This window comes from Zingiber officinale, chromosome 1B, assembly GCF_018446385.1.
Source record: "Zingiber officinale cultivar Zhangliang chromosome 1B, Zo_v1.1, whole genome shotgun sequence".
NCBI lineage: Eukaryota > Viridiplantae > Streptophyta > Magnoliopsida > Zingiberales > Zingiberaceae > Zingiber > Zingiber officinale.
The window spans coordinates 41,329,801-41,401,889 of NC_055986.1; the positions used below are offsets into that span (position 1 = coordinate 41,329,801).

Consider the following 72,089-nt stretch of genomic DNA (forward strand, 5'->3'; position numbering starts at 1 on the left):
AAAATTTAAAAAAATTGATAGCATAAAAAAATTTTCTATGCATTTATTTATTTATTTATTTATTTTATACTGATACTTATATCAACAAGTTTTAAATTTCTATTTCAATTTTTCATAACTTCTCAAATTACACTTTTTCAAAATTAAAGACACAGATATTAAACATGCAATAATTTGTATCATGTTAATTTCTATTATTTTTTGAATTACAACTTCACAAAAATATTCAAAGAGCATAGATTCTAACTTGATAAAATTTTTCGACAATATAAAAAATTCTTTCGGCAATGTGCAAAATTCGTTCGAAAGAATGCAAGAATTTTTTAACAACAAAAATTCTAATTTACATGAATCTATTAACAGATTTCTTAATCCGAAACACCTTTTCGGTGACTCAATTTCTAAATCGTAAAATTCTTTCAAGAGAGTGATTTGTGATTCGAAAAATTCTTTTAATTTGCATAATTCTTTTGTCAAAATATTTTTAAATTTGCAAATTTCTTTTGATAATATTTCTAATTTACAAGACAAATTTGACAATTGATTTTCTAATTCAAAATTTTTTTTCGGTAATTCAATTTTTAAATCGCAAAAATCTTTAGGCAATTTTTCTATTGAATTAACCGATTGTTCAGAAGATAGAGACCATACCTTACTTACCTCGTTGGTCGTTGGTTCTCCCCCTGTTGAATTAATTTCTTCCGAAGATTCTCCCCCTTCATCGATCTCGGGATGTACTTCGGCTATTGGGGCTGTCTTGGTAATTTCTTCTGTTTCGGATTCTTCTGATGACGGCTCGATGTCTATTGAGGAGACGACTTCAACCGGTTCTACATAGAGCATTAAGAACTTTTCCCAAATTTCTTTCGCGCTTTTGTACTCTCCGACTCTGTCGAAATCTTTAGTTGGTATTGCACTTAGAATGTGAAACTCTGCCCGAGCATTCGCCATGGACTCTTCACGTTGCTTCTCGTTCCAGAGGCGTATGCCGATTTTCTCTCCGTTCGTGTCTTTCGGTGCTTCATAACCTGTTTTCATTATTAGAGAAATACTAATATCAGAGTTAAGAAATATCTTCATTTGTTGCTTCCATGAAGAAAGCTCCCCCTCGAATGCTGGTGGGTAGTCGCTAGCTCCGGCCATTGTTGCTTCAGACAGCGGTTAGTCCTTCTGAGGCGTCTCGGCTCTGATACCACTTGTAGGATCGTTGGGCCGGCTAGAAGGGTTGGTAAATAACCTGTCAATTAAAAACAAACAACCATTTCTCGAACGATTAAGCTAACACTTGTAAAATGAATTAAGCAGATAAATAAAAGCATAAAAGAAAAGACGAGGCACCAGATGTTTACTTGGTTACAACCGATGTGGTTGTTAATCCAAGGAAGATTAAGCTCAAAAACTCCTTCAGGCGGAGAAGCCTCTTACAGCGTTTAGGCACAATAAAACAGAAGCTTAACTACAACTAAAGCATACAAGTGTTTGGAAATAGAATGATCGTGATTGTTTAAAAGCTTTTGGACTAAGGCTATATTTATAGCCTTGGTCAGGGCCTGGAAGGGTTCCGGGCGCCCTGGGGGGGATAAGATTTATCCCCCAACGATTGGATCGAGTCAAAGCTCGATCCTGTGAAAAAGTCACTTCCAGGCGCCCGAAAGGGTTCCGGGCGCCCCGGACAGCTCTGAGCGCCCCGGACAGTTCCGGGCACCCCGGAGCCAAAAGTCAACCCAATTGACTTTTGGTCCGTGCTCTCTTCTCCGGTTCAGCTCGCCTCTGGTCCGGGTCTTTCTGCTCCGGCTCCGCTTGCTTGGGTGATCTCTGACATCCGGAATAGGGCTCACCCGAACCCATCTTCCGGTCTTCTCGAGCGTGCTTCCCTCCGGCTTCTCGTCCCTCGGAATTGCCGCGTGTTCCTTCTCGTCCACCGGCGTACTCATCCGCAGACTTCGTCCCTCGGTCGCACCCCGTGCCGACCTTCGCGCTAGCTGCGTCTCTTGCTCCCCGAGCAATCTTCCGCTCCGGCTTTCGTACCTCGGAACCACCACGCGCACTTCCTTCTCGTCCGCCGGTGTACTCTTCCGCAGCACCTCATCCCTCGGACGCACAGCGTGTCGTCCTTCTCGCTAGCTGCGTCTTCCGCTCGAGTACCTGTGTTCCTAAGCTCCTGCACACTTAAACGCAAGGTTAAATACACACAGGACCTAACTTAACTTGTTGATCACACCAAAACAACCTTGGGGTTCCAACATAAAGCATACCTCCGACGATACTTGGACCCCTTTATATAGAGCTCTGAAAATGCGCGTGCACGCTTTCTAAGGTGAGCACGCTTCTCGAAGTTTCCCCTGAAAAGACATGTTATTAGGACTTTTTTTATATAAGCTTAAGAGAACTTTGAATTGTCCCGGGGCGTAGCGCAGACAGTGAGCGCATGACATCTCTGACGTAATGGTCAGGGGTCGATTCTCAGGAACTGACGACCTGAGATTTACCTCACCATGCGTCTATGGCCTGTGTACTTGCATGAACCTCCCTCCATATCCGTGAGGCCGACATTAGGGGGCCGCTAAGATAGCGGATCTACCTTTTTTCAGAGAACTTTGAATTGGTTATGGGTTGCCTGGAGAGATCTCTCTATTTTAATTGTCTCAAAAGGATGTTGACGTTCGTCTCCGGATTATGATGGTAAATCATAAAATTAACTTATAATAAAAATGATGATTTTAGTTAGTTGTATTAATTATCTTTAGATATAATCAGTTTGTATCTATAGAAGTTTTTTATCAGCCACTAGAATAAATCAGAAAGCGCACACGGCGGTTAACCCAGAAGCCCAACATCCTTTGATTACGCCTCCTATTTAAAAAAAAAAACTCTTACAAATACGCTTTAGCTATGATTTAAATTATAAATATCTAAATGATAATCTAAATATCCTACGATGATATCATGATTACAAGGACTAAAGTTAACATATACTAAATCAATCATAAGGTTGAATGCCAATTAAAATGTCTTGATTTTTTATTTTATTATATATATATATATATATATATAGCCTGTCTAAAAGTTGAAGAGATGTATACTAGGGACGTGGTGCTCTTATTGACCTTCGGTGGACTTTGCTCCTGCCTGCAACACAAGCAGTGTCAGTGTCGAGCCAAGGAAGGGGTCCCGCCGGCGATGGTCCTCCGACGCTCAAGTCAATATCTGGCGAAGCAAGAACTGTAGCGCAATAGTAGAAGTCGTGTGTAAAGCATACCTCTGGCGATGCTTGGACCCCTTTATATAGAGCTCCGAAAATGCGCGTGCACACTGCCCAAGGTGAGCACGCATCTCGAAGTTTTCCCTGAAAAGATGTGTTAGTAAAGTGTCTCTGACACAGTACCTTAACGGGCTGAGCATATCTCTGAAGTGACAGTGGAAGCTTCTGTCGTATGATCTTCTGTATGACCATGCCGCCTGTGAGCAGCATTAGCTCCCAAAAGGATGTCCAAAGATATCCTGCTGTGTTTGTTGCTTGGCCGAGAGGAATGGCCGCCCAGTCGAAATTCTGCTATCCCTGCGCTGTTTGCTGTCACGCCGAGCGGGATAGCCGCTCGGCTGAAAGTCTACTGTCCAAGTGTTGTCTGTTGTCAGGCCGAGCGAGATAAGCCGAGTGGGATAGCCGCTTGGCAAGAAGCCCACTGTCCACATGCTCTATGGTTAGGCCGAGCGGGATAGCCGCTCGACACACAGTTCATTGTCGACATGCTCGTTTGATGTCGAGTATGCTGCTAAGCCGAGCGGAGGAGCCGCTCGGCTCGGCTTCTGCGCGTCCCTTGAGCGTCGGTTTGATTATTCCATGTGTCGAAGACGATGGGTCGTCCCCGATCGACCAACACCGTCCACCCATTGACCGTCTTGACTTTGACCTCCTTTAACCTCCACTGTGGCAGTGGGGTGGGGTCCCTCATCATCACTGCATCACAAGCCTCCCGTTTAAGTCTAGTCGAAGGAGGTAGTAGTCCGACTGACTGGACAATTGTGTGAGCATATTCCCTCCCGATCGGCCTTCGTCACTGTATAGACTTTGATCGGGATAGGCCCGATCCTCGCCGATCGGCCTTTGGAAGCTTGTCATTCGGTCATAAGCACGCTCCCTCAATCTGATTAGATGGACAAAGGTTTGCACTTGTAGAATTTTTTCCTTGGGTTGTCTCGAGCGCAAGTTAGGCTGACGTCACTCAGATTTCTTGGGAATCATGCAAATCCCCACTCATTAAGACTGAACATGTTCCCACGTCTTCCTTAATTACCGACCTGTGGTGGTGCGCCACGTGTCACGCTCGCCGCCGCCGCACGCCTGACATGACAGGCATGATGTGATGTTTGGCGGTTTGAATTCAACGGTGAGATCTTGGCCTAGGTTTCCGCGACCTAGATCGGGCGGTTCCGGTTGACCGAGCTCGGGCCTTATAAGCCCGCTGCGTCGCTTCCTTCGCACACATCGCGTGCAAATTCCCTAGCGTTCGAGTTCCTGCCTCCTTTGATCTCCGACGATCTTCAATGCTTCTTCTCCAATGATCTTGGCTTTCTCGGTGACCTCTCTCTTGTAAGCCTTCTCCCTCTCGCATATGCTTTCGATCTTTTTCAGCATTTCTTTTTACTCCGACAGTATTCAAGCAACCTTTCTTCCTTTTCGATCGTGTTTCCCCTTTTCTTTTGTTTTTGCGATGGCCAGCTCCTCTCAGTTGCTTGCTCCCGTCCCTGGACTTTGGTACACGTCCATGGAGTCTAGGTTTGATGGGGGCGATGTTGAGAGCCTGTACGATGCTTTTGAAATTCCTTCTGATCATCAGATGGATGCTGGGGACGTGGTGCTCCTGCTGAGCTTCGGTGGACTTCGCTCCTGCCTACAATACAAGTAGCATAAGTACCGAGCCAGGGAAGGGGTCCCCGACGATGGTCCTCCGACGCTCAAGTCAGTCTCCAGGGAAGTAAGAAAAAGTAAAAACTGTAGCGCAACAGTAGAAATCGCGTGTAAAGCATACCTCCAGCGATGCTTAGATCCCCTTTATATAGAGCTTCGGAAGTGCACGTGCATGCTTCCCAAGGCGAGCACGCATCTCAAAGCTTTCCCTGAAAAGACGTGTCAGTAAAGTGACCCTGACACAATACCTTAACGGGTTGAACATATCTCTGAAGTGGCAGTGGAAGCTTCTGTCGTACAATCTTCTGTTTGACCATGTCGCATGTCAGCGGCACTAACTCCCAAAAGGATGTCCAAAGATATCATGTTGTGTCTGTTGCTTGGTCGAGCGGAATGGTAACTCGGCCGGAATTCTACTATCCCTGCACTGTCTGCTGTCACACCGAGCGGGATAGCCGCTCAGTTGAAAGTCCATTGTCACGCCGAGCGGGATAGCCGCTCGGTTGAAAGTCTACTGTCCAAGTATCGTCCGTTACTGGGCCGAGTGAGATAGCCGCTCGACAAGAAGCCCATTGTCCACATGCTCTATGGCTAGGTCGAGCGGGATAGCCGCTCGGCACGCAGTTCACTGTCGGCGTGCTCGTCTAATGTCGAGTCTGCTGCTAGGCTGAGCGGAGGAGTCGCTCAGCTCGGCTTCTGCGCGTCCCTTGAGCGTCGGTTTGATTATTCCCTGTGTCGAAGATGATGGATCGGTGCTTGAGCCCCAATCAGAGTATGTCTCACCCGACCGGCCAACACCGTCCACCCGTTGACCATCTTGACTTTGACCTCCTTTGACTTCCACCATCGGGATGGGGACCCTCATCATCATCACATCACAAGCCTCTCTTCAAGTCTAATCGAAGGAGGCTATAGTTCGACTGATTGGACAATTGTGTGAGCAAATTCCCTCCGGATAGGCCTTCGTCACTGTATGGACTCTGATCGGGATAGGCCCGATCCTCGTCGATCGGCCTTTTGAAGCTTGTCGCTCGGTCATAAGCATGCTCCCTCAATCAGATCAGACGGACAAAGGTTTGCACTTGTAGAATTTTTTCCTTGGGTTGTCTCGAGCGCAGGCTAGCCTGACGTCACCCAGATTTCTTGGGAATCATGCAAATCCTCGCTCATTAAGGCTAAACATGTTCCCACGTCTCCCTTAATTGCCGACTTGTGGTGGTGCGCCACGTGTCACGCCCGCCGCCGTCGCACGCCTGACGTGACAAGCATGATGTGACGTTTGGTGATTTGAATTCAACTGTGAGATCTTGGCCTAGGTTTCCGCGACCTTGATCGGATGGTTCCGGTCGGTCGAGCCCGGGCCTTATAAGCCCACTGCCCCGCTTCCTTCGTACACGTCGCATGCGAGTTCCCTAGCGTACGAGTTCCTGCCTCCTTTGATCTCCGGCGATCTTCAGTGTTTCTTCTCTAACGATATTGGCTTTCCCGGTGACCTCTCTCTTGTAAGCCTTCTCCCTCTCGCGTCTGCTTTCGATCCTTTTCAGCATTTCTTTTTGCTCCGATAATATTCAAGCGGCCTTTCTTCCTTTTCGATCGTGTTTCCCCTTTTTCTTCTATTTTTGCGATAGCTAGCTCTTCTCAGTCGCTTGCTCCCGTCCCTGGACTCTGGTACACGTCCATAGAATCTAGGTTTGATGGGGGCGATGCTGAGAGCCTGCGCGATGCTTTTGAAATTCGTTCTGATCATCAGATCATTCTACCTTCTTCGTCCGATCGACCCAACTCTACGTCGATCGGCTGCATTTGTTTCTTCCGAGACCAATTTATCGCCGGTCTGCGGTTTTCCCATCATCCCTTCATTTCTGCAGTGTGTAAATATTTTCGTATTTCCCTTAATCAACTCATGCCTAACTCCTTCTAACTGTTGTGTGATGTCATTGTTTTGTTCCGGCTGCACGACATCCCTCTTACTCCTCGGATCTTTCATTATTTTTATTATCCCAAATTGTCTGATCCGGGGACTTTACTTTTCCAATCTCGAGTCAGTCTAGTATTTTTTGACAAGATGCCGACCTCTAATAAACACTGGAAGGAATATTTTTTCTTCATGCGCCTTCCCGAGCGACCAGATTTTCCGACCAACTGGCAGCTTGAAGTGGCACCTCAACCCCCTCTGAAAAGCTACAAGAGCTGTTCGGACTACTTGAACATAGCCTCTATGCTAGCCAGTCAAAAGTATAACATCCATAAGCTGCTGCTAGAGGGCGTCTTGTACATCTTCGGCCTGAGTCCGATCTGCACCCGAATGCCGACCGACCTAGGTATGAAGCTTCTTTACCTCTTCCTTTGATGCTAACTGATTTTTATTTTTCTCTTGCAATCGAAGACATGATGCGAGCACATATGGCCGGCAAGACAAAGCTCCAGGACACTGCGATCGATGCGGTGGCCAGTGAAGAATTGGCGAGCCGACGCATGCAGCCGGTCGGCTCACATGATGATCCGCTTGACGTGAGCGAGGAGTCGCCCCGGGCTCATAGCCTCCAGCCGAACGACGACCCATTATTCCCACTGAAGAGCCGTTAGGCTCGGTCTCCTCTGATGTGCCACTGAACAGGTGCAAGAGGGGCCGAGCCGAACCCTCCTCGCGTTCCGCCACTTCGGGGGCGCAGTCGGCCGAGCGGGTCGGAACTTTGACCCCCACTCCGGTACAACAAACGGTGGCCTCCGCGTCATCTGATCGGACGTCGTCCCTTGCCGAGCTGCCATAAGGTGTTGGTGCGGTTAGCACTAACGGTCGAACCCAGTTTTTGATGAATGACAAAATAAGTTAAGTTAGTTTTGCTGTTGATCTAACACTCTGACCGAGTGTGCAGGAGAAGTCCAGACAGGTCGACGGTCTGACCGGATGTCTGGCACGAAGCCCAACTAGGTCGACGGGCCGATCGAATAGTTGGCACGAAGTCCAAATGGGTCGACGGGCTGACCGGACGTTTGGCACGAAGTTCAGCTAGGTCGATGGGCTGACCGGATAGCTGGCACGAAGCTCAGACGGCTCGAAGGGTTGACCGGACATTTGGAAGGTAAGTGGAGGTAAGTCACTGGAGGAGAGTGACTGTGAGGACGCGTTCCCGAAAGGGAACTTAGGCGCTGATCCGACTTAGAATCATCTCGGAACTCTAAGTCGAGATCTTGACTAGATTCCGGTCTCGGAGAGACGGAATCTAATTACTGTTTTTCTCACTTATAAAATTGTGCTAACAATCTGTGTTGCAGGGTATAATTGCCTCAGACTAAAGTTTTTTTTGCAGGAAGGAGTATGCTGGAAAACTTGGGTCCGGGTGCCCGGGAGGTACCCGGGCGCCCAGAGGCAAATTTTATTCTCTTCGCGTCGTCGCCACGTGGAGCCTCCTGGTCGGGTCGGCTACGTCATGGTCGAGGCGCCCTGAAGGTTCCAGGCGCCCCGAGCCTCCTATATAAGGAGAGTCAAAGGCGGAACTCCAACAACAACTCTGATTTCGATCTCTGGTGCTCTTGTGACGCTGCGAAAAGCTCTTCGACAAAGTTCTAGTTCTCTCTTTCTTTACTAATTGTCGGTTTTTAGTTTTCCTAATTAATTCTAGCATTTCTGCACATAATTCTTTTGTAATCATTATTCGAATTAATTAGTGATTGCCCATCGAAAACACCCTTGTGTGCGGGCTTTGGAGTAGGAGTCGACATAGGCTCCGAACCAAGTAAATCGAACTGTGTCAGCATTGTTCTTTTCGCTTATTCTTTTTCTACTGCTTAACTCTTTGTGAAAGTTTTTCGATATTCACCCCCCTCTATCGAATGATCATGATCCAACAAGTGGTATCAGAGCAGGAACCGCTCTGATATGATGCAACCACCAGTCATACAAAGGGGGTGACATTTTTTTTCATTGTTTTTGGCTTTTCAGTTTTTAGCATAATTCCAACTGGTATTATTACCTTTTTGGAAATATTTTCTCGTTACAGTTATTCTAAATTGGTGCAACACCAATTTAGTTTTTCTATATTATTTCTATTTCCTCTCGCAGTACTAATCCAAGACCAAGTCTTGGGACTTTGCTTGTCTATCTACTCTCTTGTGTGCAGGATGTGTCACGCCCCAGGTAGTCCCTGTCCGAAGAAATTTCGGCAGCATCTCCCCTGTACGGGTGACAATATGAATCCAGTATACATATATCTCTATACTTCGGCCACACACGACCGGAATAATACAATACAAATAAGAGACAATCCACGCAGTTATATTCAACATTTCCACACAGATATAATATGAACAATCCACGCAGTTATATAAAGAAAGAACGATATAGAATCATCGAAGATATATGTAAACATCCTACTCCACTACAACGAAGAAAGACAAAATCCACGAAGTAATGGAAATATATCCGCAGCGGAAAACCAAAAGTAGTAAACCCAAGTGTTCGATACAAAGTCCACAATACAAAACCCACATCACAAGTATATAAGATGCAAAAGCAAAACAAATCCCGACAACAAGAAATCCTCGCGATAAAAGGGCAAGCGACTGGAATCTCTCCTGGCGGCATCAACCTGAAAAATAGTAACAACGGGGTGAGTTCGAATAACTCAGCAAGTAATCCAATAGATATATACAACAACATATAACTACTAGCAAAATCCTAAGGTATAGTACACCAAACCATAGAGCCTACAGTACAGTTTCCTAACAGTACAACCTATGGTACAGTCTCCTAACAGTATAACAGATATGCATAGCTGAAATAAACTGTAATAAGCAGCAATAGGCATAAAGTACAGTCTATAGCAAGAATAATAAGATAATGCATAACTGAAATAAACTGTACTCACCTACGAGGATTGTGCAAATGACTGTGGACATACACAGACAAAGATAGTCAGAGCAAATAAGCATGTATCCTGTATGCATGTCAATCATATGTAGTCACCCAAGTGCATCATCGAATATGCAACAATCACAATAAATGCAATATGTGCATATGATGCAATATGACATGGTCACCCCTGTCAGCCAGTCAGCCATCTCACACACAATGGTGAGACCGAGTGGGTAGGGCTGTGACACCGTGCACTCTGCCATCACTACCCCTGAAGAGTGACCGAGTGGACGGGATGCTGTCGGAGTACACCTATCCTCCTACCTCAAACATAGTGAGGGAGCACAATGCTCTCATCTCCCGGTACACAATGACGGGGAGGGACCCCGGCTGCAACCCCGCTGTATCATGCTACCCATGAGCACCCCGGCGGTGCACCACCGAGCAACCTGCCATACACACCCTGAGTGCTGTGCCATTACCCATACAGTGGTCACGCTGTGTGCAGGCCCTCATGTAGCCGGCTGACGAGCTCAACAATAATGGAGTCGCCAATCACCCAGCATGCAATCATGTAATATGGTGCGTGCGGCTACAGTATGTCATACCTGAACATATCCTCCTATATATGCGTAGGTGCCAATAAAACAAACGCATATGTATAACAATGATATAAGCAATGCAAATCCAACAACATATAACAAGTATCTCCAACGACTAATCAAGTGTAGATAAGCATCATAAATATCCATCCCTATGAACATATATACACATGAAAAAAGATAAAAGTATCCAGTTCTAAAGTAAAGCAACTAACAGAAGAAGCATGTGATAGGTATCAACTAAGCTGAGACCAGGGAAGAAATAAATCTACCATCTACCACTAGTAATTATATATAAATCTATACATATCATAAGACAGTATCAAAAGATAAGTCAAAGGATACCCGCCTCAAATAGAAGGTACAATCAAGCAATCCAAGGTCGAGACGTCTGTCTCGAATCAGAGTCCTGTGTCAAACAAACAATATATATTTTATTTAGCTAAATCCAAATGAATAACTAAATAAAATTACTAAAACTAAATTAGGGCAAAATCCTAATCACACAACCTCAATCTACCTAATTAATCTAATGGTTAATTAGGATTAGTTACCTAATCCCTAATCACCAACTAGATTAGCAATCCAAATCTAAATTAAATCTAACAGTTGACTAGGGTTAATTATCTTAACCCTAATCATTCCATTAGATTTATCTAAGCAAATAAATCTAATTACAAATTAGCAACTAAATACAACATGTATCAACTAATGATATACTAACCATCTAGTAATCCATATCATCTCCAATTCAAACTTACACATAAACCTAATTCATCCACACTAAGATCAATCATCTAAAACAAAGAACAAAACCTACACACCTTACCTCGATTAAGCTACTGTGGATTGCTGAAACCAAAACAATCTGCTAGATGAGATTGCTGCTGGCACGGAAACACCACTGGAACCAAGACAACTCCACAGATCATATCCTCACTGCTGAATTAGGTGCCTGCCGAAACTAAAGACACCACAGCAAGGACAGAACAGAACCTCACCTCCCTGGATTGGATCAAGATGTAGGCCAAGCAAGAAGATGATTGATCAAGCACAACCCTTCTAGCCTTTGCCCGACAGCTCAAGAACACCTCATCGATTCCAAATTCTTCAACTGAATCCCCCAATCAGCCGCAAGAAGAGGAGGATAATCTGATCAGGGAAAAATGAAACACAAATCTGATCTGATTCCTTTCCTAAATTAAAACCCGCAGGATCAACACTGTGAAGATCCCTAATCTAGCTAAACCTTAAATCAACAATGATTCGACGAAACCTTACCTCTCTAGATCACCTCCCGATGGCGTCGCTGTCCGATCCGGCTGGAGAAGACACGGGTTGCTCCGGGAATGACTCGTGGAGAAGGAATGAAAGGCCGATACGCTGGGGAGAACACAGATCGGGCACATGTCGTGCCCTAGCCGCCTCACCGTCGACACTCGGCCGCCGAATCCGTCGAACAGATCCCCCTCAGCCGAAGACATCACGACTCCACAGGTCTCCGCCGTGTTCCAGCAAGCTCCGGTGGCTTCCTCCTCAGCAGTGTCGATGATCGACGAAGGTCCCTCGGCTTGGCTTCGATTCGTCCGCGAGACAAAGAGAGGGAACAGAGGAAGGGGAGAAATGTCGGGGGAAGAAGAGAAGCTCGGGTTCGGCGATAAGTTTAGGGAAAAGAAATAAGAAAAGAAAAGTATTTATATTAAAACTTTTCCTCACTTAAAGGTAGATCCGGTACCTTAGCGGCCCCCCTAGTGCCGAACTTTTCCTCACTTAAACGGGTATTCCAAACAGGTTTTATCCGTACCCATAATTGATCCCCTCAAAACCCATCGTACAAGCTCTGAAAAATTCTCAGAAAATTCCTAAAATTCCGAAAAAATTTCATAAGGCTATTTCCCAAATAACCCTATTATTTAAATTTTCCGAGATCTCACATCCTCCCCTACTAATAAAAATTTGATCCCCAAATTTTGCTATAACCAATAGCAAACACTAGGATATAACCAAACAGTATAAATGCTAAAAGAAACTCTAACCCACATACCTCAAGTAAAAAGATGAGGGTATCGAGCTCGGATCGTATCCTCCAACTCCCAAGTAGCCTCCTCGTCAGAGTGATGCTGCCATCCGACTTTAACCAGTCGAACCGTCTTGTTCCGCAGCTGACGCTCTCTACGGTCTAGAATCCGTACCGGAACCTCCTCGTAAGTAACGTTAGGCTGAATAGGAATTGATATATCTTACAGAACATGTGTCGGATCTGATACGTATCTCCTCAGCGTAGATACATGGAATACATCATGAATGCCGGCTAGAGATGGTGGTAGCGCCAGACGGTAAGCTACTGCTCCAATCCTCTCCAAGATTTGGAATGGCCCAATATATCGTGGAGCTAGCTTACCTCGAAGACCAAATCGCTTCATCTCCTTCGTGGGTGAAACTCTCAGAAACACATGATCACCAATAGAGAACTCCAGGGGTCTCCGTCGCTGATCAGCATAACTCTTCTGACGGTCCTGAGCCTCTGACATCCTTCGTCTGATAGTGCGAACTAACTCTGCATCCTGCTGAGCTCTCTGAGGTCCTACCAACTGGGCCTCCCCAACCTCTTCCCAGAGGATGGGTGTCCGACAAGGCCTACCATACAACGCCTCAAACGGTGTCATCTGGATAGCCGAATGATAGCTGTTGTTGTAGGCGAACTCCACTAATGGCAGGTGGTCCTCCCAACTGCCTCCGAAGTCCATGACACAAGACCTCAGCAAGTCCTCCAATGTCTGAATAATCTGCTCTGACTGCCCATCTGTCTGCGGATGGAATGTCGTACTGAAACGAAGCTGTGTGCCCAAGGTCTGCTGCAGACTCTGCCAGAATCGGGACGTGAACCGTGGGTCTCTATCAGATATAATGCTCAACGGAACTCCATGTAATCTGATAATCTCTCAACAATATAACTCAGCTAATCGATCCAGAGAATCAGTCTTCCATATCGCTAAAAAGTGTGCGAATTTGGTTAATCGGTCAACGATTACCCAAATTGCATCATGGCCTCGTCGAGTCCTAGGCAATCCTACCACAAAATCCATAGTAATATGCTCCCACTTCCACTCTGGAATAGGGATCCTCTGAAGTAAACCAGCAGGTCTCTGGTGCTCAGCCTTCACCTGCTGACAGACAAGACATCTAGCTACAAAATCTACAATGTCTTTCTTCATACCGTTCCACCAATAGGAACGCCTCAAATCACGATACATACGGGTCCCACCTGGGTGGATAGCAAATCTAGAACGATGAGCCTCCTGAAGTAACTCCTCCATGACCGGGTGAGACTGAGGTACACATAATCTACCTCGGAAATAAACAATCCCCTCATCATCTCGTGTAAACTCGGTCTGCTGTCCGGAAGCTATATGGCTGCTAATGAACTGTAAATGCTGATCTCCGGCCTGGGCCTCTCGAATCCTCGTCCTGATCGACGACTGAGCAACCATGGTAACCAGAATACCCTGCTCTGTCCGTCCCTGCTCCTCAAGGCCCAACTCGGAGAATCCCTGAATCAAGTCCGTGACTAAAACTCGGTGACAAGCTAAAGTCCCTCTGGACTTCCTGCTAAGTGCATCAGCAACCACATTAGCTTTACCCGGATGGTAGCTAATAGTACAATCATAGTCCTTCAGGAACTCCATCCATCTCCTCTGTCGGAGATTGAGTTCCTTCTGTGTAAAAATATATTTGAGACTCTTATGATCAGTAAGAATCTCAAAAGTAATACCATAAAGATGATGTCGCCAAATCTTCAAAGCAAAGATAATAGCGGCTAGCTCTAAATCATGTACTGGGTAGTTCTTCTCATGCTCCTTCAACTGACGAGAAGCATAGGAGACTACCCTACCGTGCTGCATCAAAACAGCGCCCAAGCCCTGAAGAGATGCGTCTGTGTAAAGTACGAATCCGTCATCACCAGAAGGTAAAACCAAGACTGGTGCTGATACTAATCTCCGCTTCAGCTCCTGGAAGCTGGTCTCACAAGCCTCGGACCACTTGAACTTCACGCCTTTCCGAGTCAGACATGTCAACGGCATAGCAATGCTGGAGAAACCCTCAACGAATCGTCGGTAATATCCAGCCAAGCCCAAGAAACTGCGAATCTCCTGGACTGACTTCGGCTGCTCCTAGCTGGTGATAGCCTCGATCTTCTGAGGATCTACTGAAATACCTCGGCTAGAAACCACATGTCCTAGAAAACCAATTGAGGGAAGCCAAAATGCATATTTGCTGAACTTCGCATACAGATGATGTCGTCGAAGAGTCTCCAAGACTATGCGAAGGTGTTGCGCATGTTCCTCCTCGGAACGTGAATAGATCAATATGTCATCGATAAATACAATCACAAACTGATCCAGATACTCCAAAAAGATACGGTTCATCAGATCCATAAATACTGCAGGAGCATTGGTAAGCCCAAATGACATTACCAAAAACTCATAATGTCTGTATCTGGTGCGAAATGCTGTCTTCTGAATATCAGAATCTCTAACTCTCAGCTGATGATATCCAGACCGCAGATCAATCTTAGAATACACTGATGTATCTCTGAGCTGATCAAATAAATCCTCAATCCGTGGCAAGGGGTACTTATTTCTGATAGTCACTGCATTCAGCTGCCTGTAATCAATGCACAACCTCAGAGTACCATCCTTCTTCTTGACGAATAGTACTGGAGAACACTAAGGCAGAATACCGTGGGGTTCTCCACAAGGACATCGGAATGTTCCTGGCCGTGCATACCATATGTAGCTGCTACAGAGGAAGCTGTCCTCTGTTGACGATGCGAAGATTGAGCTTTTGGCCCACCTCGCTGAGTCCCAGACTGACCCAAACTGTCCTCCCGGAACAGAAATCCCGGAAGCTACATGCTGAGCCTTCAGCGAACAGTCTCGGCTCACGTGCCCAAGCAGTTTACAATAATAGCAAACTGACTGTCTCATGGTGCATGCAGAGGTGATGTGATCTCGTGATCCGCATCGGGTGCAGTGTCACCGGTGGACTGTTTCCGGTTCTTCTTAGAAGATCGGGAACATCCAGATGAAGATTGTCCTGACCTCTAGGGTCGTCCCGATGACCCAGAAGTACCCTGACCCGTCTGAGTGCGACTGCTCTGATGCTCGCCAATAATCGAGCGCTGTGTGTCCCACTAGATCTCTGCCTCATCTCGTAAGTGGTAAGCAGCCAGCTCAGCCTTCTCCCACTCGGAGCAGCCATGTAAAAGAATGTCCGCTCTATAGACTCTATCCAAGATTGAGCCACGCTTGGATCAGTCTCCCCGCGAAATAGCGTAAATCGATCTTTTCACCGACTCCGCTAAGGCTGGGATCCGTGCCAGTGCCGTAACCATATCCGTAGATATCGCTATGGAACTGGACAGAACCACTGGGACTGCTCCTATGGGTAGTACTGATGGCGGAACTACTGAGTAGACATATGTAGGGGCCACTGAAGGTACGGTGGGTGGTACCGGGTACGAAACAGTCGGTGCTGCCGGTACTGGTGCCGAATATGTAGTAATCGGCACATGTGTCTGCGGTGCCGAGTACGCGGTAGCAGGCTTAGCTAGAGAGGGTGTCGGGTACTCTGTGGGTACAGCTGATGGGGGAGATGCTGAATATGCCGACGGTGGTACCACTGGTGGTACAGTCGAGGTAAGTACCTCTGAAGTCAGAACCGTCGGGGCCTGATAAGTAGGCGTGCCCCTAATGTCCTGAGGAGTCTGTCCCTGACGGACAGGCTCGACCCTAGCAGACCTCTCTGAAGACTCTGCCTCGGGAGAATCTATCGCCCGCTTACGTGGTCTGCCACGTCTCGGTGCTGGTACACATGTATGTGTCATATCTGTAAACAAAATGTTACCTAGATATCACTACAGGTATAAAAACTATAAAATTTCCTAATTTACCTATTTGTCGTCTGGAGATATCCTGTCGTTGTTTAGCCCCCAAATAGAATCAATAGAACCTCGTCAAAATACCTCGGAATTCCGAAACGATAAAATCGACGAAAATCTGTATAATCCGAAGATACTCAGATAAACTCGTAAACACCAGAATACGAGAAACAAGTTTTAGAAAATCGCTTTGATACCAAATAAATTGGTATCAGATAATCTCGCAAGTCTAGAACACAGAAACCAAATAGGTATCGCAAACCTGCTCTGATACCAAATAAATTGGTATCAGATAAAATCCCAAAAATCCAGAATGCCTAGTAAGTATCGTAACCTGCTCTGATACCAAATAAATTGGTATCAGATAAAATTTCAAAAATCCAGATACGCTCGTAAACTCCAGGACACAAAAATCCAAAATCGGAGCCTAGCTCTGATACCAAATAAATTGGTATCAGATAAACTCAGAAATCCGGTGCAGGTATCGCAAACCTGCTCTGATACCAAATAAATTGGTATCAGATAAACTTCGAAAATCTAAAACGAAGAGCAAGTATCGTGAGCCTGGCTCTGATACCAAATAAATTGTCACGCCCCAGGTAGTCCCTGTCCGAAGAAATTTCGGCAGCATCTCCCCTGTACGGGTGACAATATGAATCCAGAATACATATATCTCTATACCTCGACCACACACGGCCGGAAAAATACAATACAAATAAGAGACAATCCACGCAGTTATATTCAACATTTCCACACAGATATAATATGAACAATCCACGCAGTTATATAAAGAAAGAACGATATAGAATCCTCGAAGATATATGTAAACATCCTACTCCACTACAACGAAGAAAGACAAAATCCACGAAGTAATGGAAATATATCCACAGTGGAAAACCAAAAGTAGTAAACCCAAGTGTTCGATACAAAGTCCACAATACAAAACCCACATCACAAGTATATAAGATGCAAAAGCAAAACAAATCCCGACAACAAGAAATCCTCGCGATAAAAGGGCTAGCGACTGGAATCTCTCCTGGCGGCCTCAACCTGAAAAATAGTAACAACGGGGTGAGTTCGAAGAACTCAGCAGGTAATCCAATAGATATGTACAACAACATATAACTACTAGCAAAATCCTAAGATACAGTACACCAAACCATAGAGCCTACAGTACAGTTTCCTAACAGTACAACCTATGGTACAGTCTCCTAACAGTATAACAGATATGCATAGTTGAAATAAACTGTAATAAGCAGCAATAGGCATAAAGTACAGTCTATAGCAAGAATAATAAGATAGTGCATAACTGAAATAAACTGTACTCACCTGCGAGGCTTGGGCAAATGACTGTGGACATACACAGACAAAGATAGTCACAGCAAATAAGCATGTATCCTGTATGCATGTCAATCATATGTAGTCACCCAAGTGCATCATCGAATATGCAACAATCACAATAAATGCAATATGTGCATATGATGCAATATGACATGGTCACCCCTGTCAGCCAGTCAGCCATCTCACACACAATGGTGAGACCGAGTGGGTAGGGCTGTGACACCGTGCACTCTGCCATCACTACCCCTGAAGAGTGACCGAGTGGACGGGATGCTGTCGGAGTACACCTATCCTCCTACCTCAAACATAGTGAGGGAGCGCAATGCTCTCATCTCCCGGTACACAATGATGGGGAGGGACCCCGGCTGCAACCCCGCTGTATCGTGCTACCCATGAGCACCCCGGCGGTGCACCACCGAGCAACCTGCCATACACACCCTGAGTGCTGTGCCACTACCCATGCAGTGGTCACGCTGTGTGCAGGCCCTCATGTAGCCGACTGACGAGCTCAACAATAATGGAGTCGCCAATCACCCAGCATGCAATCATGTAATATGGTGCGTGCGGCTACAGTATGTCATACCTGAACATATCCTCCTATATATGCGTAGGTGCCAATAAAACAAACGCATATGTATAACAATGATATAAGCAATGCAAATCCAACAACATATAACAAGTATCTCCAACAACTAATCAAGTGTAGATAAGCATCATAAATATCCATCCCTATGAACATATATACACATGACAAAAGATAAAAGTATCCAGTTCTAAAGTAAAGCAACTAACAGAAGAAGCATGTGATAGGTATCAACTAAGCTGAGACCAGGGAAGAAATAAATCTACCATCTACCACTAGTAATTATATATAAATCTATACATATCATAAGACAGTATCAAAAGATAAGTCAAAGGGTACCCGCCTCAAATAGAAGGTACAGTCAAGCAATCCAAGGTCGAGACGTCTGTCTCGAATCAGAGTCCTGTGTCAAACAAACAATATATATTTTATTTAGCTAAATCCAAATGAATAGCTAAATAAAATTCCTAAAACTAAATTAGGGCAAAACCCTAATCACACAACCTCAATCTACCTAATTAATCTAATGGCTAATTAGGATTAGTTACCTAATCCCTAATCACCAACTAGATTAGCAATCCAAATCTAAATTAAATCTAACAGTTGACTAGGGTTAATTATCTTAACCTTAATCATTCCATTTGATTTATCTAAGCAAATAAATCTAATTACAAATTAGCAACTAAATACAACATGTATCAACTAATGATATACTAACCATCTAGTAATCCATATCATCTCCAATTCAAACTTACACATAAACCTAATTCATCCACACTAAGATCAATCATCTAAAACAAAGAACAAAACCTACACACCTTACCTCGATTAAGCTACTGTGGATTGCTAAAACCAAAACAATCTGCTAGATGAGATTGCTGCTGGCACGGAAACACCACTGGAACCAAGACAACTCCACAGATCATATCCTCACTGCTGAATTAGGTGCCTGCCGAAACTAAAGACACCACAGCAAGGACAGAACAGAACCTCACCTCCCTGGATTGGATCAAGATGTAGGCCAAGCAAGAAGATGATTGATCAAGCACAACCCTTCTAGCCTTTGCCCGACAGCTCAAGAACACCTCATCGATTCCAAATTCTTCAACTGAATCCCCCAATCAACCGCAAGAAGAGGAGGATAATCTGATCAGGGAAAAATGAAACACAAATATGATCCGATTCCTTTCCTAAATTAAAACCCGCAGGATCAACACTGTGAAGATCCCTAATCTAGCTAAACCTTAAATCAACAATGATTCGACGAAACCTTACCTCTCTAGATCACCTCCCGATGGCGTCGCTGTCCGATCCGGCTGGAGAAGACACGGGTTGCTCCGGGAATGACTCGTGGAGAAGGAATGAAAGGCCGATACGCTGGGGAGAACACAGATCGGGCACCTGTCGTGCCCTAGCCGCCTCACCGTCGACACTCGGCCGCCAAATCCGTCGAACAGATCCCCCTCAGCCGAAGACAGCACGACTCCACAGGTCTCCGCCGTGTTCCAGCAAGCTCCGGTGGCTTCCTCCTCGGCAGTGTCGACGATCGACGAAGGTCCCTCGGCTTGGCTTCGATTCGTCGCGAGACAAAGAGAGGGAACAGAGGAAGGGGAGAAATGTCGGGGGAAGAAGAGAAGCTCGGGTTCGGCGATAAGTTTAGGGAAAAGAAATAAGAAAAGAAAAGTATTTATATTAAAACTTTTCCTCACTTAAACGGGTATTCCAAACAGGTTTTATCCATACCCATAATTGATCCCCTCAAAACCCATCGTACGAGCTCCGAAAAATTCCCAGAAAATTCCTAAAATTCCAGAAAAATTTCATAAGGCTATTTCCCAAATAACCCTATTATTTAAATTTTCCGAGATCTCACAGGATGTCTCAGATCGAAGGCTTCAGTACGGTGCGTCCTCCCCTATTTAACGGGGATGATTTTCCGTACTGGAAGAAAAGGATGGAGGTCTACCTAAAGACGGACTTCAACCAATGGCTCAGCGTCACAAAAGCCTAAAGACCACCAGTTGACAACTCCGGAAATCTTCTTGATCCAGAACAATGGACGTCAGACATAAAGAAGAAAGCGTCAACGGAGAACAAGGCGATCAACACGCTACAATGCGGACTAACAAGGGAAGAGATGAATCGGGTAGGACCGCATCAGAACGCGAAAGAACTCTGGGACAAGCTAATCGAGCTTCACGAAGGAACCAATGACGCTAAGGTAAAAAAACGTGATTTATTATTAAATAAAATATTTAAGATAAAAATGCAAGAAGGTGAAACGGCAAGTTAGCTTCACATGAAGATCAAAGATATCCTCGACGGGCTTCACGCGATAGGCCACCAGATGAAAAACAGAGATCTGATAAGGTACGCGTTAAACGCATTTCCACGTAATAGTTTATGGGCATCCATCGTGGATGCCTACAAAATTTCTAAAAATTTATCTAAACTAAAATTAGATCCATGTAACCTAACGATCTCCTTGAGATACAACTGTGCTAGCTGTTCCATGGAGTAGGATATCCTGATAGCTAAGAAGTGGGCTGATTTAGTCAACCTGTCGACTATTACTCAGATGGTATCAAAACCATTCGTGGTTCTGGGTAATCCCACTATGAAATCCATAGAAATGTCTTCCCACTTCCATTCCGGAATCTGAATAGGCTGCAAAACTCCTCCTGGTCTCTGATGTTCTGCTTTAACCCTCTGACAGGTTAGGCAGGTGCTGACATATCGAGCGATGTCTCTCTTCATCCCAGACCACCAAAAATGTTTCTTCAAGTCCTGGTACATTTTGGTGGAGCCAGGATGCATCGCGTAAGGAGTCTTGTGAGCCTCGTCTAGGATTTTCTTCTGTAGTTCCTCCTGATCTGGAACACATAGCCTGTCGCCGAAATACAGTACCCCGCTATCTGATATTCTGAACTCTCCACTTTCTGATTCTGCTAAACCTTGCTTGATTCTCTGAATTTCAGGATCCTGCTCCTGAGCTGTCTGGATGTCACCAAGCAAGGTAGACCCTAATGTCATAGTAGAGAGTTGTCCGACTATGAGTTCGAGACCGAAATCTGTGATCTCTTTCTGTAGGGGTGGTGACATGGCTGCTAGAGATAATAGAGCAGCACTGGATTTTCTGCTAAGTGCGTCTGCTACCCTATTTACTTTTCCTGGGTGGTAGAGGATGTCTATGTCGTAGTCTTTGACCAGCTCTAGCCATCTGCACTGTCGCATATTCAGATCCTTCTGAGTGAAAAAGTACTTCAGACTCTGATGATCTGTGTACACTCTGCACTAAGCCCCATACAAGTAATGTCTCCAAATCTTGAGAGCGAACACCACTGCTGCAAGCTCAAGGTCATGAGTAGGATAGTTCTTCTCATAATCCTTGAGTTGTCTGGAGGCGTAGGCGATTACCTTGCCATTTTGCATCAGCACTGGTCCTAGTCCCAACTTCGAGGCATCACTATATATGTCAAAGCTATCTGCGTTCTCTGGTAGAGTCAGAATAGGTGCATTGGTCAATCTCCTTTTCAACTCGCTGAAACTGTTCTCACAGTCCTCTGTCCACTGAAATTTTCTGTTCTTTCTGGTAAGAGCTGTCAGTGGGGAGGCTATCCTGGAGAAGTCCTCTACGAATTTCCTGTAGTAACCTGCTAATTCCAGAAAGCTTCTGATCTCACTAGCGTTCTTGGGTCTTTTCCAGTTACTCACAGCTTCTATCTTATTGAGGTCTACCATGATACCATCCTTTGAGATGATGTGACCCCAGGAAGGACACCTGATCTAGCCAAAATTCACATTTGGTGAACTTGATGTACAGCTGATTCTGTTGAAGGGTCTGCAATACTATTTTTAGGTGCTCTACGTGTTCTTCCTGAGTTCTGGAATAGATAAGGATGTCATCGATGAACACGATAACGAACCTATCTAAATATTCTCTGAATACCCTGTTCATAAGGTCCATGAAAGTAGCTGGAGCATTTGTCACGCCAAAGGGCATGACTACGAACTCGTAATGTCCGTATCTAGTCCTGAATGCTGTCTTGGGTATGTCCCCTTCTTTAACCTTCACCTGATGATAACCTGATCTGAGGTCTATTTTAGAGAACACTGTGCTCCCTTTAACTGATCAAACAGGTCATCTATTCTGGGAAGAGGATACCTGTTCTTGATTGTGACTTGGTAGTCTATACACAGGCGCATGCTCCCGTCTTTCTTCTTCACGAACAATACAGGTGCTCCCCATGGTGAGTGACTAGGACGGATGAAGCCCTTGTCAAGCAGCTCCTGTAGTTGCTCATGAAGTTCCTTCAATTCTGCTGGAGTCATGCGGTAAGGTGCTTTGGAGATAGGATTTGTACCGGGAATGAGCTCTATCTCAAATTCGATCTCCCTGTCTGGTGCTAGGCCTGGTAACTCTTCAGGGAAGACTGCTGGGTAGTCACATACGACTCGGACCTCTGCTAGCTTTTGGTCCTTGTCCTGACTGGTGTTGACTACGTGTGCTAAGAACCTCGTACATCCTGAATCCATCAACCTCTATGCCTTCATAGCTGAGAGAAACTTCTTGGCCTTTCTCCTGGGTTCTCCGACGAATTCGAACTGTGCTTCCGCTTCAGGTTGGAATATGACTTTCTATTTACGGCACTCGATGGAGGCACCGTATTTGATCAAGAAGTCCATCCCGAAGATGATGTCGTAGTCGGTCATATTAATCACTATCAAATCGCAAAAGAGCTCTCTGTCTGCTATAGTGACCGACACTGCTCTGAGCCAGTGCGTAGACGCCATGATTTCTCCTGAGGGTAACGTCGTAAGGAACTGGCTACTGAGTACCTCTGGAGGTACTGCTAACTTCTCAGCAAATGCCCTGGATATGTATGAATGGGTTGCCCTAGTATCGAATAAGACAGTTGTACTTTGCTGTAAAATACTAATCTGACCTGTAACAACTGTCGAGGCATTTGCTGCGTCCTCTCTGGTGAGTGAGTAGATCCTCGCATTGGTCGTAGCTGGAGGGGCTTCTAATCTGCCCTGGCTGATATGTGGACCATCTAAAGCGGCCTGCATCTGATGTAACTGAGCTGGCTGGCCTCCATACTGAATCGGCTGTGGCTGAGGAAGACTGGTCTTATTTGGACACTGCTTTTCCTGTCCGCATTCAAAGCATCCTCGTGTGCCCTTACGACAAACTCCAGGATGGAATTTCCCACAAGTAGCACACTTTGGATAACTGGGATGCTTGCTGGCTGGCCCTCCTTTTGGGTAACTCCCTAGTTTGCGCTTGTTGCTGGAGTTCCCTTTCTGGTTAGAGCCATGGGAGCTGTGGCCCTGCTGTTTCTGAGTGCCTGAGCCTCCTTGACCTTTAGCTTCTGAGAGGACTTGCTTCTGATGCTTGATGCTATTCTGGTAATGCTCAGTGATTAGAGCACTGCTCACTAATTCTTCTGTCGTTTGTGGCCTATGAACGCCACCAGCTACGTTCATTGCTATTTCCGGCCTCAGCATCTTGAGCATCAACCGGATTCGTTCCCTTTCTGTGCTGACTAATTCAAGGCATAGACAAGCCAACCTGTTGAATTTCTTCATGGCTTCCTCAACTGATAGGTTGCCCTGACGAAACTCAGTGAACTCATCGTAGTGACGGTTGGTGACCCGCATGTGAAAGAACTCCTCAAAGAATTCCTTCTCGAAGTCAGCCCATGTCATCTGGTTCACTGGGCGCTTCGCTCTGATTCTCTCCCACCACATACGTGCATCTCCTGTCATGAAGGAGGCGCACTTCACCTTCTCATGTGCCACCCGTAAGCTCCATCATACTTTCGATGTTTTGAACCATGCCCAGCATCCCATGGTTCATTCTGCCGAGAAATTCTCGGCTTGACTCTCCGCCACCGATCGATAGGCTTCTCTGCCTCTGGGCTACTGTGCGTAGGTGGATCGGTGGAACCTCTAAGACCACCGTGTCGCTAAGTTAGGCTCCGGGTGACAGGGAGTGTTCTGTTGACTAGCCTTTAAGGTGGCTATTTCTTATTGCTGTTCAGCTAGCTGCTGCCACTAGTGCTGTAAGGTCTGGGGGAGGCACTGAACTGCCTGCCTCATGCTGGGGCTCGGTGGCTGGTGCCCTTCTAGCTGGGCATCCTCGTGCCATTTCTAAAGACATGCAGGACATACATGACTAACACAAACATAATAGAGAAACTATTGTTATCATGTTAACTACTATCATAAACAAGCATGCTTTAGTTATCTATAACAGAAAAGCAATAAACATACCAAGTGAGAGGTATTCTTACTTGGAAGCTGCAGGTACAATGCTGATGTGTGTGTAGGAAGTATGGAAACTGCTCTGATACCACTCTGTAACGACCCGCCTTCTACTGACTAGGCTGTGAGGCCGATCGCTACATTATGCTGTGCTAAATTACTATTGCGGAAATCTGGATTGATTAAAATTTTACTAAACTGATTACTGTAAAATCTGAACTTAACATTCTAGGTGTACCTAGGAGTTGTACACATGCTAGGGAAGATAATCTATGCCTCTCGGATGTCCTGCTAGCTGTAATCAGGCATTTCAATCGATCCATGAATCGATTGGGCTGTCGGATCGATCCAGTGATCGATCCAGCTTGATACTGGCACGGAGAAAAACTCTGGATCGGTCGGCTGACCGATCCATAAACTATATTGCTTCTGTATGCGGCTGGATCGGTCTACCGACCGATCCAGGAGTACACTGATCGGTCGGCTTGACCGATCCAGTGGCTCACTGATTGGTCGGCTGACCGATCAGTGAGCTTCTGTACTCTCTGTTCGCATCTGGATTGGCCGGCTGACCGATCCATAACAGACACTAACTCTCTGTTTACGACTGGATTGGTCAGCTGACCGATCCAGTGGCACAACCCAATTCTGATCGATCTGGGTTTCTGATTTAGAATCAGAACCCCTGATTTCAGCACTATTTCGTGCCCAACTCATACACATCAAGTCTATAGCAGCTAGAAACATTTTTAACATGTATTAGCTAACATTTTAAACATGATATCACGCATGTTTCACTAATTCATGACATGCAAATGTACTATGTGTAGAATAATAAGGTTCTAACAGTTAACTAATTTTTGCTGAAAGTTCTAATGCATAAATAAAGCTGGTTAGATCCCTAAGATCTTTTATTCTAAGTTTCTTCCACACACATCTTCATCGCATTGTCCTCCAGCCTCCGCTAGTCCATTTTCCCTTTACCTTTATCTGTAGTATAAGGAAAAAGTATCTGTAAGCTTAAAGCTTAGTAAGAAACCAGCTACCTCACAAAACATGCACACGATGCAATTTATGTTTTGAAAACATGCTATTTGAAATACGTACTGAACATAGATGAGCATGACATAGCAAAGTTACTAAGCACAAATACTGAAACATAGCATGCATATCAAAATCTAAGCATGGAGCTAACTCATGGTATCAATCAGGAAGAACTAAACTGAAACTGAACTAAACTAAGCTGATACTGAATTAAATCCTGATCACATAGGTGACTGAGAGTTTTGAAAACTGTATACATAAGTAGATTAAAATAATAATCATGCTGCTGAGGGCCCTGGCAACTGTACGTGCTGTGCGCGCACCCCTAGCTAGACCCGGGATTGCAAGTTCCAAGTCTAGTAGGGTTTACTAGGTTATCTGAACCTAGGGACAACTGTGGGAGTCCAACCCAATGGATATCTGATCCTGTACAGTGCCACTGCTGAAAATAAAATACTGAATAGTTGTACTATTTTATTTAGCCGTTTCTAGGTTATCTGAACCTAGAGCTAGGTTATCTGAACCTAGAGCTAGGTTGTCTGAACCTAGAGGCGACTGTGGGAGCCCACCCATTGGACATCTAGTCCCATGAAAGCTGTAATAAAGCTAATTAACTGGATCAATACGTCTATACGGCATTTGACTGAGCTGAATAAATGCCCACTGAATCAAAAGCTGTCCTAATCTTTTTATCGAGCATTTGGTGTGCTCTAACTCTCCTCTCTAGTAGGGAGACCACCTCTAGGCACCCGACAACGTCTAACACCTCAAACTGAAGAGGGCAAACGCGTCCGGCCCATCTAGAGGTGCTCGACTAATCCCTAAAGCTGCGAGAAGGGTTAAATACACCCTAGATGTCGACAAAAATCCGAGTATAACTAATCTAAAAGCATGCATTCAAACGGAAGCTACTTATACTGCAGGTGAGGGGTTTCTTACCTCCTGTTAGGATTTTCTTACGATTCTAATGGCTGAATTTCCGGAGAAGACGATCCCTTCGACGATCTTCTCGCGTCTATGCGTTCCTCTCGCAGAGGGGAGCGTCCTCGTGTCGAAGTCGTCGCCGGAAAGTGCTCTCGGAGCCCTTGGGACGGAACCCTCGCTTACTCTTGTGGTTGGCGCCGAGAGGAGGAAGAAAAGGGAGAGGGTCGGCGGAAACTAGGGTGAGGAGGAGCAAGTCACGTTCAAAGAGAAAACCCCATAACTCTTCACCCATTAATTCCATATTTATATTAAGTGGGTATTTCGGCCCAACTTAAACTTAAATATAAATGTTTCCCTTTCCTTTCAGCACGGCCCTGCTGGGTTCAACTGGTTACTAGAACTACCCGTAAACCATAGGTCTCGGGTTCAATTTCCGCTTAGGCCGTTTTCGTTTTCTATTTGTTTTTGCCACTTCCGCTACTCTAAAAATTCTGTAAAAAATATCCTAAAATTCCAGAAAAATCATAGAATATTTCTAAAATAGTTTTGAGAATTCTCGGGCGTTATAGTGGTTGTGTATATAAATATTCTAGTCGCATGTGGCTGATGTATTTTGCTTGTATTGATGCTTCAGATTGTCACCGGTACAGGGGAGATGTTGTAGGATTTTTGTCTGGCAGAGACTCCTTTGGGGGCGTGACATCTTGACTAGATTCTGATCTCGGAGAGACGGAATCTAATTACTATTTTTCTTACCTATAAAACTGTGCTAACAATCTGTGTTGCAGGGTATAATTACCTCAGACTAAAGTTTTTTTTTGCAGGAAGAAGTCTGCTGGAAAACTTGGGTCCGGGTGCCCGGGAGGTACCCGGGCGCCCGGAGGCAAATTTTATCCTCTTCGCGTCGTCGCCACGTGGAGCCTCCTAGTTGGGTCGGCTACGTCATGGTCGAGGCGGCCTGAAGGTTCCAGGCACCCCGAGCCTCCTATATAAGGAGGGTCAAAGGCAGAGCTCCAACAACAACTCTAATTTCGATCTCTGGTGCTCCTGCGACACTGCGAAAAGCTCTTCGACAAAGTTCTAGTTCGCTCTTTCTTTACTAATTGTCGGTTTTTAGTTTTCCTAATTAATTTTAGCATTTCTGTACTTAATTCTTTTGTACTCATTATTCGAATTAATTAGTGATTGCCCATCAAAAGCACCCTTGTGTGCGGGCCTTGGAGTAGGTGTCGACACAGGCTCCGAACTAAGTAAATCGAACTGTGTCAGCATTGTTCTTTTCGTTTATTCTTTTTCCGCTGCTTAACTCTTTGCGAAAGTTTTTTGATATTCACCCCCCCTCTATCGAACGATCACGATCCAACACAAGGGACTCTTGTCGCACCGCCGATGGCCTTCATGCCACCGACTTCGAAGCCCTCGAAGGTTCATAAATCCTGCCACTACAACAAATTTGACTTTTTGTAGCGTGCAAATATGCTATCTGCAATGCGCATCGCATGCTGCACAACTGCAAGCTGTTGAAAGTCATAAGACATTGACAGCGTGCACCGCGCGCTGCGGTTAAGAGCAGTCGCATCGCACAGTACACGCTGCGATTAAGAGTAGTCGTAGTGCGCACTGCGCGCTGCGATTAAGAGCAATCGCAGCGCGCACTGTGCACTGCGATTAAGAGCAGTCGTAGCACGCACCGTGCGCTGCGATTAACAGCATTTGCAACGCACGATGCATGCTACAGTTAAAATATCATACAATTACCACTAATATTTATTTAAAATATATAATTCAAATTTTAAATTTAGCTATTATCACAATTCATCTATCACTTAAAATAGAAATAAAAAAAATTATAAAATGTGAATAGATAATTTTTATTCATATAATAATCATTTTACAAACTCATACAATTCTCTAAATCAATTAAAAAATCATGAATAGCTAACAATCAAATTTTTCACTATCAATAATGTTCTAACATTGTTTTAATCTAATATGCATCCAACCATGTTCCACTGGCCACGAACACTGGCCACAAGTGTTCATATCATTCTCAAGACTTCCATATTTTGTTTTTTAGCTAATCAAGAGATAAATATATTATTTTAGAATTCGATTACAGATCAATACATAAGTTGACATTTCATCTATTGGTTCTCTTGCCAGGCGAGTGCAGAAACTAATGGCATATAGTAGTAAAGAACCCTAGGACTGATCAGTTATGAAAGGTGTAGTGTGCATGCTAAGCCAATAGACTTAGCAACAGATAAGATCGTCTATGTTTGGCTGTGATCATGTTGTGCATAGGTGGTACAATATTTAGATGAATCTATAGGGCAACGGAAGCTTTCATCTGGAGATCATGTTTTCTGGTAAGGAGCACAGCCAATACTCCGGTTGCAATATCAAGTTGCTTTACACAGTGGCATCTTTCATGGATTCTTACTTGGCTATACAACAAGTATAGAAGGCATACGACCAGCATGAAAACTTGAATACATTTCAATGAGCCAAATTTTGCCATGTAGAGTGTAGATTTAGGTTGAGAATCAAGAAGGCCAACTCAATTTCAGCAGAGGTATCAGAGCAGTTTATTCTTCAAGAGTTCTGGAAAATCTTAATCTGTCTATCTGACATGGTATCAAAGAAAAGGGTTGGTGAAACTGGCTAGAAGAGATTCAAATTCAAGAGCATCTGGGTGATAGGCAAATCTTCCAAGATCTTCTGTCTGTACAGTAATTGTAGGTTATCCATTGGTAATTTCAGCTCCTACATAAGAAGCATAATGCATTGAAGTACTGCCATCATTAGAAAAGCAAGGGACTGAATCAGGCATGGGAACTAGATTATTATTCATGGAAGTTAATGCGTCAATCAGCATGGTAGATTGACATGGATTGTTATCCTCAGTAAACCAAAAATCAGTGAGCTCCAGATACTGGTCATTTTCAAGTTCTAATAGCATAGAAGATAAAGCAGTTCCCTCGAGATTGTCTCTAGATGCCTTGTTGTTAGAATTCGGCTCATGAGAATATATAGTTTCTAATTCAGTAGAGATTTCCTCAGGACCTATGGAAGAGGTTTCATCCACAGTTTTATTGGGAACAACTGAATCAGGAACCTCATGATGAGCATTCTCTCTAGGTGGAGAGTTATCAAGAAACTCTAAAAATTTATCCAGCAGTATTCCATCAAATTCAAGAAGATCATGGTTGGAAGATGTCTCAATGACAGCAGAGGTCATAGCTTGCTCAGTAATAGGATTGAACAAAGTAGTTTGACAATCTAAGGATTATGGACCAAGAGGAAAAGAATCTTCAGTAGTTGTGTCATCATCATAATCCTCTTCATTAAAAGGTGCACCATATTGCTCCCCAATTTTAGGGTTTGAACCACTTTTCTGGAAGATTTTGCAGACAACATATGCATCCTAAAAGAATCCAGCATCAACCAGTTCCTTGTTTTCTAGTCTGTACTCATACATCATCCAGTCAGTTCTGCTGCCTTTTGGAAGCTTTCCTACATGAAAATCCAAAGATTTCCTCATCCCAATGGTAGAAGAGTTGTCAACAACATCTTTATCCTTTCTAGTAGCCATTTCCAGTTGTGCGATTTGCTCTAGAGCCATTAGGATATTTTCTATCTCTAGCACAGAAGAAGTACCACTCAAGGTCTTTGTTATGCAATTGAGATTTGCCTGGGAGATCCCAAGGGGCAAATTTGTACAATTCAATTTCAGTAATAGCTTCAAAACGGAAAGGCTTTTAAACAATAAACAGGTTATTAAACAACTAATTCTCTTTCAGAACAACAAACAGGTTAAATAATATTGCTCTTTCTAAGACTAATAACAACAAATAGGTTATGAGCATAGAATTGTACCGGATTGTGTTCCTCGACAGCTCCCTTCTTCTCATTTAACTTCCTAGCTGCCAACATTTCTACAATGATTTCCTTCTTTTTCTTCAGTTTGGTGCGGGGCTTCGTCGGCTTTAGGTGGAACGCCTGGAAGCCCACCATGGCTCTCAGCAACAACAGCATGCCCTCCACCTCCACCCCTTTCCACTTAGCTCCATCACTCGCAACACGCTCGCCACTACCTCCATTGTGCTCACACAACCCCTAAGCATCAGCTCTGACTCGAACGTGCTCGGCCTCTCCACCAGTCGATCACATTTGCCTAGTGAACCCCTAACAACAAATCACTCGAGGAACGACGCGCTCGCCGCCACCATCTTCTTGGCTTGCCTCCATGTGTCGTCGAACACGACGAGGTGGACGGAGGACAAGGGAACCCCCTCGATGGAGAAGAGGGAGAGATCCCTGACGTCGGGGAAGAGGAAGACAGCGAAGGGGCGAGGCCTCTTCTGCAGCCTTTAACCCGACCGGCGTCGGCTCCACCATCGTAGACTTCGTCCTCTGCTCATAACGAGAAGGAGGAGGACAACGATAGCGGATGACGAGGGGCCTTTCTTCGACTTCGAGTTCGCTATCGTTACAGATGACGAGGAAGAGTATGCGTCAGGAGAGAAGAGGGGAGGAGGTGGAGAGGGAGTTTTAAAAGAGATAAAAGGGAATTATCAGAATTGACCGAATTAAATCATCAAATTAAATCAAATTAGTTTTAGGATTATTCTAATAATTCTATTATAATTATTAGAATAATTCTCAGAATAATCGAGTACTTGTTTAAACCCTATATATTGTATTGCCTTGAGAGCAAATATCAACAAACAATAAGATTAATTATTACTTTCCTATTTTATCTTCTTTCTATTCTTCTTTTAACATGGTATCAAAGCCATGATCTTCGTTCCTTCTCTTTCTCTTAATTCTCCCTCACAAATCCTCTTCCCTTCCTTTTTCTATTGCCGCCCAAGACAAAAGAGGAGTTTCTTTTTTTTTTTGAAACCGCAAAACAAGACGACAAAAAAAAAAAGGCTTCTCCTTTTGTGCTACTGCCGCTGTCCACCAAACGCTGACCAAACCTCGACGTCGACAACAAGTGGTTGCTCCAGCCAAGGCTTCTATTTCCTCCAAGGGGAGTTTCTCCGGGCGAAAGGTCCCCTTTCCGGCGATCCAGTCTCTCTACAAGATAAGTTATTTTACTTTAGATGTCAAATACTCAACACTATCAAGGAGGCCAAAAACAAAATTTAGTCCGATGTCAAATTTGTCGCATCATTGGCCATACTGGAAATCTATGCTCTAAAAGATTTGATTACTCTCGGGTAAAATGTCAAATTTGTCACATCATTGGTCATCCTGGAAATCTATGCCCTCAAAGATTTGCCTCAAATTTCATTGATGGCTCTACAGTCTCAAGACAACCGTCTATTTCACAAGCATATCCTAAAGCTCTCTCATCTGTGCCTACTTGCGGTAAAACCCCAGAGTTTTCATCTACTGATTGTTATATTGACACTGGAGCAACTCATCATGTCACATCGGATTATAATATCCTTACAAACGTAATGTCATATTATGGCTCAGATACGGTTCAAGTAGGTGATGGCTCAGGTTTGCAAATTGCTAATCTTGGAAACACATATATTCATTTATTTAATCGAACTTTTCACATGCGCAATATCTTTCATGTTCCATCTATCACTAAAAATTTACTTTCTACCCGTCAATTTTGTCTTGATAACAATATCATTTTTGAGTTTCATCATAATCATTATCTTATAAAAGATAAAGGAACAAATGCTATTGTGTTTCATGGGAGAATCAAAAATGACCTCTACTATCTTCAAAGTTCTTCAATCAAAGCTTTTGTTGGTGAACGCACAAATAAACCAGCTTAGCATGCTCGACTTGGTCATCCTTCTCTTTATATTGTCCAGTCAATCATCAATAGGTATAGTTTACCTACTTCCATTACCTCCTCTCCATCTCATTCATGTAGGGCATGCATGGAATCTAAAAGTCATAAGCTACATTTCTATTCATCCGATTATGTTTCTAATTTCCCACTTGAATTAATTCATTCTGATGTTTGGGGCCCTGCACCTGTTTTATCTAACCAAGGTTTCCAATATTATGTTACTTTTATTGATCATTTTAGTAAATATACTTGGCTCTATCCTATGAAAAGAAAATCTGATTTATTGGATATATTCTGTAAATTTCAAAATCAAGTTGAACGATATTTTAATCGTAAAATACTTTCTTTTCATTCTGATTGGGGAGGTGAATATCAAGCTCTCCATCGTCATCTTGTCTCTTGTGGAATTGTTCATCGAGTCTCTTGTCCTCACACTCCAGAACAAAATGACTCTGCTGAGAGAAAACATAGACACATAGTCGAAACTGCCTTAGCTCTTCTTCATCATGCATCAGTTCCACGTAAATTTTGGGATGAAGCTGTTACCACTGCTATATCTCATAAATCGACTCCCTACTCCATTGCTCAATCATAAATGTCCTTTTGAAATACTTTATAATCAAACTCCTAATTACACTTTCCTTCGAATTTTTGGTTGCGCATGTTATCCATGGTTACGCCCCTACTCTAAACACAAACTTGACTCTCGTTCACTACAATGTGTTTTCCTTGGTTATAGCAATTTGCACCATGGTTATCGTTGCTTACATATACCAACAGGTCAAATTTATATTTCACGACATGTTACTTTTGATCAGACTCTATTCCCTTTTTCAGTATCTTCTTCGATCTCTCCTCCAGATACAGGTGGCACCTTCTTAATACCACCTAATATTGTCAGAAATGATGGCATCCTAGGTCCTGCTCCGCTCTCTAATAACTCCCCTATACCATCAGAATCACCTAAGGATGCTGCTCCAATCTTGGAAGCCTCGCCGGTCGAAGATAATATGATCTCTAGTTCTGAATCCTCGGATAATGCAAGTCCGTCATCTACATCACTATGTCAGCCTACTTCCTCATCACCATCAACAAGTGATTCAGATGATAATGCTCCTCGTCGCATGCTTCCCATTAGTGACATTTATGAACGTTGCCCACCAAATGTGACTCGATATCCTCTTCCACGGGCTCTAGTGGTTTCTTCAAAATCTATTGAACCAACTTGTTTTACGCAAGCAAACAAGGATCCAAATTAGCGTAATGCAATGGCTACAAAATTTGATGCACTTCTTCGCAATGGAACATGGAGTCTAGTTCCACGCACTTCCTCAATGAATGTTGTGGGCTCTAAATGGATATTCCGTCTTAAGTATCGAGCTGATGGCTCTCTTGAACGATACAAAGCTCGACTTGTAACCAAAGGTTTTAGTCAGCAACCAGGTATTGACTTCAATGACACTTTTAGCCCAGTCATCAAGATTACATCTGTCAGACTATTATTATCGATAGCTGTTAGTTCCAATTGGCCTGTACGGCAATTGGACATCTCAAATGCGTTTCTCCATGGTCATCTTGAGGAAACTGTATTTATGGAGCAACCATCTGGGTTCATTCATCCACAATTTCCATCTCATGTTTGCCAACTTAAGAAATCCTTATATGGTCTTCAACAAGCTCCTCGTGCATGGTTTCATCGACTATCCAATTGGTTACAATCTCAAGGATTTTCTGGATCAAAGACTGACTCGTCTCTATTTCACAAATATAATGATGGGTCTATGATATTTTTCTTATTTATGTGGATGACATCCTGATAACCAGTAATGATCACAAAGGCATCATAACTTTATTAAGTCTTCTCAATCAAGAATTTCCTATCCGAGATTTGGGCATTGCTCATTTTTTTCTTGGTATTGAGCTTATTCCACATGAGGATGGTTATCTTCTCTCTCAGAGCAAATACATTACTGGACTTCTTCAAAGAGCCAAAATGGATGGAGCACGTCCGGTCTCTACACCAATTGCTATAAACAACTCTCCATCTTCATCCTCTCCTGCTCTGTCTGATCCACAGATTTATCGAAACATTGTTGGAGCCTTACAATATGTCACTATCACACGCCCTGATATTACTTTTGCAGTAAATCGTGCTTGTCAATTCATGCATGCTCCAATTGAACAAAATTGGAATAATGTAAAAAGAATACTTCGCTATCTCAAAGGTACTATTCTACATGGTCTTCTTTTATATCGTCAATCGTCTCAAGATTTACATGCATATAGTGATGCGGATTGGGCAAGTTCTCCTGAAGATAGACGCTCTACTAGTGGATATGCAATATTTCTTGGACGAAATCTTATCTCATGGAATTCGAAGAAGCAACCTACGGTATCTCGTTCAAGTACTGAGGAAGAATATAAAGTTATAGCAAATACAACGTCTGAAATTATTTGGCTTCAATCACTTCTCTCTGAACTTCATCTTGCATCAAATATTGCACCAAAAATTTGGTGCGACAATATTGGAGCAACATATCTCACAGCAAATCCAATCTTTCATGCTCGTACAAAACATGTGGAGATTGATTTTCATTTTGTTCGTGAACGTGTGGCAACTCAACAATTATCCGTCTCTTATATCTCTGTTGAGGATCAAATTGCTGATATCTTTACTAAGTCATTATCCAGACAACGTTTCAACAAGTTAGCAAGCAAACTCAACGTCAAAGATCTCCCGTTAAGTTTGTCGGGGGGTAAAAGAGATAAAAGGGAATTACCAGAATTGACCGGATCAAATCAAATCAAATTAGTTTTAGGATTATTCTAATAATTCTATTATAATTATTAGAATAATTCTCAGAATAATTTTTAAAATTATTCTGTTATTTATTAATTGGTTAATTGACCGAGTACTTGTTTAAACCCTATATATTGTATTGCCTTGAGGGCAAATATCAACAAACAATAAGATTAATTATTACTTTCCTATTTTATCTTCTTTCTATTCTTCTTTTAACAAGTTTAACTTCACTGTGGGCACCAATGGAAGTTACGGTGTGCATCCTCTTCCTCGTAGTCAGTTGGTAGAGGGTTTGCGGGAAGAGAAGGTTTGCGGCAGAGGGTCTGTCGGCAGAAAGAATTCATAAAATCTTTAACAAATTATTTACAACGTACAAAAGTAAGTTGTTGTTAAAATTTTATTTTAATAAATAATATTTATTGATCATGTGTATTTGTTTACGTCGTTATTTATATAATTATAATAATATTAATAGTGCACTATGTACGTTGTTAATATTAAGTTTTAACATCGTACTTTATATGATGTAGAAAAGTTTATTGACATGTACTTTTTCTGCACGCCGTCGTTTGTATAAATGTTATACTATTCGCAGCGCACATAATTAGGCACGTCGTAAAAACTATTATTAACGACATGCTCTAACTGCACACTGTTAATGATGTGCTGCGGAAAGTCATATTTATTGTAGTGCGCATCCGTTTGGCCACGGTGTCTTGCACCTCGGGTCAAGCAACCTCGGCGCAATCAGCCTCGAGCGGCCATTGCCATATCACTGTGATCCTCCATTTGCCCACCGAAGAGTACAGTGAGCCGAGTCTTGGGGTATCGAGGCCCAGAGCATCAGATCATTATTCAGAGATCGCTCGCCAAGATCTGGGAGGACGCACGAGCCCGTGCGGCGATGATGCCTCCGGGCACCCTTACGAACATCCACACTCAAATGTCCACTGGAGTGAGTATTTTAATGTAAATTCATAATGTACCTCCAATCGGCGCTCACGAATTCTTTTTTGCTTGTCCGCAGTATTGGGTGGAGAGTCTGGCTATGTGCCACGGGCTCGTGTTTTTGGAGAAGGAAGTAAAACAACTGAAAGCGTTGAGCGGCCAATCCTCCGCCGCTCAGGAAAATACAGACACCGAGGTGGCCCAACTCCAAGCCGCTCTCGAGAAGAGCGATAAGTTGCTCGAGGTCGAACGGGCCAAGAGTGCTGGGCAGGCCACCATGCTGGAGCGACTGAATAAGCAGGTTGCCACCTTTGATAACAAGATCGAGCCGGCGAACACGAGGAAGAACCGGGCCATCGTCGACTTGGACGAGAAGAATAAGGAGGTCCGGGCTCTCGCCCAGAAGCTGAAGGAAGCTGAAGACTTCCTGGTCGCCAAGCGGCACAGCCGCTCGGTCGAAGAGACGGCCCTTCGTGGCCAAATTGCCACCGCTAAGGACGAGTTGGAGGGCTCCCGGGCGACATTGAGGATTTATCAAGATGCCGAGAGGAGTAGGTTTGAGGCCATGAAGCAAGTCTACATCCGCTCGTACACATTCTACGATAAAGACACTGACTGGACCCTCCGACTATTCGACTTGGAGATTGACGGAACGATTGATCAGCTTCGCGAGGGAGGTCATTTGTCGACCAATCTGACTAGCAAGGTCATAAGTGTTGGTGCAATCGACCACCAAGGTTTTAATGTCAGACAAATATGTTTAAGTATGCTTAAGTATGGAACTTGATCAAGGGAAGTCCTAGTTGTAGGCTAGGCAAGGGGAAAAATCTTGGTATATCGTGGAAGCCAGGTGGATAGGTTTGGAGGACTTGATCCCTGGGTAGCCGAATACTGAGTCTTGGTGAGTGAAGACAAGTGGAGAAAATCCTAGAGGGTGGTAACCTTAGGTCCTGGTGAGTGAAGCCAGGTTGAGAAAATCCTAGGGGGTGGTAACCTTAGGTCCTGGTGAGTGAAGCCAAGTTGAGAAAACCCTAGGGGTGGTAACCTTAGGTAATGAGAAGTATTGGAGGAGTGAACTCCAAGCAAGGTTGTTCGGATGGTTTCCAGTTGACCCCACGCGGTCGACCGGACCAACGGATCTCAGTAAATCTAGGTTTAGGTTTACCATTGTATTCTGTATTACTATTATTGTTGTTGGCTAATGTAGTATTGCAGGAAAAGTCTTAGTGGATCGGGCGATCAGACACTAAGCAGGAAAAGTCCAAACATGTCTGGAGGACCATGTTTGGCAGGTAAGTTGAGGTAAATAACTGGAGGAGCGACAGTGAGGTCGGGTTCCTGAAAGGAACAACCTAAGGTCGCTGATCCAACTGAAGAAACTGGGAAGATTTTCAAGTTGAGATCAAGACAGTTCTACTGTCTTTTATACTACTCATGCATTATAATATTACTGTGCTAATCTCAGTTTTACAGGATTATTATCTAACACTGTTTTGTAGGTTCGACCCGATCGGTCGACCGAACCAGATCAACTCAAAGCAAGTATCGGTTCAGACCAAAACAGAGTACAGTCCGGTCAAAGCTTGATCGGTCGACCGAACCAGAAGATCGGTCGACCGATCCATGGTGACTCAGCACTGGCCAGCTCATTAGCACCGATCAGCAGGAAAAGGAAAAAGACTGATCGGTCAACTGAACCAGAGGACCGATCGACCGATCCAATCAGCATTAACACCATATTAAATGAAGATCTCGACTGATTTAGACGAACAGGGAAATAGTCTGTTCAGTCGATCGAAAAATGGGTTCGGTCGACCAAACCATTCATAAGCATTTACTGCAAAAGATCGAGCCAGCTTCAGATTCCAGCTAAGAAGGAAGGGAGCGGGTTCGGTCGACCGAACAGAGGGATCGGTCGACTGAATCTCCAGTACACCTATAAAAAGTGCTCGAAGTCAGAAGATCAGTAGTACAATTCTGATCATCAAAAAGGTTCTTTTCTGCTTGCTGCTCGTGTTCCAAGCCTTCATCAAGCTAAGCAAGCTACTTTGTTCAAAAGCACCGACCGCGCCTCAACGTTTTTTTATTACTGTCGGTACATTTCTTATTACACTTAATTTCATATAAGATAGTAGGGTTGTTACTATCTTATATTCTTGTAATTGTACGATCTGCTTCTTTCCGAAAGATTTCGGAAAGAAGAGTTATAGTGATTTGCCCATCGGTGCGGTCAAGGACTACGGGCCTTCGAGTAGGAGTCGAGCTAGGCTCCGAACGAAGTAAACAGACTTGTCTATTATTTTCCGCTGTGCACGACTCTGTTTTTAAAAGATAAAGAAAAGTTTTAAAGTGCGATATTCACCCCCCTCTATCGCACGTTTTTGATTTATCAATTGGTATCAGAGCTTCGTTAGCTCTGAAATAACTTACCGTTTTTCAAAGCATTTTAAAACTTTTTTCTTTTCTTTTAGTATATTCTTTTTTCTTCGTATCTTTATCTTTCAAGCACTACTAATCCCAAGACAAAAGTCTTGGAAATATTTTTTTAAAATCTTTTCTTGCAAGAATGTCGATATCATATCAAGAAGGACGAAGTATCTACAACCCTCCTCCGTATGATCAAGTCTACTTCAATTCCTGGAGGCAAATGATGGAATGCTTCGTTGGAAGCAACAATTTTGACAACTGGATCACACTGAGACAATCTTCTCAAAACTCAGAAGCAAACACAAGGGTAATTGATATTTTAATTAGTGTTTTACCTAATAATGTTTTATGTCAATTAGAAGATTACAAGAACGCATTTGAGATGTGGACCAAATTGATCGAGCTTCACAAGACTCTATCGAGGCTAGAAGATCAAGGCGAAAGTGAGTTCTAATCCGAATCCGAAGAGCTATCCTCAGAACCAAATCTAGAAGAACAAGACCAAATTAGCTTCATCGCACTAGTGGCTGAGGAGGAGGCTGATGGATCTAAACCCGAGTCCGACCAAACAATCGAGTCTGAATCCGAAACGACATTGTTCAAGGGGGAGAATCCTAATGAGGATTCAAAAGGTAATATTTTAAATACAAAATTTAAAGAACACATAACATGTTTTAATTACAGTGAAAAGGGGCACTACAAAAATAAATGCCCAATGAACCGATTCACACAACCGGAGGCAAAAGAGGAACCGATGCCTAGAGTCCGGAAAAGGAAGGACCACATCGAATGTTTCAAGTGCAAAAAGATGGGACACTACAAATCTCAATGCTCGGAGAGAAGACCCAAGGATTCAGGAGAAGCAATTAAGGTAAAACAATTTATGTTACATGAAAAATTGTATGATTTAGATCCTTCCTATCTGAATTGTACTATAAATCTAAAAAAAGCATGAAAATCCTACCTTACTTAACAAAACTAATTTGATTAATAAAAATTTAAATAATTTAAATACAATTAAAATTGATCAAATCAATCCAAATCTTAATCAAGACCAGATCCAGTTAATAAAAGTTTATTTATTCAAGATAATTTGAATTTAAATCAAAATAATAATTATCTGAAATTAACTAACAGTAAACATAACTTTTTTTAACTAAAAATTTAGAAAGTAAAAATAAGAAATTAAACTATAAATCAAACTTTATAAAACTAGAAAAACAAAATAATGTTTTGAAAAATAAAATTAATAAATTAAAAAATATTATTAATAATTTTATCAACTCACATAATCTAGATTTAAATTATAAATCAAATCTAAAACAAAACTTTCGTAAACTTAATTATAATCATGTACCTTTTAATTATGAAACTAAATTATAACAATAATAATAATAATAATAATAATAATAATAATAAAACAAAAATAATAATAATAAAACAACAGCAACAATAATAATAATAATAAAATAACAACAATAACAATAATAATAATAAAACAACAACAATAATAATAATAACAAAAATAACAACAACAATAATAATAAAATAATAATATTAATAAACAATTTGTATCATGCATGACTTGTTTGAATTGTCATGCATACTTATCTGTTATATACCATGTTATGCATCTTCTCTTAATTTAGAACGGTTAGTTAAAAAGGTTTACCAAACCCTAATAACATAGCATCGGAATGGATTGGGATGATAGTACGTCAACGAAACTTTGTCGAAGGCATGTCTAGGCTGAATATGGAATTCTACCTGGTGCACTAGACTTAGTGGATCTGACCGAAGCTACCCCAGTCAAACATGGGCTAGTTAGACAAAAATTTAGTATTAAGTTTTTTGGACGGGAACAGTTTGGAAAGTCTTTAGCAAGTGGTCCACCGTTGATACACAAGAAGGTCATATGTCTCGTCACTGAACTGAAAACTTATCCTTAGGACGCCTGCTTGATTAACCCAAAACTAAATTTGAATATAACATGGATTCAATAACCTTTTTCAAGTTTAATCTTAAATAAATTAAATAATCAATTAATTATAATTAATTTTAAAATTAATTAAAAATTATTTTAACTTAATTTAAAACTTTTTAATCAATTAATTAAAAATTATTTTATCTTAATTAAAAACTTTTTAAAACTCATAAACTTTTTAATCAATTAATTAAAATTAATTTTAAACTTAATTAAAATTATTTTTAAACTTATTTTAAAAAAACTTAATTAAAATTACTTTAAAAACTTAATTAAAATTATTTTAAAAACTTAATTAAAAAACTTAATTAAAATTATCTTAAAAACTTAATTAAAATTACTTTAAACAATAAATTAAAATTATTTTAAAACTTAATTAAAAAATTAATTAAAATTATTTTAAAACTTAATTAAAATTATTTTAAAACGTAATTAAAATTATTTTAAAAATTATTTTAAAATTTAATTATTTTAAAATATAATTATTTTAAAATTTAATTAAAATTATTTTAAAACTTAAATAAAATTATTTTAAAACTTAATTTAAAAACTTAATAAAAATTATTTTAAAACTTAATATAAAACTTAATTAAAATTATTTTAAAACTTAATTAAATTTATTTTAAATCTTAATTACAATTATTTTAAAACTTAATTAAACTTATTTTAAAACTTAATTAAATTTATTTTAAAATTTAATTAAACTTATTTTAAAAATTAATCAAAATTATTTTAAAACTTAATTAAACTTATTTTAAAACTTAATTAAATTATTTTAAAACTTAATTAAAATTATTTAAAAGCATAATTAAATTTATTTTAAAACTTAATTAAAATTTTTTTAAAACTTAATTAAACTTATTTTAAATTTAATCAAAATTATTTTAAAACTTAATTAAAATTATTTTAAAACTTAATAAAATTTATTTAAAAACTTAATTTAAATTATTTTAAAACTTAATTAAAATTATTTTAAAAATTAATCAAAATTATTTTAAAACTTAATTAAAATTATTTTAAAACTTAATTAAAATTATTTTGAAATTTAATTAAATTTATTTTAAAACTTAACAAAAATTATTTTAAAACTTAATTAAAATTATTTTAAAACTTAAGTAAAATTGTTTTAAAATAATTTATTAATTAATTCTATTAAAATTATTTTAGAAACTTAATAAACTAAATTAATTAATTAACCATAATCATTAACTAATTTAACTTAATTAACTTAATACACTTAATTAATTATTAATCTCAACTTGAAATCTTAAATCAACAAATAAAGTAATTTAACATTAAACAAAATTAAATTTTCAAAACTAATTCTAAAATCTTTCCCTAATTAATTCCTAAGAAACTAATTAAATTCATAGTCAATTAATCAATAACTATTAATTATGACACTTATAATCAACCTTATTTGAAATAAGTAATAATTAATTATAAATCAACTTTTTAATCCTTAATTAATTAAAAATAAATAATCATAGTAAATTGAAACTAACTTTTAAATTAAGTTTAAATTAATCAATAATCAAATAAATCAACCTATAACCAAAATATTTAAAAAAATAAAATAAAAAACCAAATTCTTAACCAAGTCCACTTAAGTAATCCTTTATTAATTAGCTAATTATCTTTAATAAATAACTTTACAATTCCTAAACTAAACGTTACCATCAACTTAATTACTAATCCAATTTAACTTAAAATTAATTTAATCAAAGTTCAACTATAACTAAATTTTAACTTAATTGCAACAAAACTCACAATCAATAAAGTCATCTCACACAATTATAGGATTACCATACTTGAAAATTTGGAATGGATGAGATACTAAGAAAATTAAAATTTATTTTTTTAAAAAAAAATGTTTTTGGAAGCTTATAATTCTATTTTCTAATGAAATATTTTTCAAATCTTTATTGATGATTGATATATATATATATATATATATATATATATATATATATTAATATTATTGTTATTCACCGGCTAAGTCTTTCGAACTTTAAGTCAATCGTGACCTGATCCGGCGGTAAGAACATGGGACCCCCGTTCTGGAGAGTCAACGTCACGTGGAAGTCAAAGGGCAGGTGGCCGACCGGAGAAGGGTGGGTCGACTACCCGCCCGGCCGACCGGTGTATAACGGATGGCAAAAGGCGCCCTGGCAGGAAGTTGGGCCCCGACGCTCGTTGAACAGGATGGTAAGGCCGAGCGGATGGCAAGATCGGCCGAAGACATAAGGTAGCATACTGCTAACAGTCTCCACAAAGCACATTACCGAGAATCTCCCAAGTAGACCACTATATGTGTCCGGCCGGACGTAAGGCGGAGGCTGGCCGGCCGGACGCCCAGCCGGGAGTAAGGGGAAAAGGACAAGGGACATCTTTTTCTGACAGCGGGCATGTTCTACGTTCAGGCCATACTCAAAATCCTACGACAGAAGGATCCGCTGTCCCATCAGAGACGTGCTCAAACTATAGCAGTATGATGTCAGGTAAGCTCCTCTGACAAGCCCACACTACGGTATGGGGAAGGACACGTGTACACCTCGGTGTGTGTACTCGCTCCTCCATAGCCCTATATAAAGGCTCTCACTCTTCGCCGGAGGGAGGCATTCTACAATTCTTCGAGCCACTTTCTTGTTGAGCTTTGCCTGACTTGAGCGTCGGAGGGTCGTCGCCGGGAACCCCTTCCCGGCCCGACTTCTGTGCAGGTTCACCGGAGGTCCGGGCGGATAGTCAGCCGCTTGGAGAGCGCCACGTGCCCAGCGTCCGTTGATTCAGCTTTTGGACAGGATCAATTTGGCGTCGTCTGTGGGAACGCTCTTGTATCCGATCGGAAGCAATGGACGAAGCTGGACGACGGCACTTGGTGATGCTCTCCACAAAGGAGCTCGATGCTTTGATCGAGACAAGAGCCGTCAAGCTTATGGAACAGAGACAAAAGTCACAAGCCGAGCGGGCGGAGCAGCAAGCAACATCAGCATCAGGTGGCCGAGCGGAAGCACTGCAGGCCACAGTTGCATTCCATCGGGCCCTATTCCGCACTCCTGAAGCCGCAACAACTAATCGTGATCGAGGATCTTCTTCGGATGAAATGCCAAGACGAGACAACAAAAAAGGGAAAGCCCCCCGAGCGGACGCCTCTCCCGAGCGGATCAATCGTCAATTTTCAGAGGCTATTCTACGAGACCCTTTGCCGAAGCACTATGTGCCCCCGGCGATCGGTGAATACAATGGAACTACCGACCCGGACGATCATTTGGGTAAGTTCGATAACACGGCTACCCTTCATCAATACACAGACGGAGTAAAGTGTCGAGTTTTTCTGACCACCCTCTCGGGATCGGCTCAACGGTGGTTTCGGAGGTTGCCGGACAGATCCATCACAAGTTTCAAAGATTTTCGAACGGCCTTCCTCCACCACTTCGCAAGCAGTCGGCGCTATCAAAAAACTAGTGTTAGTCTGTTTGCCATCAAACAGGAAGCCCGCGAATCGCTCCGAGCCTACATCCAGCGGTTCAACAGAGTGGCCATGGATATTCCAACGGCCACCTCGGAGACCATGATGAATGCCTTCACACAAGGCCTCGTGGATGGGGAGTTCTTCCGATCACTCATTCGGAAGCCGCCCCGAGACTACGACCACATGCTACACCGGGCCAACGAATACATCAACGTGGAGGAAGCCCAAGCGACCCGAAAAAAAGAAACTCCAACCGAGCGGGCCCCTCCTACCGAGCGGAAGCCGCACGCTGCTCATCAGCCGCCCAGAGGGCCGAGGGCCGAAGCAATCCGCTCCCATGCTATGTCCCACGTGCAAGAGGTAGCTGCCGCGCGGCCCAAGCCAAAGAAGAAATGGACCCCAATGTTCTGCTCCTTCCACCGAACGGACACACATAACACCAGGGATTGCCGGAGTCTTCCTCTAATCGCCCACCCCGTTCCCAGGAGGGGCGGTCGTCGATCGCCATCAGCCGACGGGCGACAGAGGCCTCGTGAATCCGATCGGACTATAGCTGATAGGCGGCAACAACAGACTCCCGAGCGACATCGCTCTCCGAGGCGGGAGAATCTCCGGATGTCTAGGGAATGGCCCCGACCGTCCACTCGGGAAGAAGAAAATAGAAGTAATACTTCTCGAGGCGAGATCAACATTATTGCGGGAGGGCCGACCGGAGGCGACTCTAACCGAGCAAGGAAGGCGAGCGTCCGGCAGCTTCAGATCCATGCGGTCGGCTGCAGCCAGGAACGGGCAAGTGGACCCAAAATCAGTTTCGGGCCCAGGGACTTGGAAGGAGTTGAAGTTCCCCACGACGACGCTCTTCTCATCAAAGCGGTAATAGTCAATTACACAATACACCGCGTTTTTATTGACACAGGAAGCTCGGTCAACATCATGTTTAAAAAGGCCTTCGATCAACTACAAATTGACCGAGCCGAGCTGCTGCCCATGACAACCCCCCTTTACGGGTTTATGGGCAATGAAGTTGAGCGAATTTGACATTCAATACCAGCCCCGTTCGGCGATAAAGGCGCAGTCCTTGGCGGATTTTGTCACCGAAGTACAAAGGCCAGAACCCGAAGCCATGTGGAAGATATTTGTAGACGGATCATCTACTCGACTCGGGAGCGGAGTTGGGATACTGCTGCTCTCCCCCCAAGGAGAAAGGATGCACTTATCCGTCCGGCTGGATTACAAAGCTACAAACAATGAGACAGAATATGAGGCCCTTATAGCCGGTTTACAGGCAGCTCGGCACGTGGGAGCCGGACGGGTGACGCTGCATTCAGATTCTCAATTGGCCGCTCAGCAACTTTCTGGTACTTTTGAGATTAACAACGCGCGGCTCAAACTTTACGCTGAAGCCTTCGAAAAGCACAAAGCCGATTTCAGAGAAGTCACTATCCAGAAGATACCCCGAGCGGAAAACCAAGCGGCCGATGAGTTAGCCAAACTCGCGAGCTCAATAACGCCAGTCTCCATCCAGCGGCCAATTGAACAAGTATCTTTGGTGGCACACGTCGATCGGATGGAGGGCCTCTCGTTTCCGAACGACTGGCGGACACCCATCATGGAGTTTCTCCGCTCGGGTGCTTTGATCGAGACAGCTGGACCGACCATGGAGCGCGAATCATCTCCAACCTTATCGAGCTGGGTGAAAGGTGCACTGATGTAACTCGTTTGTGTATATTTTGGTCGCCTGTCCTTGTAATGCAGGAAGCAAAAATGATTTAAAGGATGGCTAATAGCTTCGCCGAACAGCAGTGTTAAAATTAGCCTTAAAGGTCGTCGAGCTCCGACGTTAAAAATCGAGAGACGAGCCGGCGTCTATAAACCCTCCGAGCGGAAGACCGTCGAGCTCCGACGTTAAAAATCGAGAGACGAGTCGGCGTCTATAAACCCTCCGAGCGGAAGACCGTCGAGCTCCGACGTTAAAAATCGAGAGACGAGCTGGCGTCTATAAACCCTCCGAGCGGAAGACCGTCGAGCTCCGACGTTAAAATCGAGAGACGAGCCGGCGTCTATAAACCCTCCGAGCGGAAGACCGTCGAGCTCCGACGTTAAAAATCGAGAGACGAGCCGGCGTCTATAAACCCTCCGAGCGGAAGACCGTCGAGCTCCGACGTTAAAAATCGAGAGACGAGTCGGCGTCTATAAACCCTCCGAGCGGAAGACCGTCGAGCTCCGACGTTAAAAATCGAGAGATGAGCCGGCGTCTATAAATCTTCCGAGCGAAAGACCGTCGAGCTCCGACGTTAAAAATCGAGAGACGAGCCGGCGTCTATAAACCCTCCGAGCGGAAGACCGTCGAGCTCCGACGTTAAAAATCGAGAGACGAGCCGGCGTCTATAAACCCTCCGAGCGGAAGACCGTCGAGCTCCGACGTTGGATCCAGGTCACGGGAATCAAAGCGTGCATCGCACCGTCCATTTCGAACCGCTTCGATCCCAGCAAAGCACCACGCCGCTGTCGCCATATGATGACGACAGTGCGCCACGTGGCATTCAGCCATTCGAAGCATTTAATGAGCGCATGCTCAACCTTAATGTCGAAGATTGGCGCAGAGTGCGAGGAGGTTCAAGGAATGTTGCTGTTGACTAACCTTAGAAGGTCATCCCTGCGGTAGGCCGAGCGGAGGATAATGGCACGAAGGTGTCACCCGACTAGACTCGCAGTCCAGTCAGTCGGACTAATCGCCTCCTTCGACTAGACTTGAAGGGGAGGCAAGTGATCCGGCGGTAAGAACATGGGACCCCCGTTCTGGGGAGTCAACGCCACGTGGAAGTCAAAGGGCAGGTGGCCGACTGGAGAAGGGTGGGTCGACCGCTCGGCCGGCCGACCGGTGTCTAACGGATGGCAAAAGGCGCCCTGGCAGGAAGTTGGGCCCCGGCGCTCGTTGAGCAGGATGGTAAGGCCGAGCGGATGGCAAGCTCGGCCGAAGCAATAAGGTAGCATACTGCTAACAGTCTCCACAAAGCACATTACCGAGAATCTCCCAAGTAGACCACTATATGTGTCCGACCGGACGTAAGGCGGAGGCTGGCCGGCCGGACGCCCAACCGGGAGCCGGCCGGACGCCCAGCCGGGAGTAAGGGGAAAAGGACAAGGGACATCTTTTTCTGACAGCGGGCATGTTCTACGTTCAGGCCATACTCAAAATCCTACGACAGAAGGATCCGTTGTCCCATCAGAGACGTGCTCAAACTATAGCAGTATGGTGTCAGGTAAGCTCCTCTGACAAGCCCACACTACGGTATGGGGAAGGACACGTGTACACCTCGGTGTGTGTGTGTACTCGCTCCTCCATAGCCCTATATAAAGGCCCTCACTCTTCGCTGGAGGGAGGCATTCTACAATTCTTGGAGCCACTTTCTTGTTGAGCTTTGCCTGACTTGAGCGTCGGAGGGTCGTCGCCGGGAACCCCTTCCCGGCCCGACTTCTGTGCAGGTTCACCGGAGGTCTGGGCGGATAGTCAGCAGATCTACGTCAGCCACTTGGAGAGCGTCACGTGCCCTGCGTCCGTTGATTCAGCTTTCGGACAGGATCATGACCCTTAGACACACATAGAAAAGCCTTCCTTGTGGGTAACAAGGATATCTAAAAATAGTGTTTGGTCAAGAGGAAGAGACTTGATTGAAGGACATATTTTTTTATTATATTATTCAAAATCATGCTTTTGAAAACATATTTTGAAAAATGTTTCAAAACACTCTTTAAAAAATACTTGATAATACTTCTTTACAAATCTTTTTGAAATTATCTTTAAAATCTCTTAATCAAATACTTTTTGAAAATTACTTTTACAAACTTATTTAAAGAATTCTGGTTTTAACATTAACTTAAAAATATTTTTGAAAAATTGCTTATAAAAGTTTAACTCAAAATCATATTCTTCAAACTCATAGTTTTTGAAAACTTTTTGAGAAATCATAGTTTAAAAAATAGTTCCTTGAAAATAAAGTTTTTTTTAGAGAATTCCTTGAAAATTACTTGAAAATATTTTGAACCCAACTTTGAAATAATCTTTGAAAGCTTGAAAAAACTATTGTCAAATATTTTTGAAAATATTCTTGAAAGCCCTTACTTAGTGCATTCTTCAAAAATATATGAATCGTGGGTTGAAGCTTTTTCAAAATATCTATGAATCATTTTTTTAAAAATCCAAATATACATCTTATTTTTAGAAAAGGGTAAGGGAATACCTTAGGAATATCTTGAAATTATTTAAAAGTATTCCATCATTGTTTGTGCAAAACTTAGGAATCCTTAGCACTTAAAGTCATTTATAAAGGGTTCTTTTTGTTGTATGACAAAAGGGGGAGAAGAAGGGTTTAAGTTAGAAATCTAAATCTTTTTGAATTGACCTAACTTAAACATATTTGTCAAACATCAAAAAGAGGGAGATTGTTGGTGCAATCGACCTCCAAGGTTTTAATGTCAGACAAATATGTTTAAGTATGCTTAAGTATGGAACTTGATCAAGGGAAGTCCTAGTTGTAGGCTAAGCAAGGGGAAATATCTTGGTATATCATGGAAGGCAGGTGGATAGGTCTGGAGGAGTTGATCCCTGGGTAGCCGAATACTGAGTCTTAGTGAGGGAAGCCAAGTGGAGAAAATCATAGGGGGTGGTAACCTTAGGTCCTGGTGAGTGAAGCCAGGTTGAGAAAATCCTAGGGGGTGGTAACCTTAGGTCCTGGTGAGTGAAGCCAGGTTGAGAAAACCCTAGGGGGTGGTAACCTTAGGTAATGATAAGTATTGGAGGAGTGAACTCCAAGCAAGGTTGTTTGGATGGTTTACCATTGTATTTTGTATTATTATTATTGTTGTTGGCTAATGTAGTATTGCAGGAAAAGTCTTAGTGGATCGGGCGATCAGACACTAAGCAGGAAAAGTCCAAACATGTCAAGAGGACCATATTTGGCAGATAAGTTGAGGTAAACAACTGAAGGAGCGATAGTGAGGTCGGGTTCCTGAAAGGAACAACCTAAGGTCGCTGATCCAACTGAAGAAACCAGGAAGGTTTCCAAGTTGAGATCAAGATAGTTCTACTGTCTTTTATACTACTCATGTATTATAATATTACTGTGCTAATATCTGTTTTGCCCGATCGATCGACCGAACAGGAGGATCGGTCGACCGAACCAGATCAACTCAAAGTAGGTATCAGTTCAGACCAAAACAGAGTACAGTCCGGTCAAAGCTTGATCGGTCGACCGAACCAGAGGATCGGTCGACCGATCCATGGTGACTCAGCACTGACCAGCTCATTAGCACCGATCAGCAGGAAAAGGAAAAAGGCTGATCGGTCGATCGAATCGGAGGACCGGTCGACCCATCCAATCAGCATTAACATCATATTAAATGAAGATCTCAGTTGATTTAGACGAACAAGGAAATAGTCAGTTCGGTCGACCAAAAAATGGGTTCGGTCGACCGAACCATTCATGAGCATTTACTGTAAAAGATCGAGCCAGCTTCAGATTCCAGCCAGGAAGGAAGGGAGCGGGTTCGATCGACCGAACAGAGGGATCGGTCGACCGAACCTCCAATACACCTATAAAAAGTGCTCGAAGTCAGAAGCTCAGTAGTACAATTCTGATCATCAAAAAGGTTCTTTTCTGCCTGCTACTCGTGTTCCAAGCTTTCATCAAGCTAAGCAAGCTACTTCATTCAAAAGCACCGACCGCACCTCAACATTTTTTATTACTGTTGGTACATTTCTTATTGCACTTAATTTCATATAAGATAGTAGGGTTGTTACTATCTTATATTCTTGTAACTGTACAATCTGCTTGTTTCCCAAGGATTTCGGAAAGAAGAGTTATAGTTATTTGCTTATAGATACAGTCAAGGACCGCGGGCCTTCGAGTAGGAGTTGATCTACGCTCCGAACGAAGTAAACAGACTTGTCTATTCTTTTCTGCTGTGCACGACTCTGTTTTTAAAAGATAAAGAAAAGTTTTAAAGCGCAATATTCACCCCCCCTCTATCGCACGTTTTCGATCTATCAATAAGCCGAGATAATCTTACAGCCGCGCTATCCGACGACGCCCTGGATTACCTTTAGTGAGGCTGATGGCTCTATCTTTATAATCTCTCTTTTGTAAATTTTGAAATATTAATGCATGCTTGCTCGTTCGGACGAGCTCTTCCTCCTTGCATGTTTTTTGACTTCTGATTATTTGTCAAAGCTCCTAGCTCCGCTCATAATTTTTCTATCAACCGACTGACTCTCTGGTAGCCAGAGTCTGTGTTTACTTGGCCTCCTGCTCGACCTGGGGCATGCTCCAGAGGCTAGCGTCGAGCGATTTCTGCATTCTGTAGACTTTGGCTTTCTGGCTGGTTATTTATCGATGCTTGCCCGCTCACTGAGCTTTCGAAGAATGCTTAACCCCGAATAGGGGAGATAAGGAAACCCTTATGCTTGGTCCGACCACTCAATTTCGAACGGGGGAGCTATGAGTTCCGAGCAATGAACGCTAGGCCTGTGACTTAAATGTAATTTTAAATCCGGCTGAGCGGCACGGGAGTCTCTGACTCAAGGGTTTATAGTCGCCGCTCGACTGTTGATAAAGGTCTGGGTTTAAGGTCGCTGCTCGACAGCTGTTGAGGAATTCGTGAAGACTTGAGTTTAAGATTGTCGCTCGACTGCTGATGTAGACCTGCATTTAACGTCGTCGTTCGATGATTTGATGTAGACTCAGTTTTAAGGTCGTCGCTCGACCACTGATGGAGACAAGAGTTTAGCATCGCTGCTCAATGGCTGAAGGAGACAAGAGTTTAATGTCGCCGCTCGACGGTTTGATGGATACTCACGTTTAACGTTGCCGTTCGACGATTTGGTGGAGACTTGTGTTTAACGTCGCCGCTCGACGATTTGGTGGAGATTCGTGTTTAACGTCATTGCTCGATGATTTGATGTAGACTCGGGTTTAAGGTTGTCGCTCGACCACTGATGAAGACTCGCGTTTAACATCACCGCTCGATAATTTGATGGAGACTCATGTTTAACGTTACTGCTCGGCGATTGATGTAGACACGCGTTTAAGGTCACTGCTCGACCATTGATATAAAACTTGTACACCCGGGTTTAAGGTCGCCGCTCGACCTCTGACAGAGACAAGGTTTTAAGGCCACCGCTCGACTGCTGACGGAGACAAGGTTTTAAGGTCGCCGCTCGACCGCTGACGGAGACAAGGTTTTAAGGTCGTCGCTCGACCGCTGAAGGAGATAAGATTTTAAGGTCGTCGCTAGACCGCTGATGGAGACAAGGTTTTAAGGTCGTCGCTCGACCGTTGACGGAGATAAGGTTTTAAGGTCGCCGCTCGACCGCTGACGGAGACAAGGTTTTAAGGTCGCCGCTCGACCACTAACGGAGACAAAGTTTTAAGGTCGCCGCTCGACCGTTGGTGGAGACGCACATGGAGATGCCTTTGCTTTTTTTATTCAAACTTTGTCATGCGTTCGACAAACATATAATAGAAACAAAATACAGGATTCCCGTGCACACCTCTCATCCAGCCCTGCAGGGTTGTAGATGATTCCTGCTCCATGGCCTCTCGATCTACCTCCCTTCTTCATCCTCCAGATAGTAAGCGCCCGAACGGAGCTTCTGCACGACCTTGAACGGTCCCGCCCATGGTGCCTTGAACTTGGCGACGTCAACGACCGACTTTACTTTCTTCTAGACGAGGTCGTCGACCTGGAAGGATCTCGGGATCACTCACCGGTTGTAGTTCTGCTTCATTCGCTGCCAATACGACGTTATCCGAACGACGGCTTTTACCCTCGCTTCGTCCACCAAGTTGAGCTCCATCAGCCTCCGTTCAGCGTTCCCTTCATTGTATAGTTGTACCCGATCAGATTCTACGTCGACCTCCACGAGGACAACCGCCTTGCTGCCTTACACCAACTGGAATGGAGTTACATCGATCGCCTCCTTCGGAGTCGTGTGGAGAGCCCACAGCACACTGGGGAGTTCGTCGACCCAGCTTCCTCCTATGTGATCGAGCCGAGCGTGTAAGACTCTGAGGATCTCCCGATTAGTGACTTCGGCTTGTCTGTTGCCCTGAGGGTAGGTCACCAAGGTGAAAGTTTGTTGAATGTCATAGCTTTCACACCATTCTCTAAGCTTTCGACCGGTGAACTGACTTCCATTATCGGACACTAGTCGGTGTGGGATTCCGAACCCGCAAATAATGTTCTGTCAAATAAATTTGGTGACCATCTGCTCAGTGATTCTTGCAAACGGCTCGGTTTCTACCCATTTCAAGAAGTAGTCCACCGCAACGAGTAGAAACTTCCGCTGACCGGTCACTATGGAGAAAAGTCTGATGATATCCATGCCCCATTAGTCTAATGGGCATGATACAGTTGATGCTTTCATTTTCTCGGTTGGTCGGTGCGGCATGTTGTGATACTTCTGGCAGAACAGGCAGGTCGCCACCATCCGAGCGACATCCTCCTGGAGGGTCGGCCAGAAATATCCAGCTAGAAGTATTTTTCGGAATAATGTACGGTTGCCTGGATGACCTCCACAAGAGCCTTGGTACACCTCCTTCAGGATGTATTCGAAGTCCTCCGGTCCAACGCCCTTGAGGAGGGGCCGGGAGAAGGCTCTCTTGTAGAGCTAGTCGTCGATCAATGTGAACTATCCGACCCTCTTCTTTAGCAAGCGAGCTTCTTCTGAATCGGCAGGTGCAATTCCCGAATGCAAGAACTCTGTCAGCGCCATCCTCCAGTCGATCGGGAAAGTTATTCCCTCCATCCGGTCGATGTGTGCCACCAGCGAGACTTGCTCGATTGGCCGACCTATGACGATCGGCGTTAACGAACTAGCTAGCTTAGCTAATTCATCCGCTGCCTGATTCTCTGATTGGGGGATCTTCTGGATAACAACCTCTTGGAAGTTGACCTTCAGTTTCTCAAAAGCCTCTGCATAGATCCTTAGTTGGGTGTTGCTTATCTCAAAGGTCCCGGATAGCTGTTGGGCGGCGAGCTGGGAGTCCGAGTGGATGAGGACTTTAACCGCTCCCACGTGCCGAGATGCTTGCAGGTCGGCTATCAACGCCTCGTACTCTGCTTCGTTGTTAGTGGCTCGGTAGTTCAGTCGAACGGACAGCTGCATCTGGTCCTCCCATAGTGAGATAAGCAATATGTCGATCCCGCTGCCTTGCCGAGTGGACGAGCCATCCACATATTGTTGGTGCGGGTAGCACTAACGGTCTAACTCAGGTTTTGATGAATGACAAATCAGGTTAAGTTAGTTTGTTGTTGTCTAACACTTTGATCGAGTGTGCAGCAGAAGTCCAGACAGGTCGACGGGCTGACCAGATGTCTGGCACGAAGCCCAGCTAGGTCGACGGGCTGATCGGATAGCTGGCACGAAGTCCAAGCGGGTCAACGGGCTGACCGGACGCTTAGGCACGAAGTCCAGCTAGGTCGACGGGCTGACCGGATAGCTGGCACGAAGTCCAGACGGGTCGACGGGCTGACCGGACGTCTGGCAGGTAAGTGAGGTAAGTCACTAGAGGGGAGTGACTGCGAGGACGTGTTCCCGGGAAGGGAACATTAGGCGTCGATCCGGCTTAGATCCATTTCGGATATCTAAGTCGAGATCGTGACTAGATTCCGGTCTCGGAAAGACGGAATCTAAGTCATACTCTTTTTTGCTAATTCATACTCACTTTGCTTATCTATAAGACTGTGCTAGCAATCTGTGTTGCAGGGTATATTTTCCTTGGACTAACCTTTTCTTGCAGGAGAAGGAGTTTCTGGAGAAGAGGGGTCCGGGCGCCCGGAGGCAAGTTTTATCCAAGCCGAGTCGTCGCCACGTGGAGTTCGCTGATTAAACTTGCCACGTCGCACCAAGGCGCCCGGAAGGGATCCAGGCGCCCGGAGAAGCATATAAAAGAAGCCCCAGGGGTGGAGCTTCAGATATCAATCCAGAACTGAGAATCTACTGCTTGCTCTGCTGCTCTACGCTCCTGCGACGCCACAAGGCTATTCCGACAAAGCGCCTTCTCTATTTTTTCTTCTCTTGTCGGTATTTTAATTCTGTCAATTCTTGTACTTAATTATTTTGTAACCATCATTCGAATTGATAGTGATTGCCCAACGAAAGTACTCACGGAGTACCGGCCTTCGAGTAGGAGTCGTCACAGGCTCCGAACGAAGTAAAAATTACTGTGTCTGTTCTTTTAAATTCCGCTGCGCTTAACTCTTTTCAACGCTATTTTTCGAATCGATATTCACCCCCCCCCCCCCTCTATCAAACTCTCACGATCCAACAAGTGGTATCAGAGCAGGTACCGCTCTGATTTGGTGCAACCACTAATCAGACAGGGGGTGAAACATTAAATTTTATTTTTCGGTTTTCAGTTTTACGCTTAATTCCAATCTGGTATTATTACCTGGTTTGGAAATTCTTTTCGTTGCAATTAAATCTAAATTGGTGCAACACCAATTTAGATACTTCTATTATTTTTTCCCGCACTGCTAATCCAAGACCAAGTCTTGGGATATTTTTTGTCGTTGTTTACTTGTGTACAGGATGTCTCAACTAGAAGGCTTCAGCACAGTACGTCCTCCCCTATTCAACGGGGATGACTTCTCGTACTAGAAGAAAAGAATGGAGGTGTACCTAAAGACGGACTACGATCAATGATTCAGAATCATAAAGGCCTACCGAGCTCCAACCGACAACTCCTGAAATCCACTAGACACGGAACAGTGGACTCCGGACATGAGGAAAAAGGCGTCGACGAAAAACAAAGCAATCAACACGCTACACTGCGGTCTAACACGAGAAGAGCTGAACCGGGTCGGACCGTATCAGAACGCTAAAGAATTATGGGACAAACTGATCGAGCTGCACGAAGGAACGAGCGATGCAAAGGTAACAAAAAGAGACTTACTTTTAAATAAAATATTAAATATAAAAATGCAGGAAGGGGAAACGGCAAGTCAACTGCACGCGAGGATCAAGGACATCCTCAACGGACTCCACGCGATAGGCCACTAGATGGAAAACAGAGACTTAATAAGGTACGCACTAAATGCTTTTCCACGTAATAGTTTGTGGGCATCGATCGTAGATGCCTACAAAATTTCTAAAAATTTATCTAAATTAAAGTTAGACGAGCTTTTTTGTGAGTTAGAACTACATGAACAAACTAATGCTGGAGCCGAGAAAGGTGTTGCTTTATTTGCAGGCTCCTCCAAAGAAAAGAAGAGCAAGTTTGAATCTGAAGAAGATTCCAATCAAGATTCCGAAGATGAAGAATACCTGGTGAACTTGGTAAGAAAAATGTTCACCAGGAGAAAAAGGAGCTTCAACAAGAAGGACCTTCAAAAGATCAGTTCTCCCGCGGAACAAAAGAACATGACTTGCTTCGGATGCAACAAAAAGGGGCACTACAAGAACGAATGCCCAAGACTGAAGTTCGACAAAACGAAGCCGACCAAAAAGAAAGCCCTTAAAGCAACGTGGGGCGAATCCTCAGACGAATCGGACGTAGAAGAGCAGAAGCATCAGAGCCACCTCGCGCTGATGGCCCGCGAAGCTGAAATGGAAGATGAATCGGGAGATGAATCGGAAGACGGCTCCGAACCCAAATTGAGCCACGAGTCCATACTCGTTTCCGAAGGCTCGGATGAGGTATATTTCAATTTAAACAAATTTTTTTAAAAAATTATTTCCTTCTTAAATAGTAAATTAGTTAAAATAGAAAATGAAAACAAATCACTCCTTGAGAAAAATCAAGACCTCAAGGAACAAATAAAAAATTCAAATCCAACTCAAGATCTAACACTTGAAGAGAATTCATCATTAAAATCAGAAATTAATAAGTTAAAAGAAATGCTAGAAAAATTCACTACAAGATCAAAAAATCTAGACTTAATCTTGAATAATCAAAAGGCGTGTTATAATAAAACCGGACTCGGATACAAGTCGAACTCAAATAAAACTTTTAAATCATTAATAACTCAATACAAATCAACTAATCAAGCTTGGGTTCCGAAAGTGTGTTTGACCACGCAAGTAGGACTTAATCAATATTATATACCTAAAGAAAAAATATATTATAAACCAAATCAAAAACCAAAATACAAACCTAAATAAAAAAATTCAAAATTTAAACATTTTAAAACTCAACAAAATATAAATTATCACCAAGTTAATTATAACTATAAAAGAAATAGACACAAACCTAAAACGAAAATTTAAATTAAAAGCCAATAATTCAGGGGGAGGCTCCAGAATAGTTGACACCTCCAAAACTAACTTACTCGACAGGGTAACCCAAATAAACTAACCCGGCAGGGTAATTAGGATTAGTTAAAAAGGGACCCAGTTTAACTTGAATCATGGTACTGGTGAAGTTTTTTGAAGATAGTACGTTGGGGAAGCTTGGGCATCGCATGTCTAGAAAGATATGGTTTCAATCTGGTGCATTTGGCCAAGTGGAACCGACCGAAGCTACCTTTAAACAGATCCTAACTAGTTAGACCAAGGTTTAGTACTAAGCTCCGTGGATAGGACTATTCGGAAAACCTCGAAAGGTTGATTACTTCTAATGACGTCTAAGTGACTCACCAAGCTTAGAAGTTTATCCGAAGAATACCTATTTGTTGAGACCAAAGCTAAACCTGAATCTAACACAAGTTAAACCAAACTCTATAATTAAATCTAATTCATCTCACAAAATCATAGGATTCCTTGATTGAAAATTTAGATCGGGTGAGATGACTAAGGATTAAATTTCAAATTAAATTAAAATTAATTACATTTCAAATTTCAAATTAAAATTAAATTTCGAACTAAATTTCGAATTAAAACTAAATAATTTTTGTTAAATTAAATTATACCTTTAAAAAAAATTATTTTAAAATTAAATTAACTTTAAAAATTATTTTAAAATTATTAAATTAACTTTAAATTTATTTTAAAAAATTACTAAATTAACTTTAAAATTTTATTTTTAAAAATTAAATTAATTTTAAAAATTATTTTGAAAATCAAATTAACATTAAAAATTATATTAAAAATTATTAAATTAACTTTAAAAATTATTTTGAAAATTAAACTAACTTTAAAAATTATTAACTTTAAAAACTATTTTAAATTATTAAATTAACTTTAAATTTATGTTAAAAATTAACTTTAAATATTATTTTGAAAATTAAACTAACTTTAAAAATTATTAACCTTAAAAACTATTTTAAATTATTAAATTAACTTTAAATTTATGTTAAAAATTAACTTTAAAAATTATTTTGAAAATTAAATTAACTTTAAAAATTATTTTAAAAATTAAATTAACTTTAAAAATTATTTTAAAATTATTAAATTAACTTTAAATTTATTTTAAAAAATTACTAAATTAACTTTAAAATTTTATTTTTAAAAATTAAATTAATTTTAAAAATTATTTTGAAAATCAAATTAACATTAAAAATTATTTTAAAAATTATTTTGAAAATTAAACTAACTTTAAAAATTATTAACTTTAAAAACTATTTTAAATTATTAAATTAACTTTAAATTTATGTTAAAAATTAACTTTAAATATTATTTTGAAAATTAAACTAACTTTAAAAATTATTAACCTTAAAAACTATTTTAAATTATTAAATTAACTTTAAATTTATGTTAAAAATTAACTTTAAAAATTATTTTGAAAATTAAATTAACTTTAAAAATTATTTTAAAAATTAAATTAACTTTAAAAAATATTTTAAAATTATTAAATTAACTTTAAAAATTATTTTAAAATTATTAAATTAACTTTAAATTTATGTTAAAAATTAACTTTAAAAACTATTTTGAAAATTAAATTAACTTTAAAATTTTATTTTTAAAAATTAAATTAATTTTAAAAATTATTTTAAAAATCAAATTAACTTTAAAAATTATTTTAAAAATCAAATTAACTTTAAAAATTATTTTAAAAATTATTAAATTAACTTTAAAAATTATTTTGAAAATTAAACTAACTTTAAAAATTAAATTAACTTTAAATTTATGTTAAAAATTAACTTTAAAAACTATTTTGAAAATTAAATTAACTTTAAAAATTATTTTAAAATTTAAATTAACTTTAAAAATTATTTTAAAATTATTAAATTAACTTTAAATTTATGTTAAAAATTAACTTTAAAAATTATTTTGAAAATTAAATTAACTTTAAAAATTATTTTGAAAATTAAATTAACGTTAAAATTATTTTGAAAATTAAATTAACTTTAAAATTATTTTGAAAATTAAATTAACTTTAAAAGTTATTTAAAAAAAATTAAATTAACGTTAAAAATTTATTTTAAAAATTATTAAATTAACTTTAAAAATTATTTTAAATTAAAAAATTATTTTAAATAAAAAAAAAACCGTTAAAAACCAGGGGCGGGCGCCCTTGGTATTCCCTTCCGGGGCGCCCGGAAGGGATCCGGGCGCCCTGCCCAAAATCAACCCCGGGTGCCCGGAATGGCTCCGGGCGCCCGGAGCTCCCTATAAATAGGAGGCAGCAGGCGCCCCCAACAATTGCCCCCACAAACTTTTCACTTTCACCAAGGTTCTATCTGAACCTCAGTGCGAGAGTGCTTTAAAATTAAATTATTTTTGCGGTGAAGACGCTGCTGCGACTCAACCGAGGTCATCAATTCTATATTTTACGATGGCTCCTCGGTAAATCCTAAATCCTTTTTCCTTGTCTAAAAATTCTTTAAATTTGTCTTGATATTTTCACTTAGAATATCTCTTTTATATACAATAGGAAACGAACAAATACTGGTGCTGGGGCCTCTAATGCTAGTACTGACCCTAGGTTTCCCACAGATGAACTTAGAATCAAGTTTGAATCAACCATTTATATGGTCATTAGGACTAAATGTCTAGATAAATTGTTCTTTCTAATTTCTTGTGCTCCAGTTATGGAGGTGATAAACCACTATAACTTACGGAATCTTGTTGAATGTACTAGTCCGGTAAACATAAGTCTGTGTGCTGAATTTTACAACAACTTAGTGAAAGTTGACGACTTTACCTATACCACTAGGGCAGCAGGTACTGATATCACGCTATCCCCTACGACTATCCGGGAGTTTTTAGAGTTACGTCCATCCACTTGTTCCTTTTTGTGCTATTCTCCCGGGGATCTACCATTCGGAGATCCCTACTCGCATATCACTCTTGATACGATTTATTCATATTTTTTGGGGGGAGAGCGAGTACCCACTGTGACCCAGTTTAGGTCAGTAGAACTTCGAGTTCAGGACTACGCTCTTTATAGAGTCTTAGTCTTCTGCATTCTACCACTGACCACACGTGACATTGCAGTGATGCGCCCATTCCACTCATTTTTTACTTTATGCCTTGAGTCATAGGTTAGATATTGACATCAGCCTACATATCTTCTCCACCATTATCTACTCTGCTGGATACGTGACTAATAGACGAGTCCACATGCCTTACTGTCACATTCTGACAGCATATATGTCCTCTGATCCTGTCCGAAAGATGAATCAAAGGACGCTGGGCACGTGGCGCTCTCCAAGCGGCTGACGTAGATCTGCTGACTATCCGCCCGGACCTCCGGTGAACCTGCACAGAAGTCGGGCCGGGAAGGGGTTCCCGGCGACGACCCTCCGACGCTCAAGTCAGGCAAAGCTCAACAAGAAAGTGGCTCCAAGAATTGTAGAATGCGTCCCTCCGGCGAAGAGTGAGGGCCTTTATATAGGGCTATGGAGAAGCGAGTACACACACACCGAGGTGTACACGTGTCCTTCCCCATACCGTAGTGTGGGCTTGTCAGAGGAGCTTACCTGACACCATACTGCTATAGTTTGAGCACGTCTCTGATGGGACAGCGGATCCTTCTGTCGTAGGATTTTGAGTATGGCCTGAACGTAGAACATGCCCGCTGTCAGAAAAAGATGTCCCTTGTCCTTTTCCCCTTACTCCCAGCTGGGCGTCCGGCCGGCCAGCCTCTGCCTTACGTCCGGCCGGACACATATAGTGGTCTACTTGGGAGATTCTCGGTAATGTGCTTTGTGGAGACTGTTAGCAGTATGCTACCTTATGTCTTCGGCCGAGCTTGCCATCCGCTCGGCCTTACCATCCTGTTCAACGAGCGCCGGGGCCCAACTTCCTACCAGGGCGCCTTTTGCCATCCGTTAGACACCGGTCGGCCGGTCGGGCGGTCGACCCACCCTTCTCCGGTCGGCCACCTGCCCTTTGACTTCCACGTGGCGTTGACTCCCCAGAACGGGGGTCCCATGTTCTTACCGCCGGATCACTTGCCTCCCCTTCGAGTCTAGTCGAAGGAGGCGATTAGTCCGACTAACTGGACTGCGAGTCTAGCCGGGCGACGCCTTCGTGCCATTATCCTCCGCTCGGCCTACCGCAGGGATGGCCTTCTAAGGTTAGTCAACAGCAACATTCCTTGAACCTCCTCGCACTCTGCGCCAATCTTTGACATTAAGGTTGAGCATGCACTCATTAAATGCTTCGAATGGCTGAATGCCACGTGGCGCACTGTCGTCATCATACGGCGGCAGCAGCGTGGTGCTTTGCTGGGATCGAAGCGGTTCGAAATGGACGGTGCGATGAACGCTTTGATTCCCGTGACCTGGATCCAACGGTGGAGGCCACCCGGCCTCCACCCTATAAAATCTTCGTTTTCTCCTCCATCGCCTCACTCCTTCTTTCGCGTGCTCCCGATTATCCCTCGCGTTCTAGAGCTCCGGCGATCGTGTTCTCCTGCTTCCGTCAATCCCCGGTGCTCTTCCTTCGATCCTCCTTTTTCTCGTAAGGTTCTCCTCTTCTTCTCTCTTGTTTTCGGTGCTTTCTTTACATTTCTTTCCCCAGTTTTCGCTCCCAGAGTACTCTTTTCGCTTGCTGTCGTCTTTCTTCTGCCTTTTTGCCTTTTCGATTTCTTTCGCTCGGACCATGGCTAGTTCTTCTCATCCTGAAGACCAGTCCCTCGGCCCATGGTACACTACCATGCAGTCACGATTCGACCAGCGTGACTTTGATACTCTGACCGATAATTTTGAAATCCCCGATGATTTTGAACTTCTTTTAGTTGGTCCCTCCGCTCGGCCACACAGGCCGCCACGCGGAGCTTTCTGTGTCTTCCGTGATCAATTTACTGCCGGTCTACGTTTCCCTATACATCCCTTCATTATAGATGTTTGTAACTTTTTTGGTGTTCCGCTCGGCAGTCTAGTACCCAACACCTTTCGCCTTCTCTGTGGTGTTGTCATTTTGTTCAAAATCCATAGCATCCCCCTCCGACCGGACGTCTTTTTTTATTTCTATTACCTCAAGCAGTCCGAGTTGGGCACCTTCATGTTCCAAGCTCGGCCCGACCTAGTCTTCTTTAATAAACTGCCTTCTTCCAATAAACATTGGAAGGAGTATTTTTTCTATATTCGTATGCTCGATCAGGCCAATTTCGGGGCAGGTCGACCTACCCCCCACTCCTGAGCTGAAGAAATTCAAGACCCGACCGGACTACCTCCATGCAACAAATATGCTAGCCGGTCTGCGACTCGACATCAATAAGCTTCTTCACGAAGGAGTGATGTACATCTTCGGCCTGAGTCCCATACGGACTCCTCTTCCGAGCAGCTTCGGTAAGAATTTTACTTGGGCATATGTTTTGATTGCTAACTGATTTCTCTTCTTTCCTTTGCAGCGGACATCGTCATGGAGTCGGTAATGGCCGACATTTTGAAGAAAAAGGTGGTAGCGCTCGAAGCCGCGGCAGCAAAGGAGATGGAGGCGCTCGGCATCCAGCCGGTCGGCTCGCATGAAGGGGAGAGCGGTACTCATGAAGGGTCGGCCGCTCCGACCTCTCATCAAAACGAGGCGAGAGGAGCCACCCCTAGTGGAGGACCAACTGTCCAGGAGGAAGGTTCCACTCGGGAGGATGAGCAGCCTCGACGAAAGAGGCACCGAGTGGAGACTCCCCTTCGATCGGCTGGATCCGCGGTCCGACCGTCTGCCCGAGCTACTGCACGGGCTCGTGGCAAGGCTTCAGAGGTCGAAGCTATTTCTTCCGACCGGACGCCCTCTGAATGGGACGAGCTGGCAGCCCCTATTGAGGCTACTCCGGTCAGCACCCTTCCGCCCGCTCCTCAACCAGTCCAACGTTCAACCATCTGATCTCACTGACTGCTGGTCGGACGACCCCCGGTCATGGCCACACTGTACGGGTCACTCTTCATCTCCCGACTGAAGAGCTGCTGCCAGAGGCCGACCGCCCAACTGCGCCCGAGCACACCATCACCTTGAAGGGGCCCCTAGCTGAGATGTGGGCCGACGCTCGGGCGCGCGTCGCACTGATCCCCCTCCGAAATTTGGCCAATAGCCACATGCAGGAGGCCACGGGGGTAAGTTTGCTTTCTTCGAAGTTTGGTATGCATTATCTCCGCTCGGCCACTAACAACTTCTAATTTTCTCTTGCCAGAGATGGGTGGAGGAGATAGCTGTCTCCAACCGCCTGGCGATGGTAGACGAGGAATTAAGACAACTGAAGGCGGTCGGCGGTCCGTCCGGCTCTCAAGGCCCTTCTTATGTCGAGCTGCAAAAGGAGCTGAAGAAAGCTCAAGATTTGTTGGCGGCCGAGCAGAAGAAGATGGCCGATCAGGCCCACGCCTTGGCCGAGTCCGAGCGGCAGGTCAGATCGCTCGACACAAAAATAACCCTGGCCACTACTCGCAAAAACACGGCTATCTCCGACCTGGAGAAAAAGAATGTGGAGGCTCGGGGTCTAGAGCAGAAAGTAAAGGATCTGATGGACCAGCTTTACGGCGAGAAAGCAGGCCGCTCGGCTGATGCAGTCAAGCATACAGACGAGCTGAAAACTCTGCAGGAGTCCCTCGCTGCGTCTCAATTGGCCTTCAAAGAATACCAAGAGGCCGAGCCGAGCCGGGTCGCTACTCTGAGACAAAATTACATCCGCTCGCTCGAATTTTCAGAGAAGGTTTGCGAGCGGATGTACACTGCCTTTGACCTCGCCATGACCGCCACCACCACATATCTGAAGTCTAAGGGTCTTCTTCCGGACTCCACTACTATTCCGGCCGATGAACAAGTGGCGCTCCTGAACAGCATTCCCAAGGACCTTTACGATTATATTGAGTAGACGTTTTTATATGTAATTAGGCCGCTCGGCTAAAAAATGATCCTTTTTTGTACTTAGGTTGCTCGGCTTAAAGTTTTATTTTTAATGCAATGCTTTCCTTTCGCGTACTTTGCCCTTTTGCTAGCCAATGTGTGGTGTCCGCTCATCTATTATTGCACCTCTAGTATCCGAAAGGGATTTTTACGAAGTATTTGGCGTGACCCTTCTGATCGGCTAAATATGTAATATTTCGCTTTGATAGCAAAGATCGCTTGCTAGATGCCGATGAAGTACCTTTGGGTACAGGGCCGAGCGGATCAGATACAGGAGCGGTCGAACGATATTGATGCTTTGATAGCAGAATTCCTTGGACACTTGCCGTCCTTATTGCCCTCTTCCGCTCAGAAGATTTATAGACGTCGGCTCATCTCTCGATTTTTAACGTCGGAGCTCGACGGTCTTCCACTCGGAGGGTTTATAGACGTCGGCTCATCTCTCGATTTTTAACGTCGGAGCTCGATGGTCTTCCGCTCGGAGGGTTTATAGACGCCGGCTCGTCTCTCGATTTTTAATGTCGGAGCTCGACGGTCTTCCGCTCGGAGGGTTTATAGACGCCGGCTCGTCTCTCTATTTTTAACGTCGGAGCTCGACGGTCTTCCGCTCGGAGGGTTTATAGACGCCGGCTCGTCTCTTGATTTATAACGTCGGAGCTCAACGGTCTTCCGCTCGGAAGATTTATAGACGCCGGCTCGTCTCTCGATTTTTAACGTCGGAGCTCGACGGTCTTCCGCTCGGAGGGTTTATAGACGCCGGCTCGTCTCTCGATTTTTAACGTCGGAGCTCGGGTTTATAGACGCCGGCTCGTCTCTCGATTTTTAACGTCGGAGCTCGACGGTCTTCCGCTCGGAGGGTTTATAGACGCCGACTCGTCTCTCGATTTTTAACGTCGGAGCTCGACGGTCTTCCGCTCGGAGGGTTTATAGACGTTGGCTTGTCTCTCGATTTTTAACGTCGGAGCTCGACGGCCTTTAAGGCTAATTTTAACACTGTCGTTCGGCGAAGCAATTAGCCATCCTTTAAATCATTTTTGCTTCCTGCATTACAAGGACAGGCGACCAAAATATACACAAACGAGTTACATCAGTGCACCTTTCACCCAGCTCGATAAGGTTGGAGATGATTCGCGCTCCATGGTCGGTCCAGCTGTCACCCGTCTTCATCCTCCAAATAATAAGCTCCCGAGCGGAGCTTTTCGATGATTTTGAAGGGGCCTGCCCAGGGAGCCTCCAGTTTGCCGACGTCGCCGACCGGCTTTACTTTCTTCCAGACAAGGTCGCTTACCTGGAATGATCTGGGGATTACGCGCCGATTGTAGTTTTGCTTCATCCGTTGCCGGTACGCCATCAGCCGGACGAACGCCTTGGCTCGCTCCTCGTCGACCAAATCCAGCTCCATGTTCCTCCGCTCGGCGTTGCCATCATCATAATTCTGGATCCGGACGGTCTCGACACCGACTTCGACAGGAATCACCGCTTCGCCGCCGTACACCAGATGGAAAGGCGTGACGCCCATTCCTTCCTTTGGGGTTGTGCGGATGGCCCATAAGACGCCAGACACTTCATCCACCCAGCTTCCTCCCAAATGGTCGAGCCGAGCGCGCAGGATACGAAGAATTTCCCGATTGGCTACTTCGGCTTGACCATTACTTTGAGGATACGCCACGGACGTGAAGTGTTGCTCGATGCCATAGCTTCTGCACCAATCTTCGAGCAACTTTCCTGTGAATTGCCGACCGTTGTCTGAAACAAGTCGACGGGGGATGCCGAACCGGCAGATGATATGTTGCCAGATAAATTTCTTAACCATCTGCTCGGTGATCTTGTCTAGCGGCTCGGCCTCCACCCACTTAGAAAAATAATCAACCGCCACCAATAAAAATTTCCGCTGTCCGGTCGCCATGGGAAACGGACCCATAATATCCATTCCCCATTGGTCGAACGGACAAGACACAGTAGCTGCCTTCATTTCTTCCGCCGGTCGGTGAGAGAAATTATGATACCTTTGGCAAGAAAGGCACGTCGCGACGGTCCGAGCGGCGTCTGCTTGTAAAGTTGGCCAGAAGTATCCGGCCAGCAGGATTTTCTTAGCCAGCGATCGTCCGCCCGGATGCCTTCCGCAGGATCCTTGATGCACTTCTTGGAGGATGTACGCCGTGTCTTCCGAGCTCACGCATTTCAACAGTGGGCGCGAGAAAGCCTTCTTGTATAATTGGTCTCCAATGAGCGTGAACCGACCGACTCTCCTCCTTAGTAGCTGGGCCTCATCCCGATCGGACAATTTAGCACCCGAGCGGAGAAACTCCATGATGGGTGTCCGCCAGTCGTTCGGAAACGAGAGGCCCTCCATCCGATCGATGTGCGTCACCAAAGATACTTGTTCAATTGGCCGCTGGATGGAGACTGGCGTTATTGAGCTCGCGAGTTTGGCTAACTCATCGGCCTCTTGGTTTTCCGCTCGGGGTATCTTCTGGATAGTGACTTCTCTGAAATCGGCTTTGAGCTTTTCGAAGGCTTCAGCGTAAAGTTTGAGCCGCGCGTTGTTATTCTCAAAAGTACCAGAATGTAAAATACCGGAAAAAATGACGATTATTAATAAATGAATTTTCCAGAATTTTTGGAAATTTTTCTGGAATTTTTCGGAGCTCGTAAGGACGAGTTGACGGGGATAAAAACAGGGCTCGGAAAAGCCTGTTTAGGCTACCCTGTTTTAATGAGGAAAAGTTTTATTTTTCTTTTCCTTTTTCTTTTCTTATTCTTTTTCTTTTCCTCCGGTTTTTATTTGTCGCCGTTCACTCCTTCCCCGCGTGCCCTAAGCCCCCTCCTCGCACTCGAGCCATCCCGACACCGCCTGCCTTTCTCCTCCTCTGCCCTAGACCTTTCGCCGACGCTGAGCCACGCGGCCTCGCCACACGACAACGGCGCTGACGATGAGCATCCGCGTGAGATCCGCTGGCAACACAGCAGCCATCGCCGGCCGATTTTCACCGCTCCTCCCCGTTGCACACCGCGAGCCGACCTCTCCTCTACCCGCCGCCGCTGTGCCCTAGCCTCTGCCCCAACTCCAGCGACGCCGACTTCTTCCTCTGTGCCGAGCCCTAGCACTGTGCCCCTTTTTCTTCTTAGCCTCTCCTCCTTCGCACACCGTTGAGCGTCGCCCGACATCTACTGGCGCCGACGCTAAACCACCGGTCACAGGACCACCAGAGGTGATCGCTCTTCCTCTGGCCGGCACTTGAGCCATCGTCGGTGCCCTAGCACCCTGGTTACTGCCGTCCCTCAGTCCGAGCAGAGCCGACCCTTTCCTTCTGCCATAGCCGAGCCTCACCCCTTGCATGAGTTGCTGCCTCGGGTTCTACCGAGCCTTTGGTTTATGGTAAGTTGTTGGTTTAAAGACTGTGAATTTAATGTTAGGTTTGATTCACAGAGGTGAATGTATTGACTACGAATTTTGGGTGTTTGATGTATAGGTCAGTGGTTAAATCTAGTACCAGCCACAGTTTTGGCAACGGGTGCATCCTCGACAAATTAACGACAAAGTATACGGATTTGGGTGAGTTTTGGAATTTGGTAAATTGCAGGCTTGTGATACGTTTTGTGGTGAATTAGGATTTACATGGTTAAATGTTGTTCACCTTGATCGTTAGGGTTAATCTGAACGAAGGAAATATTTAGGGTTTTGCTCTGAATTGTTGTTAAGGATTTTATTTAGCTATTCGTTTGGAGTGTAGCTAAATAAAAAGATTTATTCGTTTGACACAGGACTTTGATTCGAGACGAGTATTTCGATTTGTCGGACTGGACCATTTCGATTGGAGGCGGGTACTTTTGACTTATTGTCTTTGATATGCTTAGTAATTAAATTAACAAGATGCATTAATTGTGTTTCTTACTTGTTTCGGATAATCACTGCCCAATACATGCTACCTGTTGATTGATTGTTTGTTTACATCTTGTATGGATATGTACCTGATTCCACATGCTCATGGGTAGTGATATAACCATATTTTACCATGTCAGGACCTAGGTTTGATACCTTATATGATCAGATACCTTGATATGATTCATTCGCTTTGGTGCACATTATGATATGTCCAGAGATTGGTTTAGTATATTATCATGTTTAGTGACATGCACCATTCGCATGATTGCATGCTGAGTGATTGATTGCTCCTTTATTGTCGAGCACTTTGCGGTTTCATCCTTTGTGGTGCTCGTTGCCCGCCTCGCATGGGTAGCGGGACACGGCTGGTAACGTCGGTTTGACTCTTAGGTGCTCCGTTGATCCGCTCATGGGTAGTGTGTGACGCAGCGTGTACGTTAGAGATTCCTCTCCGTCATCGTGCACGGAGATGAGAGCATTGCGCTCCCCATTTATGATTTGGGGTAGAGTACGTATGTACTCCGACAAGATCCCGTCCACTCGATCACTCATCAGGAGTGTGGCAGAGTGCACGGTTGTCACAACCCTACCCACTCGGTCCCACCGTTGTTGTGAGTTGGCTGTGGCGTCCGGGGTGACCATGACATTGGCATCATATGCATGATGCATTTATTGTTGTGTTTGTGTTTGTTGCACTTATATGCTACATTGCTTGGATACCTTGATTGACATGCATACAGGTCTTCTATACCTTTCGGACTGTTTGTCCTTTTACCGGGTCCTGGTTAGTACAGATTCTCTCCTGTCTTCTTCGGTTTGTAGTTACCTTTATTTTTATCAGGAGACTGTACGCATGATTAGTGCTAGGTGTTATTTCTTTACTTTGCATATCAACTGTACCTGCTGAGTGTTGGACTCACCCCGCCTCCATTGTTGATATTTTCAGGTTGATGCTGTCAGGAGAGAGTTCCAGTTGCTGGTCCCTGCAGACCTCGAGGATGTGATTGGTTTTTCGTTTGGTTTCCTTTTCTGTTCTAGACCATTTGAACTTGTTATGTTCTGGATTTATTTACTTATGGACATGGTATAGATTTTATTATATCGATGGATTTGGATTTGATTTTTATTCTACTACATGCCTGCCTGGATGGCAGAAGAGGTGAGTTCGTCGGATTTGAGCTTTACGAGTGTAGTGGAGTAGGGTGGATTTCGAGTCAGAGTATTACTATGTTGTTTTACTGTTTAATTATCTTAACTGCGTGGTTGTGACAGCCAGAGGCTGAATACATATATAAACTGCGTGGTGATTGATTTTGTTTACTGTTATTATTCCAGCCGCCTGTGGCTGAGGTATATGAGATGTAGAAAAGTTTCAGATTGTCCACCATACAGGGGAGATGCTGCCGAAATTTTCTCGGACAGGGACTCCTCTGGGGGCGTGACACAGAAAGTTGCTGAGCGGCCAATTGAGAATCTGAATGCAGCGTCACCCGTCCGGCTCCCACGTGCCGAGCTGCCTGTAAACCAGCTATAAGGGCCTCATATTCTGCCTCATTGTTTGTAGCTTTGTAATCCAGCCGGACGGATAAGTGCATCCTTTCTCCTTGGGGGGAGAGCAGCAGTATCCCAACTCCGCTCCCGAGCCAAGTAGATGATCCGTCTACAAATATCTTCCACATGGCTTCGGGTTCTGGCCTTTGTACTTCGGTGACAAAATCCGCCAAGAACTGTGCCTTTATCGCCGAACGGGGCTGGTATTGAATGTCAAATTCGCTCAACTCCGTTGTCCATTTGATGAGCCGCCCGGACGCTTCAGGATTCAACAGTACTCTTCCCAATGGGTTGTTCGTCCGGACGATGATAGTATGAGCCAAGAAATAGGGACGGAGGCGCCGAGCGACGAGGACCAAAGCGAAAGCCAGTTTCTCGAGCCTAGTGTAGCGAGATTCAGCATCTTTTAAAATATGGCTCAGAAAATATACAGGCTCTTCTCTGCTCGCCCTTACTAGTGCCGAGCCGACGGCTTGCTCGGTTGAAGATAAGTAGATACAAAGTGGCTCACCCGTAGCTGGCTTGGCTAGTACCGGAAGAGAATTCAAATATGTCTTCAGCTCTTCGAAGGCCCTATCACATTCTTCGTCCCAGTGAAACTTGGTGGCTTTGCGCAAGATTTTGAAAAAAGGCAGGCTCCGATCGGCAGTCTTGGAGATGAATCTGGACAGAGCAGTTATCCGACCGGTCAAGCGCTGCACTTCCCTCAGATTTCTTGGAGGCGGCATATCTTGTAAGGCTTTCACTTTGCAGGGATTTGCCTCGATGCCCCGCTCGGTCACTATGTATCCCAAAAAATGCCCTCCTTTTACTCCGAACAGACACTTCTGGGGATTTAGTTTAACTCCATACCTCCTCAGCGTTCGGAAAGTCTCCTCCATATCTTTAAAGAGATCGGCCGCTCGGACGGACTTGATGAGAATGTCGTCCACGTATACTTCCAGATTTCGCCCGATCTGCTCTTTGAACACTTTGTTCATCAAGCGCTGATAAGTGGCTCCCGCGTTCTTCAGTCCGAACGACATCACATTATAGCAATAGGTGCCGTCGGCTGTAACGAAGCTGATTTTTTCTTGATCTTCTCGGGCGAGCGGCACTTGATGATAGCCTTGATAAGCGTCGAGCATGCATATCAACTCGCAACCGGCCGTAGAGTCCACCAGTTGATCGATCCGGGGCAGGGGATAAAAATCCTTTGGGCACGCCTTGTTGAGGTCCCGGAAATCGATGCACACTCTCCACCTGTTGCCTGGCTTGGAGACTAGCACCACGTTTGCCAACCAGCTCGAGAACTGGACCTCGCGTATATGGTCGGCCTCCAGGAGTTTCTCCACCTCCGCTCGGATGATGGCATTCTGTTCGGCTCTGAAATCCCTTTTTCTCTGCTTCACTGGCCGAGCGTCCGATCGGACATGGAGCTCATGCTGCGCTATACTTGGTGAAATTCCGGGCAACTCATGCGTCGACCAGACGAAGACATCATGGTTTTTCTGGAGGCATTGGATCACTTCCTCCTTCTGGCTCGCCTCCAGATCAGACGCGATGAATGTCGTGGCCTCCGATCGAGTCGGGTGAATTTGCACTTCCTCTTTTTCTTCATAAATCAAAGAGGGAGGTTTATCAGTTATAGCGTTCACCTCGATTCGTGGCACCTTCCGAGTGGCATTGGCTTCAGCTCGGACCATCTTGACGTAGCATCGCCGAGCTGCCAGTTGATCTCCTTGTACTTCTCCCACCTTGTCTTCTACTGGAAACTTGATTTTCTGGTGGGAGGTGGAGACGGCCGCTCGGAACTCACTTAGAGTCGGTCGTCCCAATATGACATTGTACGCCGACGGAGAGTCCACTATGACGAAGTTTGCAGTCTGCGTCCTTCTGAGCGGCTCCTCTCCCAGCGATATGGCCAGCCGGATTTGTCCGACCGGCTGAACTTCATTGCCCGTAAACCCGTAAAGGGGGGTTGTCATGGGCAGCAGCTCGGCTCGGTCAATTTGTAGTTGATCGAAGGCCTTTTTAAACATGATGTTGACCGAGCTTCCTGTGTCAATAAAAACACGGTGTATTGTGTAATTGGCTATTACCGCTTTGATGAGAAGAGCGTCGTCGTGGGGAACTTCAACTCCTTCCAAGTCCCTGGGCCCGAAACTGAGTTTGGGTCCACTTGCCCGTTCTTGGCTGCAGCCGACCGCATGGATCTGAAGCTGCCGAACGCTCGCCTTCCTTGCTCGGTTAGAGTCGCCTCCGGTCGGCCCTCCCGTAATAATGTTGATCTCGTCTCGGGAAGTATTACTTCTATTTTCTTCTTCCCGAGCGGACGGTCGAGGCCGTTCCCTAGACATCCGGAGATTCTCCCGCCTCGGAGAGCGATGTCGCTCGGGAGTCTGTTGTTGTCGCCTATCAGCTATAGTCCGATCGGCTTCACGAGGCCTCTGTCGCCCGTCGGCTGATGGCGATCGACGACCGCCACTCTTGGGAACGGGGTGGGTGATTAGAGGAAGACTCCGGCAATCTCTGGTGTTATGTGTGTCCGTCCGGTGGAAAGAGCAGAACATTGGGGTCCATTTCTTCTTTGGCTTGGGCCGCGCGGCAGCTACCTCTTGCACGTGGGACCTAGCATGGGAGTGGATTGCTTCGGCCCTCGGTCCTCTGGGCGGCTGATGAGCAGCGTGCGGCTTCCGCTCGGTAGGAGGGGCCCGCTCGGTTGGAGTTTCTTTTTTTTGGGCCGCTTGGGCTTCCTCCACGTTGATGTATTCGTTGGCCCGGTGTAGCATGTGGTCGTAGTCTCGGGGCGGCTTCCGAATGAGTGATCGGAAGAACTCCCCATCCACGAGGCCTTGTGTGAAGGCATTCATCATGGTCTCCGAGGTGGCCGTTGGAATATCCATGGCCACTCTGTTGAACCGCTGGATGTAGGCTCGGAGCGATTCATGGGCTTCCTGTTTGATGGCAAACAGACTAACACTAGTTTTTTGATAGCGCCGACTGCTTGCGAAGTGGTGGAGGAAGGCCGTTCGAAAATCTTTGAAACTTGTGATGGATCTGTCCGGCAACCTCCGAAACCACCGTTGAGCCGATCCCGAGAGGGTGGTCAGAAAAACTCGACACTTTACTCCGTCTGTGTATTGATGAAGGGTAGCCGTGTTATCGAACTTATCCAAATGATCGTCCGGGTCGGTAGTTCCATTGTATTCACCGATCGCCGGGGGCACATAGTGCTTCGGCAAAGGGTCTCGTAGAATAGCCTCTGAAAATTGAAGGTTGATCCGCTCGGGAGAGGCGTCCACTCGGGGGGCTTTCCCTTTTTTGTTGTCTCGTCTTGGCATTTCATCCGAAGAAGATCCTCGATCACGATTAGTTGTTGCGGCTTCAGGAGTGCGGAATAGGGCCCGATGGAATGCAACTGTGGCCTGCGGTGCTTCCGCTCGGCCACCTGATGCTGATGTTGCTTGCTGCTCCGCCCGCTCGGCTTGTGACTTTTGTCTCTGTTCCATAAGCTTGACGGC

The 72,089-nt window shown here is 43.9% G+C and overlaps 1 long non-coding RNA gene and 1 pseudogene across 1 annotated transcript; one reads left to right on the top strand and one right to left on the bottom strand.

Moving 5' to 3' along the window:
* Positions 1–29,212: 29,212 nt before the first annotated feature.
* LOC122038050 lies at positions 29,213–30,486 on the bottom strand (annotated as a pseudogene).
* A 35,913-nt stretch (positions 30,487–66,399) lies between these two features.
* Positions 66,400–66,963, top strand: LOC122053713. Its single transcript, XR_006132335.1, has 3 exons — positions 66,400–66,528; positions 66,623–66,705; positions 66,915–66,963. It is a non-coding gene; the product is annotated as an uncharacterized LOC122053713 (long non-coding RNA).
* The last annotated feature ends 5,126 nt before the right edge of the window (positions 66,964–72,089 follow it).